Source organism: Camellia sinensis, chromosome 11 (assembly GCF_055761805.1).
Source record: "Camellia sinensis isolate YWXY chromosome 11, ASM5576180v1, whole genome shotgun sequence".
In the NCBI taxonomy this organism is placed as follows: domain Eukaryota; kingdom Viridiplantae; phylum Streptophyta; class Magnoliopsida; order Ericales; family Theaceae; genus Camellia; species Camellia sinensis.
The window spans coordinates 136242096-136313801 of NC_138971.1; the positions used below are offsets into that span (position 1 = coordinate 136242096).

The following is a 71706-nucleotide window of genomic DNA, read 5'->3' on the forward strand; positions in this document are numbered from 1 at the left end:
AAATTTGTGGACAATTTCTGAGTACATAGTTTTAGTGCATCTAATTTGTTGCCTCATTAAATTAGTTAACTAAATGCAACAATGAATTGTGACAAACAAACAATTAAGCTAGCAAATGTAAATCCATCATTTTTTTAAGTTAGCCACACAGCATTATGTTAGGGTATGATGGAAAATTTTGACTGGAGGGTCATAGGTTTGTATTTTTTGGACGATAGGAAAAATTATTTCATAGTCCAAGATCATTACTCCACACCATTTAGAAATGGATACATGTTCTCTTATCTCTTACAATCCAACAAGAAATCAATGGGATCTGTTATTTTAATCAATAAAAGTGCATTTAGGGCACCACCGAAACTTGCTCCTGGACCATGAAATAATTTCTCCCTTGATGGAAGGGTGCACATGCTCAATGCACTTGTCACTTTAGGGCAAATTTAGGCCTCGTTTGGCAAAAATTGGTTTAATCAAAAAGCTAAAAAATTATTTAAAAAGTTAAAAAATTATTAAAAAAATTAAAAAGCCAACAACCCATATTAAAAAGTTAAAAATTCTATTTTCTCTCTACTTTTTGCACTTCTTTTCTTAAAAAGTCAAAAAATCATCCCAAACATACCCATTTTTTTAGCTCATATTTTAGTCAAAAAATTACTAAATTAACATGTTCTCAAACGAGACCTATCATTTTGTGGTATAACTTCAATATCACCTTGGGTATAATCAAAACTAATACTTTTGAACATAATCAAACATTACTTTTATGCTGTAATCAAGAATGGCCTAATAGCGATTTGATTATAAGTAGGCCTTACCATCACTTGAAACCATTTATTAATGCCATTTTTTGTGGCATAATTAACGAACACTTTACCTGAGCATAACTTGCATATAAATATAATATACACGAAATTAAGGGGTGTGGTGTAACATAGACTTTTCAATTGCGTCCTTCAGTTTTATAGTTGTGTAGCACCACTTCATAATAAGAGATTACAGGTTCCACTCGTATAGAGATAAATTTCATGATATTTGTAGTTCTCACTATGATAGTTGTATGTAGTTATTTATTATTTCTTCCTAAATTTGTGTTTGTAAGAGTTGGCTTTCTAGCTGTTTTTATACTTTAACGCTGTGTTTGGTTGGAGGATCTGAAGAGGGATTTAGAAAGGAAAAGAGAAAAATTTGGTAAAATGTGAATAAAATATATCTACATTTCACCTAATTTCACACACCTTTTCCCTTTCTCTTTCCAATTCTCTCCCCAAATCCCTCAACCAAACACAGCATAATTGTCCAATTTGTTACAAATCTTGTTGTTATATTGTGAACATCTAAAAAAAAAAATGAATTTTGTGATGAGAATGTTTTTTTGAATTTTTGTAAGTTTATAATGAGTCATTGTAGTGTAGTTATAAAATAAAAAATAAATAAATAAAAAAACAAACAAACATACAATAGGCACTTTTTATATAGCATATTTTTCCCAACAAAATTGGCATCATTGAAGATTAAGATTTGCTAAAGGGATTTTGATGACTTGGGGGTGATTAGCTAGGCTTTTATGATCTCTGACTCTGATTGAATTTGACTTGCACTAATACAACAAAAATGATACATTCAAGATTGAAAAAAAGGGTTTTGGCAACTTGCACTAGTCCAACAAAAATAAATATTATTTAGAAAGTTTGCTCTGACACAATTACAAATAAATTTGAGCAAATTACACTATTAGTCCTATAATTTAAACGATGTGTCATTTTAGTCTCCCTAATTTTAATTTGAATCATACACTTTTAATTTTATTCAGAGTTTACAAAAATGTGTAGTATATACATATTTCAGCGTTTTTGTCTATTTCATCCATTGTTTAAAAAAAAAAAAAAAAAAAAAAAAAAATTACCAAAAACTAAACGTAGAATGTAAATGCCATAGTTCTAGAATTCTGGTTTTGCATTGGTGGCAAGTCATCACCAAAAAACAAATCTTGATCAAAACATGTTGTAATGAAATGGGCATTTTTGAAAATGAATTCTCTCTCTCTCTCTCTCTCTGGTTAATGCTAATGACAGATACCAACTTAAATGTTAAGGGACCCTCTTCAATCCAACCACATGATGTTTCAACTACAAAACCAATTCCCCTACCCACAGATTTTTTTTATATTTTTGGGATAAGGAAAAAAGAAAAGAAAAGAGAGAAATCGAAGAAAATAATTGTAAATCAATGAAGTGAATGCTCGCTTGTATTCCATCGATTTGCAATTACTTTTCTTGTTCATCAATTTTTGGTATTCATTATTTTCTCTTTCTTTCTCTTTTTTTTTTTTTTTTTTTTTGAAATTCATAAGTTCTGTCAGTTTGTTATTCTTAACTATTTAGAACATCTGAGTGTAGTTGTGCCACTAGTCCCTATTTCTTTTTGTTAACATTTCCAACTTAAATTTTAAACTTGCTACGCAATGTTAAAAGGGGTAAATAACATTTTTCACCTTAGTTTGATTCAAATTTCACTTTAATTGTTATGATTTTAGTCTAAACATAGTTAACTCTATATTTTAAATCTAATTTCAATTTGTTCATTCTATTAAAATTGAACATTAAAATTAATGATTTTTTAATATGTGCCAATCACATGAAAAGTACATAGACAAAAAATTGATAATAATTTGGAGGAAAGACCAAATTGAAATCGAACAATTTAGAGTTTATGTTATTCAAATTGAAACAATAATGATTAAATTGAAATTTAGGTTAAATTGTAAAGGTAAAAAGTATAAATTACCTTTTACAAAAAAAAATATTTAACATTGTATTTGAAATTTTAGATGAATATCTTCATGGTCATGATCAATCATTGGGAACGACTTTTAACAAAAATAAAGGCTTACATCAAGAAAAGTCTTTATTAATCCTAGGTTTGGATTCATCTTTACCTCGAAAAACAAATGGTAATTGCTATAATAACTTCAATACATGTGCATACCCTTTATGATTCAATTTGATTAAACTTACAATTTAATATGATTGATTTACAATACAACTATATACTATATTGTAACTCAACTATATTGATTTGGGAGAGTAACATCTAAAAGAAAAGTAAAGTGTTATTGTGGAGATATATTTTCTGAGTATCAACATGTAGCTAAGATGACGCCGACGCGTCAGCTGAGGTGCCACGTGTCCTAATCATGACGCCGAGGTTATCTCGACGAAGCCGAGGTTACCTCCGAAGATATCGGAATCCGAGATAAGCGGATAAGGCACAAGAGTCCTAGAAAGAGGGAAGACTACAGTTGGGAAAGGATAAAACTCTTAGGGAGTTTATCCCAATCCTACTAGGAGTCCAAGATTAATAGTAATCCTAAGTCCATTAGAGCTAGGCTCCTGTTGGGACAAGGATTGAGTTAACTATAAAAGAGAGTCACTCCCGTGGGTCTAAGGTACGCAATTTGTATTTTGAATAGTGAGATTAACACTATTGATTATCTTTGAGAGATATACTGACTTGATCGTCGGAGTGCCCCCGGTTGGACGAACCACCGCCGGAATCTTCTCTTTCTGTTGCAGGTCAGCCAGGTGTCATCTATTCTGCCAGTGTTCTCCAGCTGAATACTAAGTTGGCAGTGTGGTCGGAAAATCACCCACACAATTTGGCGCCGTCTGTGAGAAAGAAAGGAGAATAGATGGCTAGTAACGGACAGAAGAAAAAAGATTGGGGACGACACTCCTGCTGGGAGTGGGAGACCTATTGACCTTGATATCACAGGAGACGAATGCAACGTAGAAACTCGTGACCAGAATCACGGAGTGAAAGATGTCGGCTAGACCGGCGACGCACCAAAGAAACCTGATCGAAGTGGATACTACAACGAGGATGACCTCCAGGTATGGAAGGATAGGTGCCTGCGGAGGAACGAAGAGGTAAAAGAGATGGCAAACAAATTGGCAGACCTGCAGTCGGTTGTCAATTTTATGATGCAAAATAACGTTATGCAGCCACCGTTCCCACTGCAGGACATGCCGATTCCAGCGGCCAATGCCCAGAAGGGAGGACAAAAAACAATCCTCGTAGCCCCTCAGTACAACGGGAGCAAAAGATACTCTCACCGACCTTCTAGGGAAGTCGGACGAAGAGAGTCAAGAAGAGAAGAATCATGGAGGACGCATCGCACAAAGGAGGCAGACCCCAAAGGACATCGGCATATTCAGGGACAGGCATTGTGCTTCGACACAACTCATGGAGCAGGGTCGAAAAGGACTCACTATGAAGCTGAAAATAGTGCACCAAAAAGACTGAAAGCAGGAGATAGCCGAGCTCCTGGGCGGATGAAGGAGGACTTAAGAGATTACCTCAAGAGGAAGCAACAGAACGTCGACGCCGAGGTAACCTCCCCAGATAAGCCGAGGACACCATTCTCGGTGGAATTTGACAGGTTTGAGGCGCCGAAGAGATTCAGTATGCCGAGGTTCCAAATATACGATGGTAAGTCAGACCCCAACTTCCACGTTGGATTATATTTGAACTCAATGGCATTGTATAGTGGGAACGAGCCGTTGCTCTGCAAAGTGTTTCCCTTATCCTTCGAGGAGATTGCATCAGATTGGTTCCACAAACTACCAAAGGGAAGCGTGAAGACTTGGGAAGGCCTGGCCGAGATGTTTGTGGCCAGGTTCATGACAAACAAGTTGCAGCCATTAAGGGTGGACGTATTGATGGCTCTGAAGATCAGCAAGGATGAAGGCCTTAAGGCCTATACAAAGAGATAATATGAGTTGTTCAATCGAATACCTGAATGCAATCAAGAGGTGGCGGTCGTATCTTTCAAGAACGGCCTGAAAGACAACTGTCCACTACGAAAGTCTTTGACAAAGACATTGCCAAAAAATATGGAAGAGCTCATGGCGAGAATCGAGAAGTATGCCAGAGCCGAAGAAGACACGTCGGGGACTAAGGAGATAAAGCAAGAGAAAGGAAACAGCTCGCCAAAGCGAGGCTGAGGTAACAATGGATCAAGCAAACAAGAAACAGAACTAAGGGCTGCACAGGCAGTGACAACTGTGTTCCGAATCTCAATTCACAAAGTCTTGGAACAAATTCGGAATCAACCTTATTTCAGAGCACCAGCAAGGGCTCTAGGAGAATTTATGGGAAGAAACCTTGGTAGGCGTTGTGCTTACCACAATGAAGATGGACATATGACTCAGAGCTGCAGAGCCCTTAAAACACACTTGGAAGACCTGGTAAGACAAGGCCATCTGAGAGACCTTGTTGATGAGGCTACGACGAGGGAAGAACAGGCAAGATTGCCTCAAGCGCCAGCAGCTCCGCCTCCCCCAGTACCACAACCTTAGGTAGGAGGACCTCGGGTAGTTAATGTGATTCACTCGAAGGTCAATGAGAACGAAATTAGGGGGGAGACCCAGAAGGTGAAACACCTGCAACATGTCTACCAAGTCGGGGAGAAGAGACATCGGGCAGAGGAGTGCCAAGGACCAGTAGTGTCCTTTTCAGAAGCCGACCTTGAGATGGTGCAGCATCCACATAATGACGCCTTGGTAGTATCCCTCCAGGTTGTGGAGGGCCAAGTAAAATGCATCCTGATTGACCAAGGCAGCTCTTGCGACATCATGTACGTTCGATGTTACAAGGAGTTCGGCCTTCACCCAGACGATATGGAACAATCCAATAGCCCAATGATCGGGTTCAATAGAACGCCGACATGGCCACTGGGAACAACCAGCTTAGAGGTGCAGGTAGGCACCAGGAAGATAACAATAGAGTTCACCGTAATCGACACACCCTCACCTTACAACATCATCTTGGGAAAGCTATGGTTGTATGCAATGGGGGTTGTTCCCTCAACACTGCATTAACTATTGCGGTTCCCAATAGAGCATGTGATTGAAGAGGTCAGAGGAGATCAGCTGTAAGCAAAAAATTGCTCCATGGCAACAATGAAATCCACTTGCAGCATTCAAGAACCAGAAAAGGCAGAGATCGAAGACGATGACGTAGAGGTCCTAGAAGATGTCAGCAAGGAGCTAGCCAAGAAGAGTGAAGAAGCACTGAAGAAAATTCTCGTCCAGGAAGGGGATGAAGAACGTTTCTTTCTTCTCGGCTCGGGCTTAGCCGAAGAAGAGAAAAAAGAATTGGAAGCTTTTTTGAGAGCAAACATTGAGGTGTTCGCGTGGACACCTTACGAAATGCTAGGCATTGACCCCGAGGTCACTTGCTATAAGCTGAACGTTGACAGGTCGGCCAAACCTGTAATTCAACGAGCAAGAAGACTGACATTGGTACACGTCGAAGCAGTGGAATAAAAAGCAGACAGACTTCTCGAGGCCAGGGCCATTCTAGAGGTAAATTACCCGACATGGCTATCGAACACAGTAGTGGTGAAGAAGGAGAACGGTAAATGGAGGGTCTGTGTATACTTTACCAGTTTAAACAAAGCCTGTCCCAAAGACAGCTTTTCTCTACCCAAGATTGACCAGCTGGTAGACACCACTTCGGGGCATGGGAGGATGAGCTTCTTGGATGCATACAGGGGATACAATCAGATAGCCATGTACCCCCCAGATGAAGAGAAGACTGCGTTGAACACCCTCAAAGGACTGTACTGCTACAGAGTGATGCCCTTCGGGTTGAAAAACGCAGGAGCAACTTACCAAAAATTGGTAACTAAGATGTTCAAACACCTGATTGGCAGAACGGTAGAAGTGTACATTGATGACATGGTTGTGAAGACCAAGGAACCTGAAAGTCATCTGGCCGACCTGAAAGTAGTCTTTGACATCCTTAAGACATATCGGCTCGACTCAATGCAGCAAAGTGTGCATTTGGAGTAGGATCTACTAAGTTTTTGGGATACCTGGTGACTAAAAGGGACATAGAGGCCAAGCCAGATCAGATCAGGGCCATCCTGGATTTGAAGAGCCCGACATCGGCAAAACAGGTGCAAATGCTAACTAGAAGGGCCGCAGCCCTGAATAGGTTTATCAGCAGAAGTTCAGACAAATGCAAACCTTTCTTCAACTTAGTGAAGAAAGCCACGAACTTCCTATGGATTGAGGAGTGCGAAGCCACTTTGGCCGACCTGAAGAAGTACTTGACCACAGCTCCAGTTCTTTCAAATCCTGAACCTAGGGAGGAGCTGTTCCTATATTTAGCGATTTCAGAACACGCAGTGAGCGCATTGGTAATCCGAGAAGAAAAAGGGGAGCAAAGGGCTGTTTACTATGTAAGCAAAACCTTGGCCGATGCAGAAACAAGATATCTACCCTTAGAGAAATTGGCATTGGCTTTGGTAATGGCTTCAAACAAGCTGAACCATTACTTTCAGGCCCATAAAATTGTGGTGCTAATTGAACACCCCTTGAAGTCCTTGCTGCAATAAGGAGACTTGACAGGAAGAATAGCTAGATGGGCAGTCGCCCTGGGCCAGTATGACCTGGAGTACAGACCCAGAACAACAATCCAAGGCCAAGTTTTGGCCGACTTCGTGGCTGAGTTCATGCCAGAATCCATCGTACATCGGGCTCCGTTGAGCCAAGATGAACGATGTGCAAACAAGTAAGGAGAAGCCCAAGTAAAGGCGAAAGAACAAAAGAAGGAAGAAAAACTCAGACCCTGCAGCATTTACATCGGTGACTCCTTTCGACTGTTCATTGATGGGAGTTCCAATCGACAAAGAGCGGGGGCAGGAGTAGTTTTGATATCTCCAGATGGGCAGATAATAGAACAATCGATTCGTTTGGAGTTCAAGGTCTCAAACAATGAAGCAAAATACGAAGCACTCATTGCAGGGCTGAAGCTGGCAGCAACAGTGCAAGCAGATGAGGTAATAGTTTTTTGTGATTCACAATTGATAATTAACCAGACAACAGGCGAGTTTGCAGCCCGAGATGAACGAATGTCGGCCTACGCAAAGGAGGTCATCAGGTTGTTAGCCGTGTTTCAGAACTGCTGACTACTTCAGGTAAGCCGAGATGATAACAGCCACGCCGATGCGTTGGCCAACCTAGCTAGTGCAGTACAACCTGGAAAAGCAAGGACCATAATGGTTGATTACTTGTCGGGCCTGAGCATCGAACCACTGACCACAGAGCGCGAAACGATGTGTGTGGACATGGGACCAAGCTGGATGGATGCAATTGTTACATTCTTGAAAGAAGGAAAGCTACCAGACGACCAAAATGAGGCACACAAGATCAGATTGAAGTCAGCAAGATTCAGTCTGACAGCAGAGGGACACATCTACAAAAAATCCTTCACTGGACCCCTTTTGAAATGTGTACATCCTTCACAAGTTGAAGATTTTTTATATGAAATTCATGAAGGAATTTGTAGAAGCCACTCTGGAGGCAGATCACTTGCCCATAGGGCCATTACCCAGGGGTATTGGCGGCCTTACATGCAGAAAGACGCAAAAGCCTATGTGAAGAAGTGTGAAAAATATCAAAGATTTGCACCTTTGATACACCAGCTAGCAGCAGACCTGAACCCAGTATCCAGTCCTTGGCCGTTTGCCCAATGGGGCATGGATCTCATTAGGAAATTGCCCCAAGCAACTGGACAAAGAAAATACCTGCTGGTGGCGATAGACTACTTCACCAAGTGGATAGAAGCTGAACCCCTTGCCAAAATCTGAGATGTTGATGTAAAGAGCTTCATATGGAAGAACATCATCACCAGATTTGGAATTCCAAGAGCAATAGTTGCCGACAACGGAACACAATTCGACAGCAAACTGATTAAGAACTTCTGTGCAAAGTTCAAGATCAAGAACTACTTTTCAACTCCAAGCTTTCCCCAAAGCAATGGACAAGCAGAAACATCCAACAAAGTTATCTTGGATGGGATAAAGAAGAGGCTGCAGGTAGCGAAGGGAAAGTGGGTGGATGAACTACCAAGTGTGCTTTGGGCATATCGAACTACGCCGAGAAGATCAACGGGGGAATCCCCCTTTGCCATGACCTATGGCACAGAAGTTGTCATTCCGTTAGAGATCGGCATCCCTGGGATCAGAACCCAGGGAGTAGAGAACAGGACTAATGATGTACTCTTAGCCCGAGATCTGGACCTACCAGAAGAAAGAAGAGAGAGAGCTGCAATTTAGCTGGCAGCATACCAGCAGCAACTTGCCAGAGCTTACAATAAAAAAGTTAATCCAAGGGAGTTCCAATTTGGCGACCTAGTCTTGAGAAAAGTTGTCGGCAACAAGAAGAATCCCAGGGAGGGCAAGCTTGGCCCAAACTGGGAAGGATCTTACAGAATCACTTCGGTATTGGGCGATGGGGCATATCACCTTGAAGATAATGAGGGCAAAGAATTGCCAAGGCCTTCGAATACTTGTAATCTGAAATTCTTTTATCATTAGATTTTCCTTGTTTCTTACCGACATAATGAATAAAATTTCAGCAGAATTCTTCTACATTTCTTAGATACTTGCCGGTATTTCATGAATACATGGATAATGAGAACCCCAAGTGGAACTGAGGTTCACATTGGGGGGCAGAGAGACGATATGATGTTTAACACTTGTTGAAACTTGAGAAAAGTTTACAAGTTGAAGTTAAACCACTATGTTTAACACTTGTTAAAACTTGAGAAAAGTTTACAAGTTAAAGTTAAACTGATATGATGTTTAACACTTATTGAAACTTGAGAAAAGTTTACAAGTTGAAGTTAAACCGATATGATGTTTAACACTTGTTGAAACTTGAGAAAAGTTTACAAGTTTGTTGAAACTTGAGAAAAGTTTACAAGTTAGAGTTAAACCGAGATAATGATACTTGTTGAAACTTGAGAAAAATTTACAAGCTAAAATTAAACCAAGTCTGCATGACCGAGGTGTGTCGCCCCGAGAAGGTTACACAAAGATTGAAGTACATATTAAAGATATGAAAAATATTCTAAGTATAGAATCATGTAAAAGCAGTAAAGAGAAGACAAAGATACAAGCATTCACAGAAGGAAATTTGTATTAATATTCAAAAAAGGCACGTCGGCCAAAAGCTTACAATTGTTCCCAAAAGAAAAAAACAAAATTACAAAAGATAGAAGAAAATAACATCAAAATTAAAAGTCTTCAGCAGCAGGCTGGGTTTGGACCTCGGAGGACTGCTGAGAAGACATCTCGGCAACCTTCTCAGCCGTAAGTTCAGCATCAATTTCTTGAAGAGTTTCATCTAGGCTCTTATCGACAGAGGGCATGTCCGATGACGCCTTCTCTAGAGCAGCATCCTTGGTGACTTCCTCATCCTTCTCATCTTGAGTCAAGTCCAGGACTTGCTCATTTTGAGGAGGAGACTTGGCCCCAGCAATGTCTTTGGATTTCCTTACCAAAACCTCCTCCTCCTCGGACTCAGAATCGTCGTCGGCAGATTGGCTTAGAGTTGAAAGGAATGGAAGAGGAATGACATCGGCATTCCTGAGAGGCGAGTCCTTGGGGATATCAAGCTTTTTTAGAAGAGACATCCAACCAAGGGTGAAACCCTTGTTGCATGCCTGCTTCACTTGCTTTTCGTAGTCCGCCGTGACATCGACCACCCCTTCGTTATAGCCCTTCTCGTCAGCGGCTTTGACTTCGGCCTCTTTGGTGACCAGGGTGTCTTGAAGCTCCTTTTAGGCCTCGGCCATCTTGTCCTCGGCCTCTTTCAGTTGGGCTTGAAGAACTTTGTTTATCGCCTCAGCAGCACCTGCTTTCTCTTTGGCGTCTTGCTGAGCCTTGATAGCATCCTCAGCTTAATCTTCAAGGGTCTTCATCTTTGACTGCAAGTTCTTATTAGTCTTCTGAAGAGTGGAGACCTCCCTCTTCTTCTTGGCCAGCTTTTCACGGTTCTCGAAAGATTGAATTGAGAAGGAATGAGCATGCTGGATGGCCTGAAAGTGAACAAAACAAAAGGTATTAGGAAATTTTCTAAGTACTAGAAAGAAAGAAAAAGAACCAAATAAAGGCACTTACTTGAACAGAGCGCTGAAACATCAGAGTATAGTTCTCATACTCACTCAACTCAGTGTTTCGATCGAGATCGCTGGGAAGAAGTAGAGCGGTACTGAGGGCAACGCCGACATTGATGTCATCGGCGCTATCGCTGGCCATAACGAGCTTATCTTCTAGAGTGATTTGGGGGGCCCAGGGGGCCTCGTGCTTTGAAGACCCCGAGGTGGTTGCAGCAGACGACCTCGGCCTCTTTGATCTGGTGGATTCAGCAGGATGTGTTTCAGCAGACCTCTTCTTGGGGATGAAGGTGGTTTTCTCACTTGGAGCCAATTTTGAAATTGGCAAAGTATCCTCAATGTCAACTTGAGTCACCTTTGCCTTTGGTTAAGCCTTCTTCACCCTTTTTTGCTTTGGCTTTGGAGGTTGAGTTGGCGCAGATTGGGCATTAACTGAATCAGGGATAATTGCCAAAAAATCCTTAGCAACTGCCTTTTGGCGGCCCATCTCGGCGGGAAAAACTATTCGACGTCGGCGACGGCGCTGGGATATCGGAATCAGGTATGGAGCCAAGGTTGAAGGTTGCTCAGCTGGATCAAAGGTTGATCCTTGGTCTGTCCGAGATGTGGACGCAACTTGTGGAGTTGTGGCAGAAGGTAGAGAAAGGCTTTTCTTCTTCTTTTTTGAGACGTCGGGGAGAGCTGACTTGTAAGTGGGGATAAAGTTGAGAAGCAGAGGGGCCTTCCACTTATGAACTGGTAAATTCAGTAGTTTCTTTAAGTCTTTGCTGAGAAAAAAAGACTGACGGAAGCCCTTTGATGGCTGAGAAAGAACTGCAAAGAAGAAAAAAGCATAGACATTAGAACAGAATGTTGAAAACTTTATATAAGAAAGCAAGAAAATTTGTGAAGGGTGGCCCTTACCAGCTCCTTCCCCGAAACTGTTCGACTAAGGGAATAAAGATGGAGGTCATCGTTTGGCTGAAACTCCCAGTTTCCCGAGACGATAAAGTAATCATCCCCCGCTCCCTTGTTGGAGTTAGGGAGGTTGGCAATGATTTTGTATTCAGTGGACCTCGGCTTAAGGTAATAGATGTGACATTTTTCTGATTTCAGGCGACACATGGTATAATAGTACTGGAAATCAGCAAGAGTAATCCTAGCATTCTCTTGTTTCCTAAAGTTATGGTACCGTTAATAACTCGGTAAGAGTTGATGGCAAGTTGCATTGGGTTCAACTTATAGAAATAAAGGATTTGATGGGAAAAAAGGGTCAAGTGGAAACCTAAGTCCACACTCAATAAACGCAACCACTGGAAAAGGCATGAGGTTTTCATCAGGCATGATAAAGTCATCCTCCCCAGCCAACCTCAGATGAACGTCGGCCGAGATTTCGAACTCCTGCCTAAAGTACTCTAATTTTTCCGGGGTGTTTACCCTATGTTCCCACATACCCATGAAGTCGGCTTAAATAAAGGTATCGGATTTTAGGAAGAAGTATTTTTTAGGGTTTAAATGACCTCGGCTAAAAACCTAAAAGTGTATTATAGTAAGGATTTGTATGGACTTAGAAGGAGTTCGTTTCAGTTTTTTCTAGCAAATTGTGGGTTTTACAAACAAGTCCCAAACCTAAAACTATGGAGATGAAGATTGAAGGGACGAATTTGGAAAACAGAAAAACAGGGATCCGTTTCAGAAACAAGAATGGTGATGAAGTCATCAAGAAATCAAGACAAAAAGTTTGCACAAATGTATCAGGCCAAGTACAGTGGCAGAAACCAACAGGCATGTGAACAGTGCGAGTGTTCAAGACATGGACCAAGAGCAAAAATATGAAATAAACATGCTCAGATACATGATTCGTGAATCAAATATTCAAATAAAACAACAATGGCAATTAATGATGAAGCAACATTTCATGAAACACAACAAGAACTGAAAACCAGGAGGAGTTGTGACTTACCAGAGAAAAGAAGCCGATGCTTGAGATCGCCGAAGTCAGAAGAACGACAGCAGCGGAACAGATTGGCAAGAACTTCGACGGAAGAAATGGATGGAGCAAGTTGCAGAGCTTCAGAGCTTGGAAAAATGGAGTATTAGAGGAAGCTAGAGAGAGAAAGAGTTTTGAATAAAGACAATGTAAAGTGAGAAAAACGAAAGGGGGAAACAAGTTTTGTCAAAAAATTGAAACGACGGCAAAAACATGGCAATTAATGTGCCTGGAATAGCTAATACGTCAAACGGCGCATATAGGCGCGTGACGACTTACGAACGCGTAACAAGTACGATCCAGTAAGGGGAAGGCACGTGGCCTAAAACGGCTGAGTTGTTATGTGTAACAGCTCATACGCATGAAGAAGCTCTTGGAATTCTTGATCTCTAAAAAGACATATCGGCCTATGATGATGATCTCGGCTAAGCCGATGTACTGGCGGGAAGGAATGATATAGGTTCCATCACCTCAGAATGCCGAGGTAATAGAACCTAGGGGGCAATTGTGGGGATATATTTTCTGAGGACCAACACGTAGCTAAGGTGATGTCGACGTGTCAGCTGAGGTGCCACGTGTCTTGGTTATGAAGCCGAGGTTATCTCGGCGAGGCCGAGGTTACCTCTAAAGATATTGGAATCCGAGATAAGCGGATAAGGCACAAGAGTCCTAGAAAGAGGGAAGACTACAGTTGGGAAATGATAAGACTCTTAGGGAGTTTATTCCAATTCTACTGGGAGTCCAAGATTAATAGTAATCTTAAGTCCATTAGAGCTAGGCTCCTGTTGGGACAAGGATTGAGTTAGCTATAAAAGATAGGCACCCCCGTGGGTCTAAGGTACGCAATTTGTATTCTGAACAGTGAGATTAACACTATTGATTATCTTTGAGAGATATACTGACTTGATCGTCGCAGTGCCCCCGGTTGGACGAACCACTGCCGGAATCATCTCTTTCTGTTGCAGGTCAGCTAGGTGTTATCTATTTGGCTAGTGTTCTCCAGCTGAATACTAAGTTGGCAGCGTGGTCAGAAAATCACCTACACAATTGGCACTGGCTTTGGTAATGACTTCGAAAAATCACCCACATATTTTATACATATGTCTAAAATATACATATAGTATCCACCTAAAACTTTAATCACGATAGTTCATAAATTTTACTAATTGAGATATAAAAAAATAAAATTAGTTCAGTTCATAATAAAAAGCTACAAAAAAAAAAAAAAAAAACTCGTAATCAAAATTAATTTGAATCTTAACAACAACAAAAAGTTACAAAAGTCTCATAACCAACCACAACAAATATCATAATCAAGTTTACCATAATTTTGACCGTCATAAAGCTTCCTAACTAAGAAGACAAATCTTCATAAATAAAATGTATGGTTATATGGTAAAGAGTGCCCTTAGGGCATTATTTAACGTTAAGATTATGCGAAAAATGTCTTAAAAATAAGTGAAATTGTTAAAAAAGTATATTAATTTTAATAAAAAAAATTTATTAAATCTAGTGAAATGTGTCTCCAATCAATTTTTTTAAAAATCTTTTTCTTACATATATATATATATATATATATATTTATCTTATACCATAGCAAAACCTGTTTCCTAAAGAGTAATGACAAACCATGGCATGGGCTATGGTTTCAAAAGTTGGTAATAATGACAAAACGCAAAATATTAAATGAAATATTTGAAAATTATTCATCTAAACTTCTTCATTACATGAAGGTTATATTTGAATGATAATAATTTTGAGAGAAAATCATAATGTGATATTGGGTTTCATGATTCCAATATTTGGAATGATAACGTGATTTTTGATTATCTATTTGAGAAGAAATTGCATCTCAAATTAAGTAGAAATCCGATTCTCTCACTTTTTCATGAGAATTTCACATACCTAAAGAAATGTTAACTGTTTAAATGTAAAAAAAATAAAAAAAATAATATTGGACCCACTATTTAAAATTTTATTATTTTACCATGAGGATTCTTAATGGAACCAAACATTTCAATAATATTGACACAATAATTTTATTACTAGTAATCTGATTATAAATAATGAGTTTTTGTTAAAATTTCTATCATTCATACATAGCATAAGTGTAATGACAATATTGACAAAGAATTTAGTTAATATATATTTATAGTAGAGATGTAAAGAAAATTGAAAAATATAGAAAGGATAATGCTGCTATTTAGGCTTCTTTTGGCAATTAGGTTAACATATTGATTTACTAACTTTTTAACTTTTTTTAGTTATATCATCTTTTTATTTTTTTACATATTTTTTTAAAAAAAGTAAAAAAAAAGAACTAAAAAAATTAACTTTTAATCTACTTCTCAAATAAAAAAAAATATAATAAATACAAATTCCTGAGATGGGATCTTCTAGTCTCTAATCTTTTTCTATTCCAAAATATTTATTGCACTTGAAAGACATTGAGCGAGAGAACAGGGAGAAATTAATATAAAACCTATCTGCAAATTCTAACTTATCCAATTTCAATAAATTTTGAGTTCATAATTAGAGATGTCATTACTTGGAATGTGTACATAAATGGCGGTCAACACCACCACAAAATGTAATAATTCTAGTTTTGACTTTTTTTAAAATAAATTATAAATATACTCTTGGGATTTAATTAAAATATAAATCGTTTTTGTAGTTTTAAAAATTACATTTTACTCTTAAGATTTTTAATTTCATAACAAATCACTCTTTTTATTAATAAATTATCAAGTTAATTAATAATTTTTAATGATGTTATAAATATATTTCAATTAATAATTTAAGTAATTTTATTATTGTATAGGAGAGTAATTATGAATTTTATTTTTTTAATTAATTTTGTTAAATAAAAAATTTTGACAAGAGAGTAGCTTGTTTGTTTTTGGTTTTCAGAAAATACTTTTCAGAAAATTCTATTTTGTTATTTTTTTGTATTTTTTTTTTCTTTTCAATGAATTTTTTTAATATTTTAAACAATTTTTTTGATTTTTAGATACACCCAATATAAATACACTTACAAAGTATAATATTTGTGAAAAAAATCTTTAAGAAATTTACTAAATACCAAAAATATATAATAAAAAGAAAATTTAGTACATTTTTCATATTTTTGTATATTTATTAATTTTTTAAAATATTTTTCACAAATATTTTACTATTTAAATACATCTAATTAAGGTGCATTTAAAAAAGTAAAAAATTGTTTAAAATTTTAAAAATGTTTACTAAAAACCAAAAAAAAATACAAAAAAATAAAAAGCTCCATTTCTAGAAAATTGAAACCAAATAAAATGTATAATTTTTTAAATTAGCAGATGCAATCTATACTTTAAATAAATCTTAGAGTGTGTATTTATAATTTATCCTTTTTTTAAATATGTTTTTTAATTCTTTAAATAATTTGGAATTGTACCTTTGTTTTGTAGAAAGTCGGTGTATAGCCTACTTCATTTAAAAAAAGAGTTAATTACTAAAAAGTTATGTTTACAAATTTGGTGGTAGTTTAAGTCTTGTCAAAAAAATTTTGAATCAATAAGTCTCATTTATAGGTAAAAAGACGTTTTACCCTTTAATTCTCAAATTGAAAATATTCTTAATTTCAAAACTGAGTGGTGGTAGTTTAAGTCTTGTCAAAAAAAATTTGAATCAATAAGTCTCATTTATAGGTAAAAAGACGTTTTACCCTTTAATTCCCAAATTGAAAATATTTTTAATTTCAAAACTGAGAATATTCTCAATTTTCAAACAGAGAATAATTTCAGTATATAATTATCAAAATTAAAAAATTTCTATTTGACTTTTGAGAAAAGTATGAGATTGAAAAAAAAAAAATTTGTGAATATTCTAAAAAATTTATAATTATTAATTTTAAAAAATTTCTCAATTTTTTCATAATTAAAATTAAAAATATTATTAACGGAGAAGATTCTCAATTTTAAAAAACTCTCTCTCTCTCTCTCTCTCAATCTCCTAATTGGTTCTCTCGTCTCAGCTATTTACCTTTCTCTCTCTCTCTCTTCATCACTGCATCTGTATCTTTCTATCTATTTGCACTAACAACCCTCACCATACATACCTAAACCAACCAAAAAAACTGAGGAGAGAATTTTCAGCTCATGAAATTTCTATATCTTTTAATTATAAAACATCTGTATAGCAGATTATAAAGCGATCTATGATCCAAGCATATTACAACACAAGACCCAAAAAAACAAAAAGTCACTTTAATACAGGGCCTGATACTGCAGCTTGAAATTTTAGACTTTTCATGGCAAAGGAACAACATGAGCTCATGAAATTTCTAAATCTAGGATGTTAAAAGACATAGAGCTCGCGATCCAATCAGTTTTTTTCCATCTGGCATATCCTAGAATGAGCAGGAAAAGTAATACACAGGCAGCAGCAATGACTCCAACGAAGATGTTGAATATCCCGCACCTGTCTCTCTCTCCACCTCTCTCAGCCGTCGACTCAGAACAAACGGCAGCCTCAAAGGCGGCCAATCTCCCATGTTCCCCACCGGAGCCAAGAAACGAGGCTGCGCTTTCGAAAACCCAGAGCCTTCTTTCCCAATGTCACCTGTACTGGGCAAGTTCGAGTGAAGACGAAGAAACAGGGGAAGAAGATGAGGGGGTTTGGACGAATAAATTAGTCACTTAAAAATTAATGAACTTGAAGGAACATATAATTTTATTTAGAATCTAATAAAGTAAAAATTCATAAAATGAGATTTATATGTAAATGCTCCTCTAAAAAACAGCGCCAAAAAAAAAAAAAAAAAAAATTTTATTTAGAGACAACTCCTTTGTTAAAGTACCACACGAGTGAATTATGTTAATGTCCTTTAAATTTTTTTAAAAATACAACAATTATGTTAAGCTTTCATAAAATTTTAATTCATATAATATTTAATTTTTTTTGGTGGAATTTTGTTCGGGTAAATTACGCTTAGATCTCTTGAAATTTGGGTTTAATACATATCACTCCTTAATATTTGGGAAATTATACTGACCTCCTGTTATTGTAATTATTTAGACGGAATTAACATTGGTCTAAAAAAGATATTGAATTCATACTCTCCCTTTTCTTACTTTACTTTACTTCTTATGTTTGTTTGTTTTTGTTTTTGTTTTTTTCCTTTGCTTTACTTTTTTTTTTAAATGTAATTTCTTTTATTTTTCTATCAGGAGTTGTTACTTTTTATATAATTAAGAGAATTTATGAAATGAGACTATTAACGACATAGGTGAAAATGTAATTTCTATAACGTCAGCGAGTGGGATGTAATCGGACTAAATTTCAAGGAATGTTAGTGTAAGTTACCCTTTTTTTTTTAAGATTCTTGATATTAAGATTGTATAAGATAAAAGACATACAATTTTTTAGTTGAGGTCTCTCAACATTTTCACAAAGAAAGTTTGACACAAATAAATTTTGAAATTTCTCTGGCATGATCACAGAGAAATTTCATCCAGGGACCTTAGTTAATAAAAAAAAAAATATTGGACATTTCCTACTATCCAAAGTTGGAGAGGAATGTTTTACTAATTTTCTCATTTTTTCATGTCATTGTTTAGAGAGATGTTTATAACATAATATATATTTTCATATATCTACACACTATCTTTATTAATACTATAATTTTAGATTTCTTTAAAACATATATATTATAATTATGTCAGCTTTGTAAAATTTAGGATAAAGTACAAATATATACCCTGTTTAAAATATAGACTGTCTTCTATAGTTTGAGAAATTATCAATATTTCTTATTAAATTTTTTTATTTAACAGAATTAATAGAAAAAATAAAATTTCTTACCATTCTCATATACAATAATAAAGTTATCTAAATTTTTAATTGATATATATCTATGACATCAGTAAAAATTGTTAATTGATTTAATAATTTATTAGTAAATGAAATTATAAACTTGAAGAAGCGAAATGTAATTTTTAAAATCATGAAAAATAATTCATATTTTAAATAAATCTCAAAACTTAAGATTTATTATAATTGTTTTAAACCTCAGGACAGTGCCTGTAATTTACCTAATAAATATTAGCTGCCAATCTATTCTCGTCATGGTTCAAGGTGACAAGGCCATTTTGGTCATTAGCCTGGTTAATTTAACCATAGTCTCAGGTTAACTCTTATTGTACGGACTCCGTGAGCTTCAGGGGCCAAGCGTCGGTGCTCGAATGGCCTTAACCTTGAGTTAGCCTAGACAGAGAGAGACAGATAAGTGCGTGGGCAGTGCGATTTGGAAGGTTGGAATGTGAGTTGATATTTTGATTTTTTTTTTTTTTTTTTTTGATTATTTTAGTTTAGAGTTAAAAAGTTTTGTTTAGGATGTATTTTTTGAATTTTTTTTATTTTTGTGAGAGAAAAAAATAAAATAATTATGATTTATATATGATATTTTGTCTTATTAGTTTTTTAGTTTATTTTTTCTTTTTGTGATTATTTTAGTCCAAAAAGTTCATGCCAAACTTAACTTTCGTTTGGCACTTTGGGTTGGGTTGAGTTTGGGACTGTTTTAACCGCAAAAAAACAAAATAGATTTTTTAACTTAATAAGACAAAATGTCACATTTAACTCATAATCATTATATTTTTTATCTCACAAAAAGTCAAAAAAGTCAAAAAATCGATCATAAATAAGACTTTTTAGTCCAAGCTAAGGACATCCACAATGGGATATCTAAAATTGTTTGTTAAAGTGTGTGTTATATGACAAAAAAATGATAAAAGTGTGGTTCAAAAATGTTTGTTAAGATGTGTTAAGAGTTTGTTAATTTTAGAGAGTGAGTGGTTGTGCAATGGATGTGTTAAGGTGTGTGTTAAATATATATATATATATGTGTATACAATAAATAAAATAAATAAATAATTTAGTTTAATAAAAAATTTGAAGCCCAAAATTAAATTTCAAGTCCAAAAAAAAAAAATCCCAACATGTTAAAAAAAAAAAAAAATCCGTTGACCGGGTTAACCGCTGGACATCCGGCCGGTCAACCCGGAAGACAAAAAAACGCGTCCCTTTGCTAGCTAAAACGCTAGCCGCAGTTAACAAATAACTTAACAACTGATGCTAACAAAACTCACTAACACACATATTAACACCTCACTTGCAGCCCCAAACACACACCACTGCTAGCCAAAACTTGGCATCTGACACTAACAAACACGTTAGTGTATCCATTGTGGATGCTCTAAAATAGTTAAAAAGTCAAAAAAGTTAACTCACTTCCCAAACGAACTCATAGCCTAAATCAAATAGCGGATTGAAATATTTTGGACGGATTGAAGAATATTTTAACAAATTATCAAATCTTTGCATAATATATAATATTAATTTACATAATATTTTTCACATATATAACACAAACTAATTTTACATAACATGTTTCATATATATAACTATTAATTTGTAATAAATTTCACACTCATTTTTTCTTTGATATTTTATTATAAGTTAAAAAATATATATTAAATTAATTATAACGGAATGAAACGATTTCAAAGGAAGATATATTATAGATATAGTTTATATATATACATACAATTAAGGATACATTATAGATATAGTTTATATATATATATATACACACACACATAATTAATCACAAAATTAAATACAAAATAAACCACCACACCAACATCACGCTAATCATTGTCACTGTCACCGCTACTATCATTATCATCATCGTCGTCACCCTACCATCGTCGTCACCCTACCATCATATCACACCACCTTCACTTTTACTTTCGTCTCACTATCACTATTGTCAAACATAAAAAAATAAATATTAATTTTAAAAAGATTTGTATAAAATAACGAAACATATATAAAAATGATAACTAGTATTTATAAATTTATAATTTTTTTAAATAGATTAAAAATGATAACTAGTATTTATAAATTTTTAATTTTTTTAAATAGATTATGAAAATGTTCATCAAGTAGTATATGACGTTCACTCTATGCGAAGAAATTGTGTTGGATTTTACAAGTGATATTGTTAAAAAAGAAATTTAAAAATATATATACAAATCTAGAGAGAGAAAAATCCGTAGAGATTCGTATATAAGCCGATTGAGGCTACCCATGCGTCTCAAATTTGGAGAGAGAGGGGGAGGGAGAGAGTTTTAGAGAGAGAAAGTAAGAGAAACCGCGGCCAATGGCGGATTCAAGCGATTCTGTTTCCGTTGACATGGAGACAATCTCTCTTGGCGGGAAGGTTAGTCTTTTACACAAACACAAAATACATACATATCTATGTATATTAATTGTGAAAATGTATACACTTTGAGCTACATTTGTTTCATATGATTCTGATTCTTCAGTTTTCTTTGTAAAGTACATTCATTTGGAAACATTTTTGTTTTGAGTTTGAGGTTTGATTTCTGAATCATTCCCTTGATTAATGAATGACCATTAATAATAACTATTTTTTTTATTCTCTCTTTGTTAGTAGAATAGGATGAACTTATTTTTGCTTTATTTTTTTTTATTGCAGTTTCATTTAGTTAATACACTTGTAGATACTTTTTCGAGATGGGTATTTCATTTTATGTATTGAGTTCATGTATTGATTTAGAAACTTTTTCAGTTGATAATATGCCCAAATGGATTGGTTTTCTGGTTACTGAATTGAAATTAATTACAAAATTTTGAACATTTAGAGAAGCATCTTTTGTTGGAATGAGTGTGTTTGCAGAACTTCATTGAATGAACTAGGTAGATTTTGATATTGGGTAATAATTGTAATGTTAATTTTGTCTTCTTTAATTTGATAATTTTGTGGGTCTGTCTAATAAAATTAATTTCCTTTCTTTCATGTGTGATTATTAGAAATACTTTTGTGTGTGCAAAAATGAGATTTTGGATCTCAGAGGTGTAGAGATAACTAATCTCTGAAAGTCTACATGGAATGATTTCTTTCTCTTTTGCCCTCTTCTTTTTCACCAATTAAGCTGATACTTTTAATGACCTCAGTGCTTGAATAGTCAATTGTGGTATAGCGAGATATCTTATGTAGGTCACCTATGTAAGTCCGAGGTGGATCTGCTTCTTTAAGAATTGACAAGGCCAATTATATGGACACATACAACTGGCAATATTTAATTTTATTTTCTCTTTCTTTCTTTTCGAAATGTTCGTGGACTCTTTTAACAAATACTATACTGAAGTAAATGATAAACATCCAATTGTTAGTATATTATTCTCTTTCTTGTTGTACATTTGATCCTTTTAACAAAAGTCAATTTGCTGTTTCGAGTAGAATAATAGGTTCTAATAAGCCAATCTCTGTGGATGCAAATTCACTCAAAAAGAAAGATTCTTGACTTGGGTATGACTTAATTGTTTTTTTGAAGCAATGGATACCCAAAAAGGAGTGGACTTCTAACAGAAGGTTTAGCTTTTATTAAGCAGTACATGGTTGTAGTGTTTGCCAATCTTTCTAGCATATTATATTCCTCGAATTAGGAGTTTTGATATGGATTTATTTTCCATTTTTTTGATTATGTTCTTTGCTGTTCAGAAGGTTATTTATGTGGATGTTTGCATTTTCTACTGTTCCTTCAGGAGCACCTTATAAAAACTAGCTACGGTTCTGTGTCTGTTGCATTGTTTGGAGATCTGGACAAGCCGGCTCTTGTTACTTATCCTGACGTAGCGTTGAATTGTAAGCACAGATCAAATGCAATGTGTAATCAATTTTTACAGATTTTGATCTTTGACCCAGGAGCTGATGTTGTCATAAACATTCTTCGCTGTTGCATGACTTTGTCATCGAAAACTATAATCTGTTTGAAATTTTGCTCATTGTTGATGAAATTATGATCACAAAAGAGTTTACATTTTATATAATATAAATGCACATATTTATTTGAAATTTGTTTGAGAGATTTGACCAAGCTGTCCAAATATGTGGAAAGTTCTCTGCATAGCTAAAAACAATCAAGAGCTTCTTGTTGTTTGAAAACTTCAAAGAAATTTCAACGTTTGTACTAATTTGCATTTGCTTTTTTGGTACTCAAAGCTTCATTTTGTTTAACTAACTTATCTCTTATTTTTGTGTATTTTTTGAGCAGATATGTCCTGCTTTCGAGGGTTATTCTCGTGTTCAGAAACATATTCCTTGCTGCTCCATAACTTTTGCATCTACCATATTAGTCCTCCTGGGCATGAGGTCTGTAACTTGGTAACTTGATAGCTTATTATGGTTGTGCTTCTAATTACTTTCTTTGTTTTTATGCTTCTTTATGCATTTTTTTATCGGTAAATTATTGGTAATTCAAAAAAGAGAAAAACGATAGTATGTTAAGCATAAAAAATAAAGGTTACAAAGTGAAATATATATATTAAGCTAAACAAACCCTAAAAATACCAAAGACTAAACTACCCTAATAATAAATAATAATATCAAAAACATATATGCTTAACCCCCCCCCCCCCCCTCCTCAAACTCATGATGTAACCGTAGGAAGCATCAAGAGTTTGTTAAGCAGAAAACGGAAGCGCAAAGTCGTATGAGACTAGGTGAAAATGTTAGCCAACTGCTTGGTAGATGGCACAAATGGCAAGGACAAAGTACGAAGTTGAAAAGGATGACGCACAAAATAACAATCAATCTCAATATACTTAGTCCGCTCATGGAAGACAGAGTTATGAGCAATCTGAATGACACTCTGAGTATCACAATACATAAAAGTAGGAACAGAAAGCGAAATACCAAAATCAGCAAGAAATCATCGCAACCAAACAATTTCAGCAATAGTAGTAGCCATAGCACGGTACTCAGTCTTAGCAGAAGAACGAGAAACAACTGTTTGTTTCACTCTTCCAAGAAATAAGGGAAGTACCTAAAAACACACAAACACCAGTAGTGGACGTACAATCCATAGCATCACCAGCCCAATCAACACAGAATAGCCACGAAGATCCAATGACGAGGTAGAGGAGAAAAGCAAACTCTAATGCAGAGACCCACGAAGATACCGTAAAATACGAAGAACTGTAGCCCAATGAACTATAGTAGGAGAGGTAACAATCTGACTAACAACATGGTCAACATAGGTAATATTATGACGGGTGACAGTAAGATAGACAAGGCTGCCAACAAGAACAAGATAGAAAGTAAGATCAGACAGAGGAATCCCATCAGTCAAAGTATAATGCACATTAAGGGCAAGTGGAGTGTCAATAGTGCGAGTATCAGTCTATGAAGCACGGAGACAGACAAGGACATGAACACGAGACACAACAATTTGCAAAAAATGGGGACACGGACACAACGGGAGATACGACGAATTTTATTTTTTATATTTTTATATGTTATGTAGATTCATATTACATTCATCCGAAATCAAAATTAACAAACACTAACATAGTAACATTTATTCAATAAATATAACCACTACATTTAAACAAGTTAATAGATCATCTGTTAAAACCTACCATCACCTACTCCACCTACTACACCTATCACCACCTACTACACACCTACCACTACCACCTACTACCACCTACTCCACTACATCTCCTATATAAGAAGCCCCTCACCATTTGTAATAAAGAACAGACATCAATCATAATACATACAATTTATTCTCTTTCTATTAATTTATCTTACATGGTATCAGAGCGAGGTTAAGAACTTAGTAATTCCGCTTCACCGGCGGGCGGCAGCCTCGCCTTGGCCGTCCGCCGGACAAACCCAAATTTTCTAATTTCTCTCTCTGCAGACAGCTCTATTTCCTTTTTTTGTCCCACAGATCAAAAGACCCGATTCCAGTCCGGGTACGGGCCCTCGTCGGAGTCGATGGCAAACTGCAGAAAGCGGGTCGGGTCAATGACAACCTGGGAGACACGAAACCAAGAGAACCGCCCATCTGGATACCCCATGAAGGAGGCATCGACTTGACCTGTTGAGCTGTAACTGACGCAGAGAAGCCACCATTTCGTTGATCGAGTTCGAACCCAGAGCCCGACTCAGTGAGTTAGTAGTCATCGGAGACATCGGCGGCAACTCAGACGGCGGCGAAATAGACTCCGGCGAGGACATAAAAGTCAACCCTTTAGCACAAGAACCCTCCATAGCAAGCCTGAGAGGAGACCCATCATAGGACTCCACAGATCCGGGAGTTCTCGGACCGTCCTTGCATGGCTGAGTCCGGTACCGACCCGGATGGAGCCAGCACTCGAACACGCCATGCGCGAACTCACAGGCATCACCTTTCTTACAGTTCCCTTTTCGGAATTCGGGGCAAGCCGTACCTGAATAGAAGGGGCTTCACATCTTCACTTGTAGGCATATTTGCCTCACCATTCACCTCCTGTAAACTTGATTCTTTCACATCTTCATGCTGTTCATCTTTTAGACTGGATGTTGCAGATGAACTTGAAAGAAAGGATGGCAGCTCATCAGACCAAACTCTTTCTGAAGTTGTGTCTCTCATCCGTTTGTGGGAATCTACCTCCGAGGATCTTATTTCATGAGACAAGACCTTCTCATCTTCATTTTCTCGTGCATCATCTACTGTCAAGGGAACATAGCTGCTAGATAAAACGCCACTGATTCACGTGGCTTAATTTTGTTCTCCTCTGCAACCTCGATGATAAAGCAACAGACAACTACAACCGAGCTCTCTCTCTCTCTACTCAAGAACATCCACCTTTATTTTAATATTTCCAACCATTTATTTTAACCTTTTCTTCCACTAACCCACTGATTTTATATTTTATTTTATTACATACCCATCATTTCTTTTCACTTTTTCTTCCCACCACTTTCAATCAACTTGTCTTGCTGTTTGAATTTTCCTCTTTTTTCTTTCTTTTGCCTTTTCTTATCATGACACTTCACATGGGCTTGTCCCTTTCTCTCCTCCGTTTGATTTCAAAATCCATTATTTTTATTTATTTTCTCCAAACCACTTTCCTTATTTCCCCCATCTTTCATTTTGATTTCAAATATATTTTTATTATTTCTTTCTTTATTTTTCTTTCACATTATTTTTAATCGTTTTCAAATTACATTCATACCATATAGCTTTGCACACCAAACCATATTTTATTCCTCTCAGGGATAAACCCCAATCACATTTTTACACAAAAAAAAAAAAAAAAAAAAACAAACAAACAAACAAACAAAAAAAAAAAAAAACAAAACAAAACAAAAAAAAAAACAACAAAAACAACAAAAAAAACAAAAACAACAAAAAAAAAACAAAAACAAAATGATTTGTTTTCTTTTCTGCAGACGGCCACCCACCGACCTCACTTCCTCTACTCAGTCGTCGGTCTCTTCTTCTTGCCTCCGTCCTGGACGGCCCTTGACGGTGTTGCCTCCGTGTTTCCCACTACACTGGGCACGATCACTACTCCCTGCTCCTCCACTGCAGCATATGGCGGCCCTCCAAATCGAAACATAACGGTGGCCTTCCGCTTCAGCTCCTTATTTTCCGCCTTTAGCACACTTATCTCTGCTCGCGCATCCTTATACATGCGTTGGAGCAGAGCCAGTTGGGCGTTTAACTGCTGCACCTCATTTGTCCTACTCTGCAGCCGGTGCGACAAGTTTGTGACCGCAGTCATGGTCTCCACACATGACTTCAATGTATACTGATTGGCCTCAATATCAGTTTGCACCGCCATTTTTTGCTCCACAGACCGCATCGGAAAGTTCAACGGAGCAAAACCGGAGGTGTTTGGTTGAGGTTCACTGGCCATCGCACCAGTTATCTCTCTTGTTGACTCGTTGAGGTCGGGAAAGAGAGTGAGCAGAGGGCGGGAAGAAGAAGCCATTTCTGGGCAACAAAGTGTTACAGAGTATCTCTCTCAGAAAACGAAGAGTTTTTCAGAGGTTTTTAGCAGGTTTTTGTCTCTGCCTCAGCCTCAGCCTCCGTCTTGGTTAAATAGCCAAGGCAGACACGCGTATCGTGCGCCGCTCGGCGCTAGACGACAACATGGGCGCGCAAGCCAAGGTAGTCACGCGCTTCGCCATAATGTCCGGCACACCTTTTTATGGATTGGGCACGTTTTTTGATGGCACGCCTTTTGACAAATTGGGCACACCTTTTGCGGGTGCGACTTTTTTATGAGTCCGACAAGACTCTGTAAACTGTCCCGACATTGATTCCGGTTACCATCACCTACTCCACCTACTACACCTATCACCACCTACTACCACCTACTACACACCTACCACTACCACTTACTACCACCTACTCCACTATATCTCCTATATAAGGAGCCCCTCACCATTTGTAATAAAGAACAGACATCAATCATAATACATACAATTTATTCTCTTTCTATTAATTTATCTTACATCATCCATTCACAAAAAAGTCATAATAAACGATAACAAGAACTAAGACGAGAAGGGGAAAACATTCAACATCCAATAAAAGCACTAAATAAGAGGCCAAAAAAAAAAAAAAAAAGAGTGAGCCTCGCCGTGTCCCATGCCGTGTTCTTATATGGACATGCGTGTCCCCGTCGTGTCCTCTACAAAAAAAATCATTAAATTAAAATGACACGTCGTCTGGCATGTCCTGTACGTGTTCTTGTGTCCTCGACGTGTCCGCGTGTTGGACATCGCCATGGCACCGATTTTGGAGTATCCATGCTTCATAGGTATCAGTCAAACGAGCACGTTGAATGACCTCTAAGGCATATTTGGACTAAGAGAGAAGATAGCCTTTAGGAGAAGAAGCCACCTCAATCCCTAAGAAATACCGAAGAGGACCAAGATCTTCCATCTGAAAATGACGATTAAGGTGATCTTTGAGAGTAGAAATGCCATAAAGATCATCACCAATGATGATCATGTCATCAACATACAATAGAAGAATAATCCTACCAGCAGAAGTAGAGCGAAAAAAGAGAGCTGAATCATGATCACTAGTGTGAAAATCCAAAATAGATACAACAATAGCAAATTTCTCAAACCAAGCACAAGGCGCTTGTTTGAGACCATATAATGCTTTGTGCAGGTTACACACAGAGCCAGAAGGATGAGGAGCCATATAGATCTCTTCAGTCAGATCACCATTCAAGAAGGCATTCTTGATATCCATTTGGGAAAAGGGCCAACGGCGAACAGCCGCAACAGCAATCAAAGTACGAACAGTGGTCATTTTGGCAACAGGGGCAAAAGTCTCCTCATAATCGATTCCATATTCTTGAGAAAACCCTTTAGCAACCAAACGAGCCTTATACCGCTCAATGGAACCATCAGCCTTGGTTTTAATTTTATAAAACCAACGACAACCCACAACATGGTGACTAGAAGGAAAGGGAACAAGGTAACAAGTGCCAGTAGCATGCAATGCAGAAAGCTCCTCATTCATAGCCTGCTATCAAAGAAGATTAGAAACATCCTCCTTATAGGAGATAGGTTCAGGAATAGAGTGAATAGAAGCCAAAAAAGAATAAAATGTAGAAGAATAACAGCAGTTAGAGAAACCAAACCAATTAGGAGACTTATGATTTTTTTGAGGATAGCGAGAAGCAGGAGCCTTGTCATCAACCGCAGATAGGTCCTCAACTGAAGGAGGGACAGTAGTAGTACCTGTAGATAAGTCATGCTTTTTCCGACAAACATAAGTATGAATATAGGAGGAGGAGAAGGAACATCATAAGACAACTGAGGAGGAAAGGAAGACAAAGCGGGAAGATCGGAAGAAGAGAGGTTACGGACATACGAATCAGAAGGAATATTATCTGGAAAGGGTTCGAGATAAATAAGATCAAACCGAAAGACAAAAGTCGAGGTAGATGGAATGAAAAAGAAAGGAATATGTTCGAGAAAGACAATATAACGAGAAACATAGAGACGTCTAGAAGAAGGATCATAGCAGCGATAACCCTTTTGACCTTCACCATACCCAAGAAAAACACACAGCAAAACAAGCAGACAACTTAGTGCTTTTAGCACGAAGAAGAAGGACAAAACAAGTACAACTAAACACACGAAGGACAGTTTGCCATGTAATTGTTCAAATGGAGAGATACCAGAGGTTACCTGAGAGGGGATACGATTAATAAGATGAACAGTGGTATGAATAGTCTCATCCCAAAAGGAACTAGGAACAGAAGAGGAAAGTAATAAAGAACCTACAGTCTCCATGATATGACGATGCTTACGTTCGGCCACACCATTTTGTTTAGGTGTTTCAGTACAGGAAGACTGCTGAAGAGTACCATCAGATTGTAATAATTGAAGAAAGCTAGTATCCCGATATTCCCCACCCAAGTCACAATGAAAACATTTAATAACAGCAGTGTATTGTGTATGAATCATGGCACGAAAAGTAGAAAAAATAGAAGAAAATTCAAACCGATGTTTCATAAGATAAATCCAACAATGACAAGTATAATCATCAATAAAGGGTACATAATATTTAGAACCCCCTTTAGTAGGAATAGGTGCAGGATCCCACACATCCGAATGGACAAGATCAAAAGGAGCAGAAGAAATAGTAGTACTTTTATAAACAGGTAAAGCTGTAAATTTTCCAAGGTTGCAACCACTACAATTTGAAATATTATGAGTACTACAATTTCCCAAAACACCAATCGAAACTAAATATTGCAAACGAAAGCGAGAAATGTGACCAAGGCGAGAATGCCATATGTAAAACTCAGAGGAATGAGAACTAAGACGAAAAGAGGACAAATCAACGGAAGTTGCAGCAAGCGATGGAACATGAAATTGCTCAAGAACATATAGCCCTCCCAACTTACGGTCGAGCCCAATCTGCTGTATGGAATGAGGATCCTGCACAACACAACCAAAAGAAGAGAAGTGAACATGATAACCAAGTTCACAAAGTTGCTAACAAAAATGAGATTTAAAGTCAGTTGAGGAATGCAATAGATATCAGAAAGAGAGAGAGAGAGAATCAGTCAAAATAGAATAAACTCCTGCTAACGGCATGGGAGTGCCATTAGCAACCATAACAGTAGTAGTGGAAGGAGAAAAAATAGAAGTAAATAAGGAAACATCATTAGCCATATGATGAGTAGCACCAGAGTCAAAGACCCAAGTGGACCAAGAAATACCTGAAGAAGAAGAGGGAGGCAAACCTAAAGAGGAAGAGACCAAGAGGGCACTAGGCGTAGTGGCAGCAAGTAGTTTTTGCATGGCATGAACTTGCTCAGTAAGGAAAGTCAATGAAGGGCATGTATCCTCTATGGAGGGAATGGTGGCTGCAGTATAGGAGTTCCAACCCTTTTTCCAAGGCATCAGCGACACAGAGGAGTGATCATTATCCTTCTTCCAAGATGAGGATGAACCAGAATGAGAACATCCAGTAAGTCGAGGACATTGAGCCTTCCAATGACCTTTCTGATGACAAAAATTACATTCATCCAGCAGTGTGCGAACGGAGGAGCGACTATGATTACTAGAAGGGACAGCTAGAATAGTCTGACTCAGCAACGGAAGTAAACCTTTGCCTGGAATGCCCTTGAAACAAGTTTATTCAGCTAACAATTCATTCACAATAGAGTCAACAGTGGGAAGAGGACTACGATGAAGAATGGTACCACGTAGTCCCTCAAAATCAACTCTAAGTGCCATAAAAAACTGAACCAAACGCTACTCCTCACGATAAGAACAATACTCTGTATGAGTACTCAATGCCTTAGGCTCGTAAAGGCCAATTGATCCCATAACCCAGCCATAACAGAATAAAACTCTTGGATACTCTTGTCACCTTGAGAAGAAGCCTGAATCTCATGTTCTAACTAATACCATTTTGCAAAATTGGACTGAACATAGAGACGAGAGAGATGATCCCAAATTTCTTTGGCAGTAGTAAACTTTGCAAAAATGAATACCAATCGATTGATCCTCAGAATTGTTGATCCAAGTAACAATCTTGGCTTTAGTGACTTGCCATGTAGAGAGAAGCGCATTAAAGTTTTCAAGTTTAACACCAGAGGGCATGGAGGATTCACCAGTAACATAGGTCCAAACATTTTTACCAAGAAGAAAATTCTTCATAACACATGCCCAAAAGGTATAATTATCACCTACTAACTTAACACCAATGGCTTGGAGGGAATCAGACGTACCACCAGTCATCATGAAGAAAACACAAAAGAGAAACTCACCAGCCAAAGAAACAGACCAGAACCAGAACAGAGAGACAGTAGCAGCAGCAGTACAGAGAGACAACAGTAGGGCAACAAACTCCAAACGAAGCAATCAAACTATCTCCAGCAAAGTAGGGAAGACAAGGAAACCAGCAAACCAAACCAGAACAGCAACAGAACTAAGGAATTGAATTTCTGTTGCAACAAAAACAGCAATCAAGCCCACCAAACCAGTCCACAATGAAACCACGAAGAGAGAGAGAGAGAGCATCAATGGAGTCACGAAGCGGAAGGAACAGCCAGACGATCACGAAGAAGAGAGGGCAGCACCAGACGAGTTTGCTGAACAACTCGAATGGGAATATCTGCAACCTGAGGCTAATTCCGAACACACGCAGAAGCAATCCAGCAGTTGTGGGACACTGTGGCAGTCACTTGACACTTACAACATCAACGTCTAAGGTTAGGCTTAAAACCTAGCTCTGATACCATGATAATTCAGAAAAGAGAAAACAATGATAGTACATTAAGCATAACAAATAAAGGTTACAAAGTGAAATATATATATCTAAGCTAAACAAACCCTAAAAATACAAAAGACTAAACTACCCTAATAATAAATAATAATATCCAAAACATATATGCTTAACAATTATTTATTCACATTGTTTCTTATCTGTTACTTTCTTCAAGAGCTATTGCAGTTGGGTGCGGCCATAATTAAGCCTGATGACCAAGAGCTATCTGTTGATGACTTGGCAGATCAGATTGCTGAGATTCTTGACTACTTTGGGTAATTGTAGTGTTACAGCCTTCTTTATTTTCTGCCTTTTTGAGTGTTACCTTACAAGGAACTTGTAGACTTTCTTGATTTAAATAGATTCAGTGATTTTTGACATATATATTGAAAAGCTGATTTTTCTTTGATTTGCAATTTTTGTTCCTGTTCTAGACTCAGTGCAGTAATGTTTATGGGGGTGACTGCTGGAGCTTATATTGTTTCCCTGTTTGCTGTAAGATGCATCTTTTACAGACAGCCTAATTTTCTATGTTTTGATTTTTGTTTTTTTGGGGGATTTTATTGAACTGGGTATTTTACAACTTGGTCACAGATGAAATATTCACAGCGTGTTCTTGGTTTGATACTAGTTTCTCCTCTATGTAAAGCACAGTCGTGGACAGAATGGTTGTATAACCAGGTTCCTTTTCTGAACTTTTTATTTGTCACTTGTTTGAGAAAAATTCTCATTCTTGCCTAAGATAGTACATCCTTTGCAGGTCATGTCAAATTTACTTTACTTTTATGGCACGTGTAGTGTGGCAAAGGAGTTATTGCTTATGCGTTACTTCAGCAAGGTATTTTTGTCCTTGCAATTTGTTCTAATGCACTTTTTCTAGTGTTTTGGACGGGTTAATTGGATTCTGTATGATATTACAGGAAGTTCGTGGTAATTCACAAGTACCAGAATCGGATATGGTTCAAGCATGCAGAAGAGTAAGTGCTTCAATTTTTGTTTTCTAACTTTCAATAAGCTGCTTCATAATAGGAACATGGAAAAGGAGAATAGCAAGAGGTTGGCACTTCTCTGATTGCTGCCATTAATGTTTTTTCTTTTTGCAGTTGCTGGATGAGAGGCAGAGTCCAAATGTTATACGGTTTCTTGAAGCTATTCAACGGTGAAATCTGTCTCCACAAGTCATTTAATTTCCAGTTAGACAAAAGGACAAATTTGAGAGAGAGATTCACACACTGTTTTGGGATAGTTAGACATATCACCTTGTTTGATTCAGTTTTTGAAAACTGTTTATGAGCTTTATTTTTTTTTTCATTTTTTTTGGGTCTTCAGTGAACCCTTTTTGTTTTTTTTCATATTTTAGCTAATTTTTTCAGATTTCTTTACAAATATTACTTTTAAGGTGCATAGATTAGGTACATCTACATTTTAAAAAAAAAAAATAATTAAAACATGAAAAAAGTTCACTAAAAAAGCAAAAAACTCTTCCAAGGTAAAAGAACCATCAAGAATGTGGAATATACCAACACTGTCAATTTTTGGCTTACATGTCATTTTTCCTGCAGGAGACCAGACATCACTGATGGACTGAAGACACTACAATGCCGGTCTTTAATATTTGTTGGGGAGAATTCTCCTTTCCATGCAGAGGCATTACACATGACTTCGAAACTAGATAGAAGACATAGTGCCTTAGTCGAGGTATAAACCATTGGCGTTTTGACAATCTTGTTACAATAATGCTCTATACTTAATAATACTTCTATACCGTATTATGCTTATCATCTTATTAGTATAATATGCCCGATATAGTGTTGATAACTAGACTGAATACGTCAAATGGCAAGATAAGATGGTCATTGTAGTATCACTTATCTGGTCCTAAAGTTTTTCTCACATAAAAATGCTTGAAGTCATTTTCACTGAAGGGCGGGTTTGGTTCTTCAGGTTCAGGCATGTGGGTCGATGGTGACAGAGGAGCAGCCCCATGCCATGCTGATACCGATGGAATGCTTCCTCATGGGATATGGCTTCTACCGGCCATCTCAGTTCAATGTCAGCCCAAGAAGTCCATTGAGCCCGACTTCCATCTCTCCAGAGCTTTTCTCACCAGAGAGTATGGGCTTGAAGTTAAAGCCAATAAAAACACGAATCTCTTGAAGATAAAAGGTAGGAGCAAGATATTTTTTTTTTGTAATCTATATATATGAAGAAAGAATTTGTATTTTCACCTGATTGGATGGGGATTATAAATGTGGAAATTATTGGAGGATTGTGGATAAGACGGAAAAGAGAATGGTACAAACCAAAAAGTTCAGAAAAGGAGAGATTCGGATTCTTTCAATTGTAATCATAAATGAAATGTTAGTTGAGGGCCAAGTTATCTGTACATCCCCAAAATAAGAGGTGGGAGAAGAACTTATGCTTTGTCAGTTGTTAAACACACTTGTTCATTGTTTCTTTTCATGTTCAATTGGAATTTGTTGTTGTTTAAGGGCAAGATTTTGAAGTTGCGTATCATTTTGAAGAAAAGGATGATTTGTGTAGAAATTTAATATATAAAGAGAAATAGAGAATTGTATTATTGATTGATATAATGTTATCTTTATTACAATGATTCATGATTCCTATATATAGAAGAGGGTGTAGAAATTTAATGTAAAAAGAGAAATAGAGAATTGTATTATTGATTGATATAATGTTATCTTTATTATAATGATTCATGATTCCTATATATAGAAGAGGGTGAGTGTGTAGTAGGTAAGGAGTAGGTGAAGTGGAGGTGGTAGTGGTGTAGTGGGTTAGGTTTAGTGGAGTAGGTGAGGTGGTAGTGGTGTAGTGGGTTAGGTTTAGTGGAGTAGGTTTAAGTGGGTGAAGTAGGTGATAGGTTTTAACAGCCCCCCGCAAACTCAAGGGGGATAGGAACTAGCCAACTTGAGTTTGGAGAGAGTAACAAAACAAGAAAATAGACGAATACATAAAAGAAAAGAGGATAGGAGACACTGTATGGTCGTGTCAGACCGATGGTGAAGACACTGTATGGTGGTGTCATAACGTTGTAGAGGACACTGGATGGTTGTGTCAGACCGATGTAGAAGACAGTTTATGGGGTCATGTTGGACCGTTGTAGCAGACAATGTTGTGATAGTTGTTGTGACAGTTTACGGAGTCTTGCTGGACCCTTGTAGAAACTAACCGGAATCAATGTCGGGACAGTTTACAGAGTCTTGTCGGACCCATAAAGGAACTAACCGAAATTAATGTCGGGACAGTTTACAGAGTCTTGTCGGACCCATGAAGGAGCTAACCGGAATCAATGTCGGGACAGTTTACAGAGTCTTGTCGGACCCTTAAAAAGTCGCACCCTCAAAAGGTGTGCCCAATCTTTCAAAAAGGCGTGCCATCAAAAGGCGTGCCCAATCCATAAAAAGGCGTGCCATCAAAAGGTGCGCCAGACACGCGGCGATGCACGTGATCGACAGAACGCGTGTCGGCCTCTTTGTCATGGTCTTTATAAACCGAAGCGGAGGCTGAGGCTTGGAAGCAAAGACAAAAACCTGCTAGAAAAACTCTGAAAAACTCTTCGTTTTTCTGAGAGAGATTTCTGAGAGAGATACTCTGTAACACTCTGTTTTCCAGAGAGATTTCTGAGAGAGATACTCTGTAACACTCTGTTGTCTCTGTTTTCTGAGAGAGATTTCTGAGAGAGATACTCTGTAACACTCTGTTTTCCAGAAAATGGCTTCGTCTTCCCGTGGTCTGCTCACTCTCTTTCCAGACCTTAACGAGTCAACAAGAGAGATAACTGGTGCGGGGGCCAGTGAACCTCAACCAAGCGCCCCAGGGTTTGCTCCGTTGAACTTTCCTATGCGGTCTGTGGAGCAAAAAATGGCAGTGCAAACTGACATTGAAGCCAATCAGTATACTTTGAAGTCCTGTGTGGAGACGATGACGGCAGTCACAAACTTGTTGCACCGGCTGCAGAGTAGGACAAATGAGGTGCAGCATTTAAACGGCCAACTGGCTCTGCTCCAGCGCATGTATAAGGATGCGCGAGTAGAGATAAGTGTGCTGAAGGCGGAAAATAAGGAGCTGAAGCGGAAGGCCACCGTTATGTTCCGATTTGGAGGTCCGCCATATGCTGCAGTGGAGGAGTATGGGGGAGTGAACGTGCTCGGCGGCGTAGGAAACACGGAGGCAACACCGTCAAGGGCCGCGCAGGACGAAGGCAAGAAGAAGAGACCGGCGGCCGAGTAGAGAAGAAAAATCCCACTGTGGGTGCGGTTGTTTTGTTTTTTGTTTGTTTGTTTGTTTGTTTGTTTGTTTTTTTTTTTTTTTGATGTAAAATGGTGATCGGGGTGAGTCCCGATATGAATAAAGCAAGTGTGTTTGGCAAACTCGAATGGTAGGTGTGGTAATGCAGAAAAATCAACTGGAATGAATTTAATTTTTTTTATTTTTTATTTTTATAATGGAGTGGGCGGTGGTACAAAAATATTGTGTAGAAAAAGAGGGAGATGGTGGAAAATTATTGTTTAGACAGAGAGAAGGCATGTGAGGTGTAAAGTGGAGGACAAAATAAAAGAAAAAAAAAGGTGGGAAATGTGATGATTTCTGTCCCTTCGCACAAAAACAGTACCATTAAAAGATGTTGTGGCTGCAAAGCCTGAAAAACTCAATGCATCAGTGGTTGATGGCGGAGACAATTGGAGTGTGGGACAGAAACAACTTCTGTGCTTGGGGAGAGTAATGCTGAAACACAGCAAGATTCTGTTTATGGACGAAGCAACGGCTTCTGTCGACTCCCAGACCGATGCTGTCATTCAGAAAATCATTCGCGAGGACTTTGTGTCGTGTACAATAATCAGCATAGCTCACAGAATACCCACAGTTATGGACTGTGACAAAGTGATGGTTATGGATGCTGGATGGGCAAGGGAATATGAAGCCCCATCTCAGTTGCTCGAGAGGCCTTCGTTATTAGCCCAGCAATACTCAGATTACTATGCATTTAGAGGCCATGAGGTGTACCAAACACCATTCAAGGAGGGGAAGAAAAGAGGGTCTGAGAAGCTTGATCAGAAGCAGGTTGTCCATAGGAAGTCCATTGATGCATTTGGACAGAGGACTTCACAGTATAGAGGTGTCACAAGGCATAGATGGACCGGTAGATATGAAGCCCATCTATGGGACAACAGTTGTAAGAAAGTTGGAAGAGGCAGGAAAGTGAAGGTATGTGTACAAAATTCCAGCGGGCAGCGAAGGCAAGGTTGCCGGTCGGCTGCCCGCCGGTGAGAAAACAAAATACGGGCCTAAATCTTCTGGTTTTGATACCATGTAGAAATTTAATGTATAAAGAGAAATAGAGAATTGTATTATTGATTGATATAATGTTATCTTTATTACAATGATTCATGATTCCTATATATAGAAGAGGGTGAGTGTGTAGTAGGTAAGGAGTAGGTGAAGTGGAGGTGGTAGTGGTGTAGTGGGTTAGGTTTAGTGGAGTAGGTGAGGTGGTAGTGGTGTAGTGGGTTAGGTTTAGTGGAGTAGGTTTAAGTAGGTGAAGTAAGTGATAGGTTTTAACAATTTGGATTATGCTTTTCAATTCTAATTGCCTGTTGAAGACAGTTATATTCATATCTTCCAACAACTTTTATGGTTGGTTTCTTTTTCAGTAAAGTTTATTATATCCAGAAAATAATGGTACCAGTTAATTAATCACGTCACTCTTTATATTACAGCATTTCTCCAAAGATATGCTGTGTGTATTGTTTAATTACTTAGTTATTTCTTCAGAAAAAAAAAAACAGAGCAAACTCTCCGTATACAGACGGCTCTTAATTCAATCAGCAATTTTCTTTCATGAATCATAAATAAAAATTGCACCGAACATTCAAAACTCTCAGAACACCCAACCTCTCCTAAGACACAGTCTCTAACTGTGTGCTATCAGTAGGGGGAATCTGAATGTTTTAATTGAAGTTGACCTTCAGTATAATCCAATAATGTCATCTATAGAATAGGCTATCAAACTTGAGAAAACACACAGACACATACAACATTACTGTGTAATTTACTTGAAAATCTGATAAAATTTAGAATAGCAAAATATTAAAGCTAAATAACAAGTAATTAAACATATTTCACTTGCTAAACCCTAAATATATAGAGCATTATGTACAGTTGCAACCATTTTTGCACATGTACCATGTTTCCTTTGGAATGATCAAGAAATGCTTGGTTCCATTTTCATTATAACTACCTGTATTTCATCGTCAATTCATGTTAACTCTCTGACTTTCAATGCTTTTGTGGCTTCTGTGATTGTTGTCTGTGTCTTCATGGTTCCTCCTGCCTTTTCTCCAATTCATCTCTGTGTACATTTCCTCGATCATTGGTTTCCAGAGACGAACTCGTGCATTTATAAACCAATTGGACACCTGGTCACAACAACCCATAAGAGACAATGAGACAATGAACAAAGATGCTGAAAATTGAGAAAACACAAAGTTTGCATATGGTGAAATTTAAATTGAGTCGGTATCAACCAAATATGAATGTCACAGAAAATTAGCAAATGTGTATCTTGGTAGCAAAGGAAAGTACAAAGAAAAGACGCATTTAAAGATACAATTCAGAAGCTGCATTGAGCGTATATAATCCAATGTACCAGAGTTGAATGTACCTGGCTCCTTGTCAATCCACTTCTCACGGCAAGTAAATGCTTCTCCGCATCTTTAGGATACCTGAACAAAATTTGTAATTCAAACAAAAAGTTCACTCAAAGATTAATGACAATGAAAAGAATTTCAGTTTCCCTATGCTAGAATTTTGTTGAATTTTGTTGCTAGTCATGAGTGCACAAAATCAAATGATCTTGAAGAGCCAACAGGTTTGTCTGAATATTTTTAGTAAACAGAGAATAGAGGGAAAATTTAGCTATGGTTAGTATATGTCAAAAGTTGAAATTACAACCCAAAATAAATAAATAAATAAAATAACACATTCAATTTAGTTCCCCATTGGATAGGGTTTACAAAAGATAGATTGGGTACGGACCTAACCTTTGACAATATTGCACAAAGTGACTATACTCAGGTTCGCACCCACAACTTCAAGGTCGATAGTGTTGAAGTTGTGGGCTACCAATCTTTGATAATAGTAATAACAATATAACAGATATTATCAACAAGTAACTAACAGAAAACGAAGAAAAAAGATGCATTAAGTAAGATTGTTTGAAATAATTCAGGAACATTAGTAAACGATTTAATCCAAGCACAATAACTGTAAATGTGTCTTTAAGCTCAGATGTCTGCCACATTCTAGTATAGGAACTTACGGGTGAAGAAAATTCTGAAACATCCATGCTCGTAAAACCGAGACAGATCTTTCTGGCAAGCCTCTTTGGGGCCTCCATAACTGTTGGTCTTTTCTTCGGAGCTGTTGGAGAGCCCATTGCTTCTGGATAAAGGATGTCTCAAACGACCTATCTTCTTCCCTAGTGTCTTTGTTACAATACGATCCCATTGCAAGGATTTGAGTGCTAATTCTCTCCCTTAGGTTCTTGTACGAGGAGGAGATTCTTTGTAAAGTAAAACGAGCATGAATTTGAGGATCCAACTCGGTTGCAGCATGGAATGCAGATATTGTTGTATGGATTTCATCCAAGCATTGGATGTATTGGTTGTCTACCTGAGACAGTCAATGCCATTCAGCAACATAGAATAATGTTGTAACATATTCCCACAAAAGAATAAAAGTTGAAAAGGAAACAAGTACTACTCGAATTATCTAGAAGGTCTTGAGTTCGAGTTCGAATGTCATATTTTACCCAATACGCGAGGCATCCCGAGAGGAGCCAGCCTAGGATTAGCTCTCAGTTATCAAAAAAAAAAAAACTAAAAAAGGGTCAGTGGGACTAGGATGAGTTGGCTGAATCGAGTTTCTGGACCTTTGCAAGCAAGATGCCCACATCGGTTCTGGAAAAGGAAAGGATTACCAAGATTGTCGACTAGGATAACTTTGTCAAGCACTATGGCCGAACCAAGTTTAATCTACCATTTTATTTTTTATTTTTTTAATTTATAAATTCAATATGCTATAAAGTATAAACTGTTCAACATTTTGTTCAATTTAGGACTTGCATACAAATACGCCAATCTTTACACATACAAACCTATGGCAAAAGAGTTCATAAGCATCAAACTGTGCCAACATACCACTTGAAGTAGAGCCAACAACTGCTTTCTCTTTGCTTCAACGTCCCGTCCTTGCAGGACAGGGTCCAATTGAACCTCAAACCTAGCATCTCTATCGGGAAAATCATCAGAACCCACTACAGAATAGCCTCTGTCAGCATGTTGACTTGAAGAGTACATAAATTTTGCCCCAGCCCCAATCTGACTAGCAGAATAGTTCATCTTGACTAGATTTTCAAGTGAATAACTTGCAATTTCGGCAAGTATTTCTTGAATTACGGGAAGATATCTAGACCCAGATAAAAATTGCGGAAATTGGACTGGTCTACAAGATCCAAAACTCAGAGAGAGATTCTTACTGTCGCAAGATGTTTCCAAGCCCAACTGTCTTCCATTCAAAGAACGGTGAGTAACACCAGCACAGCTTATTTCCAAGCATTGATCTGGAACACTTGTTCCATGAATAATAGAAGGCTGGCACATGGAAAGACTTAATGAGAGCTCATTACCAAATTTCGATGAGCTTGAAGGATTACTAGACCTCACATTAGCATTGTCTGAGGATATCCACCCATCAGGATTAATATTTCCCATTAATTGGTGCGATTGAAAGCCAGTTCTTCCAGGGATTTTCCCAGTATAATCAGCAAGAAACTTGTCAAAATCCCATTTACCATTCACAGCACCAAGTATTCCATCATATTCACAGTTCAAGGAGGCTGCATACACAGAATTTAAGGCATCATCATAGTCATTCGGAACAGAAGATTTTAAAATATCCAGGGGATACGCTGAACAAGGTGAGGAAGTTGCTAATTCATTCAGGTTATCCTGGGGTCCACACCGTGCAGCCAAAATGGTAGCAACTGATGCAGCTGAAATGGGCATTCCACCCAAGTATGGCTCTTGAACCTGAGCGTTATTTGTTGGGTATGAAGAATCTGTAATGGTGTTTCTTCCAAGGGGTGCATTCCTAGGAAGCGTTGCATCGCAATCGAGGAGACCAACAAGATTTGATATGTTGAAACCAGTATAAACATTGTTCATGGGCTCACCGTGCAACATTGAAAGCGCAGGAAATTCAGCTGCGATTTGTTTCTGGTTGTTCAGGTGAGGTGCATTGGACTGAGCAGCGGGAACTGAGGTCCTATGTGAGAACATTGCATCGAAAATAGTGTTGTGGTCACTCATATCGATAGGCACATTCAATGCATCATTTTCTGTCATGTTATAAAAAGTAGAAGAATCTAAGTGCATAACCTGTAAATCATCGACAACGCTCTAGTTCTACACAACAAAACAGTGTTTCCCACTTCTAATTGGAGATTTGTCAAACAATACCTCATAATCCAGTTGTGTGTTGCACTATTATTGATTTCCATTCTCCGCCTTTGAAAAGCCGATGCAAACTGCAATGTGGCACCTAAAACAACACGTCAAAATTCAAAACAATTCCAATAAAATGCAGAAAGAAACTCAAAAGCAACTTCAAATTCAAGGTATGAATATCGTTTTCTGCAGAGCACCTTCAAAGGAAGATGGGGACTTATTCGACATCTAATTCCTCATCATGATTGGTGTGTCAATTTCAGTTTTGAATTCAGCAGTAAGCATGTCTGTTTTTTTAATGAAAAAGTGATAACTGTCTCACCGAGGATTAAGAATAAGGATGGATAGCATTTGAGAAGTATAGACACTTTTAAAAATGTGATATATGTCGCGTCAAATACTATTTTAATTATTAATGTGACACGATATTAATGAGCACTTCTCAACACCTATTGTCATCAATGTGACACGATACTAATGGCACTTCTCAACACCTATTGGACACACGTCCAATCATGTCTATTTGAAGGGAAAAAAATCTTTAACTTCAACACCTTTCAAATATTTGAGAACACATGTCTAAACACCCATTTTTGTGAATGAGACACCGGTGTAAATGTCCATACTAATATATTATTACTTAAAATTATTTTGGTCGCTGTGTTAAAGCATTAAACACCGACTATCATCTTTCCTTGTCCATATTACATAATTGCCAACAACACGTATATCTTTTGGGCCAGGAATCCTTTGTCCCACAAATATCTGTGCCTGTATTTCAATGCACTTTTTGCCACACAATGGTGGTGATAATCTCAATACACAATCATAATCATGCGGTTGGAAGTCCATTGAAGTGAGAACATGAATTCATGTCCTCGTACACTAATGCACTTTTAGCAGTGCAAAATAGTGTGATGAATGTCAAACGAATCTTGAGACACGAGCGCACGAATCTTGAAAACAAAGGTGGTGTTTGGAAAGTGTTGTTTTTGCTTTTTTGCCAAAAAAAAAAAAAAAAAAAAACACTAAAAAACAAAATTAGTTAAAAAATTAAAAAAAACAAATTTAGATAAAATGTCACATTAAATTCATAATCATTTCACTTTTTCTCTCACAAACATCACATCTAATTATAAAAAAAATCTAACTATCTTTTCTAAACATAAAAATTTTAACCTCCTAAAATAATCAAAAACTAAAAAACCTACTAAAATAACTTCCCAAACACCCTCAAAGATCCCATCATGATATATCTTTTCTAACCTACATGGGCAAGTAGGGGTTAGGTTTTGCTGAAAAATTAAATTAAAAAAAAAAAAAAAAACTACAAGGAAAGCAAAAAACCAAAGAAAAGGGGAAAAAAAATAAAAAAATAAATAAACATTATCATCATAGTTGGATTGGCATGGTCATCCATAGGGCTTGTTAATCTAGAAGAGGGTGGAGTAGCATTTGAGAAGAATGGGGAGTGATTAAGTGATTAAGACCCCTCCAATCACCACCCCCACCACTATAAGCATTTTCCTATGACACCACTACAAGATAATAAAGCTAAAATCACAAACCATTCTTCTATTTATACATAAATCAATTATAGACTTAGATACAAATCTCTCACCTGACGTGAGACTTATCAAAATGTAGAGTATCTCACGTGAAATGGTTGTATCCAATTATGTGATATGAATTTGTGTGCCTAAACTTTTTCAACCACAAAACTACACATAGAAGTCTGCACTATCATTTGGGAAGAGAAAAGATTACAAGTTAGAAAAAGCACTATTAGAAAAGTGACCAACCTTGCAATAATTTGCAGATGAGATATATCACCCACACCAACAAACCAATCTTCCTCCACCAAGCCCTTTGCTAAGGAAAAATAATCCTATCAAAAACTTTTATGCAGATTCATTGGATTTCCCAAACAGAACTTAAGAGATCTTCCCAAATATTCAAAAGACAAAGTGGTTTGCTCTCATTAGGTTGACAAAACAAGCGAGTGCGGTACAAAGTTCACAAGGAAAATCTTTTCCTTTCCCACAAACAGTACATGATGAAATGCCAGAAAAGAAAAACAGTGCCAACGAAGGCTGTTTTCTTCTTTTGACAAAAAGAACAAGTTGAAAAAAAGCTAGCACTAAACCCTACGTTTCCTCAAATCCACAAAAAAATAATAATAATAAAATATACATTAGAGGCAATGCAAAAAGTGGGTTATTTTCTTTGCATGAGCAGAGAAGTGGGATTCTCTCAAGAATCCAAAACCCAAGAAAAAGAAATTCAGAGTTCAGACAACTTGAAGAACCATGACCTCTACGTCTTTTCCTCTCTATCTCTACCTCCATGCACAAGACTTTAAGACTCGCAATCAAAAAGCAAAAGTAAGTACAAGGGCTTCCTCCGGTCAGTGATCGAAATGATTAAAGGTATGGTTGAATTCGTGAGTTATTAGAAGTCCTGTTTTAATAATTTAAATTATTTAATATGTAAAATTTATTAAATATTATATAATTATAAAAAATTATATTGATCAGATATTAATAATTATATAATTAAAATAGTTTTGTATAAAAAAAAGATGATAAAAAAATAAATAATTGATAGATGTTTAATCTGATAAAACACCTATCGATATTCAATCAACATAATTTTTTATAAATATATAAAACTCAATAAATATTATATATTAAATAATTCAAATTATTAAAGGAAACTTCTAGTAAGTTCCTAAGAATTAGCAGTACCCACTAATACGATCATAGAGAAGTGAAGCCTAACCCAATAGCACACCCATTTCAGAGAAAACCCATTAAAAGTAAGAAAGAGTGCCAAAAAGCCAAGAAAAAAGGGATTTCTCTGCAGAGACCAGACAGGCAGAGAGGGATGAATGGGATGGACCCATTAAATTAAAGAGAGACACAGAGAGAAGATCAGCCACACATGGGTAGAGAGAGAGAGAGAGCATTACTCTTTGGTGGTGCAGTGTCACTCATTTCTATTGCAGGCTTTGGAGGGCCCGTTCATACCTCACACACTATCTCTCATCAATAAGGGACTGATTTCTCTCTCTCCCTCTCTCTCTCTCATCAATCTCAATTATATGATTCAAAGGATGAAAAATGATTTAGAGCACTAAAAGAAGAGCACTAAAAGAATATTAAATTGTCTTTTTTCTCTTTGTGTTTTGTCTTTTTCCTATTTTCTTTTTATTTTAATTTTTTTTTAGGCATGCCACGTCATTAGAGCTGCTTTTAGTGATCTTATTTTAGTGGTATGTATCATAGTTGTTCAAAGGATAATCATCACAATCAAAATATAGGGATTCTCTCTGTTGAAACTCCTGTTCATGGCAGGTCTTCTCATCAGGTCCATTTTTGCAGAGGAGAAGGAAAAGGGCTTTACTTTTTGCGTCCGGATCCTCTAGAGTGATTCGGTGAAGTGATCCTCTAGAGTGATCCTTCGTAGAGCGACACGTGTCCCATTAACGGAATCAAAGGCTGAGATGATGCTAGACAAAACGACGTCGTTTTGGTACTAAAAAAAAAAAAAAAAAAATTCTGAATTTGCAGATTTGCAGATCGAGAGAGAGGATGAGAAAGAAGAACGTGGATTTGAGGAAGAAGAAAGTGGGTGTTGTAAGTAGAACCCAAGATTGCTTCATATATACCTGCTTTCTTCCATGTATGGTGGTGCAGAGGAAGCAAGCGATCCACCCACGTCTTCTATTTTTCAGGTGGGTATCGCCGATCCAGGAACTGGGTTTTCTTGAAATCAGAAATGGTGGGTTTGGAGGATAAAGAAAGAGAAGGAACAACTCTAATGGAATTTACTGTGGGTTTGAGAAAATGGACTATTCTGGAAGTTGGGATTCCACCAGTGGGTGAAACCATAAGCTCTTCTCTCTTCTCCTGGATGGTTTCGTTTTGTGAGGATCCGGACGCCTCTGTAATGGGTTTCCAACAATTTCATCCGTGGAAATCTATATATAACTGTGTTCTTTCTCTCATGCTGTCACTTCCCAAGAAACCTTGAAGACCCCATCAATGGCTTCTTCTTCCTCATCCCCTCCCTCGATCTGCAAATCTGCAAATTCAGATTTTTTTTTTTTTTTTTTTTGGTACCAAAACGACGTCGTTTTGTCTAGCATCATCTCAGCCTTTGATTCCGTTAATGGGACACATGTCGCTCTACGAAGGATCACTCTAGAGGATCACTTCACCGGATCACTCTAGAGGATCCGGACGCTTACTTTTTAGCTATGTTAAGGCAAACCCCAACCAAGGGATTGTGGCATTGTGGTAAAGCCTTGGGGTTTAAGCCTCAAGGTCACAAGTTCAATTCTTTTTTTGGGTCAATTTTTTGGGCGAAAAGCTTTCAGGTTATAGTCTCTTACTCGGAACGGACAACAGGATACCTTGGTGATCTCCTCATGGGGCGCTGCCTGGTGATCTCCTCATGGGGCGCTGCCTTGGACCTGCGGGAGGGTGGGAGGATTTTCCTATAACCAAAAAAAAAAAAAAAAAAAAAAAAGGCAAACCCCAGCCAGCTAATGTGATGAGAAAGAAGAGTAAAGAAAGTAACAAAACTAACATACTTTTGTTCTCTGCACCTTACAACTGAGGGGTTATGGCAATTGGATGAGAGAGAGAGAGAGAGAGAGAGAGAGAACAATAGTGCACTATTGCACCCGCAGAGTGTGTACTTGAGAATTACCAAGCAATTTGTTTTCCAAAAAAATAAATTACAAATAAATATTAATGAGATTAGAAATATATTTTAATTAAAATTTTAAATAATTTTATTATTATACAAAAAATTAATCAAAATTTTATTTTTTGTTAATTTTTTCTTGACAATAAAGTATTTATGATTTTTAAAATTACAAAAATCAATTTATATTTTAAATAATCTTAAATATATATTTGTAATTTTTTATTCCACTTCTTATATGACCAGTGGAACCACATGAAGACTAGGGAGTTACGTGTCCCTTTTAGATTTATTTATTTATTTATTTACATATGTATATACATAAAATTTTAAATAAAAATAATATTTAGAATAAAATATCAAGGGCATTTTTAAATTTATGAAAACAATAGTGATTGTTTTATTGAAAATGAAGCGATTATAACAAATTATATTTTTATGTATGAAAATTTTATGAAAAAATCTCAATATAAAAGTAATATCTATCATTATTGATATGCAAATATAATTAATCTCACTATATATATGTAAAAATTACTAGAATGTTAGTTATATTTGCATGTGGAGTTCATTCTTCATATGTTGTTTTACTATTGATTGATAATATCATATATCAATAATGACGTGATATCACTATTATATGAATTTTTTACTTAAATTTTGTAAAAATTTGATTTATCTTACCATTATATAATTTATTTTACGACTTAAATATATGATTTTTTTACATTGTTCATGGTACACTAGTTATACGTAATACTTTTTTTTTCGATTTTATTCGAACTTAATTGTAAAATTTTATGTGAAATACTTTTGTAACAATTTATTTAATTTATTGTACTTAATATTAATTTAAAAATTATTATTATCTTCTTATTATTGGTTATAAAAATAAAAATAAAAATAAAAATTATAATTAATAAGTATCTCTCTTAATTTATTTTTCTGACCCCGCTTGACTAGGGGTGTAATTTTGACCAGCGGTCTGTGGTGAGCCCGGCCCGTTTAAATCTGAGCCCAAGCTCAGCCCAAGGCCTTGGACCAGGGCCTGTGCCATCGTTTTAAAATTCAGTCCGACCCATGGGCCCGGCCCATGACTGCCCATGGTTCCGCTCAAGATCCGCCAAACACCCGACCCGAGACGCGGCCCGCCCGAGGCGGCCTGACCTTACACAATTGCAATGGCACATGCTGGCACATGTAAAATATTGAGCGAAGTCACATCACATCATTTTTGCCACTTCTCAATCCATTTCAAGTGATTAGTTTATTTGATAAGATGATTCAGTCAACCGAATTATTTATTTTTTAAAAAATAAAAAATTATTATAAAATTCATATTTATCATTTAAGGGATATTTGATAAGACGATTCAGCACTTAAAATTGAATTAATTAAGTGATAATTAATTAAATTTGTTTAATAATCACAATTAATGTCACTTAAAAGATTAAATACCTCTTCAAATGTAAACTAAAACTTAAATAAATTTTAAATTATATCAAACTTATTTAATTCTGACTGAATTTATAAAAATGAAACATAAGAATTGATATATACTACTATAAATTCACTATCACCATTATCACTATCGTTACCATTACCACCACCATCATCCACGACCACCACTACCACTACCAATATGTCACTACTACTGCTACAGCTACCACCACCATCATGCCACCACTATCGCAATCACTATCACTACTACTATCACCACCATTACGCTACCACCACTATTACGACCACAACACCACCGCCACCACTATTACTATCGCTACCACTACCAATACCAATACAGCCACCACAATATAAAAATTAATACATACAATTTGTAAATAATAAATTTTAAATTTAATCTTATACATGTCAAATAATTTATTTTTAATTAAACACTTAAATTTTTATTAAATAACTTTTCAATTTAAAAAATTTAATATTTAATTTTAATTTTAACAAACAGTACCTAATTATACAACTGAAAGTCTAATTTTATGAATAATTCAAATCAGGATATTGTTAGCCTAATGAGCCCCGACAATCGGTTTGTACAGTAGTCTTAGATGGAAACCATCACTGTACAGTTTTACACTCGGAAACCAAAACTGATGATGTCATTGCTACTCTCCGTCTTTAGGAGAGAGAAGCGACGACGGTGAGGAAATGATGATGTAAGCAAACCTGGGTGGAGATATATCTAACAAATTTATTATTGGTGACCCTAATCGAGTTTTTTTTTTATATATAAATATTTTAAAAAATCAAGTTATTTATTCAAGTAATTTATTCAAACAATTTAACAAATTAATGGATTTTTAAAAAAATATAAGTTTAAAATATGATTTTACCATAAAATAGCAATATGATTTCATATTGATATAATCTATTAATGTGATAGATATAAGTGATGTCATGATAAAATCACATATTTAACAATTTGATTTCTCGATAAAATTTGTAATTTAAAAAAATCAATTAGTTAATTTGTGAAGTTTGCTATTTTTGTAAATACTTTAATTTTTTAAAATATATATTTAAAAAAAAATGGCTAGGTGCGGAAACAAAAAAAACCAATCCAACGGCCGGTTGAGTAAAATGTGTGTGCCTTGCACCACATTTGATTTTAGCTGCAGAAAAAGATGCACCAATGATCGAAGGATGGACTTTTCTATCAACTTGGACTTATTTAGGTTAAAAATTAAACTTTTAACTATTTTTTTTAAATATATAAAAAATAAATTAATGATATGATTCAAAAAAGTAAATAATTAGTTTTTAATTGAGTTATCAAAATAGGCGTTTGAGAGTCTCTCTCCAAACTTTTCCACCCCTAGATTTTGTTTGTGTGTGGCAGCTGGGGTGGGGGAGGTTTTGGCGGCCTTCAGCGTCTTTTCTTTTTTGACTTCTCTTTCTCTTTCATTTTCCTTACTTTTCTGTTCAAATAACTTGGAAGTTCTATTTTTCCAATCTTTTTTCTCTTTTTGTGAGGTATTCTCTCACGTCTGTCTTTACTCCAACCGTGGCCTCCATCGGATTTGCCTTTTCTCTCCTCCTCTGCCTTACTCTGACACCCCTACCATGACACTACCTCTTGATCGACCACCATCAACCAAATATGTTACCTTCCACCTCTTCTCCGCCAGATCTGTTGCCTTCCAACAACAAGATTTGACACCTTCTATCGTCGAATCCACTGCCACCATTGCCTAGGTGTTGTGGGTTTAAGGATTTTTTTGTTTTTTTCTATCTTTTTTGGTGTGTTTGTAGCTTACCCCACATAAATGGATATAACCTATGTATTTATCTCTGATAAAGCAATAACTTAAATAGAGGATGGGTCTAATCCACGCTTTCAACGGATCTACTGGATTTGATGTCCTCAAAACGTGCTTGCAAAAAAGGTCCAAAGGAGGAGATAGACCCCCGACGAACACTCCACCGATCAGGTTAGGTTAGGGCAAAGTGATTTCAGAGAAAGAGAGAGATAGAGAGAGAGAGAGAAAGAGAGAGATATAAACAAGGAGATGAAGACTTAACCTCTAACGTATCTCGAAAGCTTCCTTATATCCTTTACTCATCATTTCCTTGTCCATTTTAAGCTGTCTTGTTGGCTGAAGTCTATGGCCTAGTTAACATCGTTTGTGGTGATTCTGTATACTTTGGCATTAGGGGTCTTGCTGCATTTAATGTTACAGTGGCCTCATTAAATGAATGATGTGTGAGTGCAATAACTTTGCAGGATCTTTGCTACGTGATTGATTCCCTACCTGACAAGTGTTTGAATACTATTAGTCTTGGGCCAGCATTGGCTTCTCAAAGTTATTGGGCTGACTAGACTTTAACACTTGGGTTTTGAGCTGGGCCTTGAGCCGTGGGCTGGGCCCCTTTGGGTGCTCTAGGCCTTAAGCCGTAGGCTGGGTCCCTTTTGGCTCCCTTGGGTGCTCTAGGCCTTGAGTTGTGGCAGGGTTGCCCTCTTTAGTGAAGGAGTGGAGACCAAAATGGTTTTTTGTGTCAACAAATGGTGGAAAGGGAGTTTGCATGACTTGGAAAGTGTCAACCAAGTCGTTGGAGCCAAGGTTGAATGTTACGGCAGAGAGGAGAGTCAATCAGGCGAAGGAGTAGAAGGAGAGAGAGGGGCTAAAATGGGATGACCTGGTCCAACCCTCAGCCTTATTTGCCCTAAAGTTGGAGCCTGAGCCAACTGAGAGAGATCCTGTTCCAAAGGAGGTGGAGGCAATGAGGAAGGCGCAAGAGGCAGAGGATGCGCGAGCATTTGCCAGGGTTGACAAATACAAGAAGAAACAGTTAGGTCCAGCGCCGAAGCTGGTGGCATAGAGGTTGGTCCAACCACGACCCAAACCTTTCGGAGAAAAAGACTTAGCAACATTTGTGCCTCTACGAGCGTCGGTGGATCCATTGAGGGAGATGAGTAGGAAGGAGATAAAATTGGTGTTGAAGAAGAAGAAGAAGAAGCAAAATATGGTGTTAGAGGGAAATGAAGAAGGACCGTTGCTGAAAAAGACCAAAAAGGGGGAAGTGAAAGTGCCCCCAAGAGTAAAAGGAGAGAAGACTAGGATTGGTGTGGAGGCGGAGGAAGGTTTGGCCGAGCCTCCAGTCGCCTAAGTGATAGGCGGAGTAGACGAGCAAACAGGGCTGCCAAAGGCCGACCAATCGACAGACTTACCCCCTAAGGAAATGCCTCCAAGTCAGAAGTTTAGGAGAAAGTGAGTGAGCGAAATAGGGACGAGCGTTGCGCTAGGGTCGTTAGGGACCGCCACGAATCACTTACTCGCGGTAGTCAATCGCTTGGTGGGTGATGAGGGCGAAGCCAGGGCGGCAGCAAATCGCCTACTAAGCTTATAGAGGATGCGGCTATGCGAGAGGTGTCTCAATGTACAGAGGCAGACCTCACGAGAGGATTTTTTTGGGCACAAATGGAGGCGTTAACCCTAACTGCCCGCTTTATTGGGCAAAGTAGTAGAGGCGAGGGCAGAGGCAGAACCAGTTAAGGCTAATTTAGAAGAAGTGTGGTCGCAGGTGCAGAATGTGAGGGTAAAAATAACGTGTTGGAGGAAAGCGGCGCAAAGCGCATGTGCCAAGGGCTTAGCGTAGGCTCAAAAAGCAAAAAAGATGGAGGTGTTGGCAGTGGTGCAGAGTTATCTAACTGAGCGTGCCAGAATGGGCCAAGATGAGGTCGGTGCCAAACTGTCAGTCGTTAAGGCAGAGCTTGAAGCGATACATCGTAAGGCGGTGTAGTTAGAGTTTGAATTGGCTGGTGAGCGAGCAGAAGATGACCGATGAAACGTAGCAAGCATGCGCCATTGCCAACGAGAGGTTGGAGGAGGCCTTGGTAAATAACGAAAAGTTGCGTGATCTGGCCTTGAAGGATATGGAGAAGGCAAATGCACGACTTGCGGAGTTAGAGAAGGCCTTGGGAGAAGAAAAGGCCAAGACAGCAGAGTTAACCAAGATGATGGCATCTGAGAGGGCTGCCTATCCAGATCTATGCACCACGGCGGTAAAACAGTTTAAGCTGTCTTCTAAGTTCCAAATGGTCGTTGATGCAGCCGTGGCAAAGAGCTTGGCTAGAGAAAGGAGAGATAGGGGTGGGTCATCAAACGTAGCTATTGCTGGGCTAGTGGGGGATCAGACCACAGAAGAGATAATTTAGAGTTTTCAACAGTCAAATTATTACAAGCATGAGAATGTACTGGAACAGTGGTTGGACGAGCTTCAAATACAGGGCGGATGAGCTGTTCCCAGGTATGGACTTCAGCGGCATGTGGCCAGGAGAAGGGGACATTGCCCAGACCCCACTGGATAAGGAGGTTAGTTTGAAGATCAGGCATCCAACAAAGACGAGGGAGGTAGAGATATGGTGAATTGAAGATCGGACCTTGGGCTTAGGTGTTTTGTTTTTCTTTTTGTGAACTGAAATGGTTCTTTGTACTGAAGTAGTTCTTTGTAAAGAATTTGTGTTGAAAGTACAATGATTGTTTGTTTAATGTTTGAATTGAAAATTTGTGTTGTGGCTTGGTTTATTTGTGTTAAAACTACAAAGGCAAGTTTATATTTTATTTTATTATTATTATTTTTTTGTTTGTTTGAGAAAGAAGATTACTAGAAAGAAAGAAAGATAAAAATGAAGTTTTAGGAAAAGAATCTTGTGGTGAATGAGAACGAGCATGTGATGGAAAGATGTGACTATGTAAAAATTGGATTTGCGAATAAACATGTGATTATTATTGTATATATACAACATGTGTGAATTGGAGTGAGGCGTGCTTGACTCAGCCTGGCTGAGACTTGGGACGCTCAGTCTGGCTGAGGCTTGTTTGACTCAATCTAGCTAAGACTTGTGATGCTCAGACTGGCTGAGGCTTGCTTGAATCAATCAGACTGAACTCTTCAGACTCAGTCAGGCTGAGCCCTTTAGGCTCAGTCTGGATGAGACTTGTGATGCTCAGTCTAGCAGAAGCTTGCTTGAGTTAGTCTGGCTGAGCTTTTCAGGCTCAGTCTGGCTGAGACTTGTAATGCTCAATCTGGCTGAGACTTGTAATGCTCATTCTGACTGAGGCTTGCTTGGCTCAGTCTAGATGAGACTTGTGATGCTCAGTCTGGCTGAAGCTTGCTTGACTCAGTTTGGTTGAGCTCTTCAAGCTCAGTCTGGCTAAAACTTGTAATGCTTAGTCTGGTTGAGGCTTGCTTGACTCAATTTGACTGAGCTCTTCAGGCTCAGTCTGGCTGAGACTTGTAATGCTCAGTCTAGTTAAGGTTTAGTTGACTTAGGTTGACTGAGCTCTTCAGGCTCAGTCTAGCTGAGACTTGTAATGCTCAATCTAGCTGAGGCTTACTTCACTCAGTTTGGCTGAGCTCTTTAGGCTTAGTCTGGCTGAGACTTGTAATGCTCAGTCTAGCTGAGGCTTAGTTGACTTAGTTTGGCTGAGCTCTTCAGGTTCGGTCTGGCTGAGACTTGTAATGCTTAGTCTGGTTGAGCTCTTCAAAAAGGTACAACACGAATAATGGGGATTGGAAATTTTTGTCATTAAGGCATAGTCTTGTGATCATAAGTTTATACATTGTGTGGCAAGGAAAAAATGAACAAGTGTTCCAACCAGCGACGTGAACCACATAACAATTGAACCATACAAAAAGCAGAAAATATAGTTACAAGTGTTTCGACCGACAAAGTGAATCATACAGCAATTGAAACATACAAAAAGCAGAAGAAACCGTTTTATTAGAAATATCATTTCAAGTGTTCGACACTCCATGGATGAGGGAAATTTCTGCCCGCCATATCTTGGAGATGGTAAGTGCTTGGGCGGGGTCTAGTTTTGACGATGTAAGGTCCTTCCCACTTAGCAACTAGCTTACCTTCGGTCGGGTTTTTGGTGGCGAGAGTGGCCTCTCGTAAGACTAGGTCTCCTACTGCGAATTCTCGGGGTCTGACTCTGTGATTATAATGTTTTCATATTCTCTGTTGATAAAAGGCTAGCCTGACAGCAGCTGACTCTCATGGTTCTTTAATCAAGTCTTGTTTGGCCCATTGCAACTCGTTGTGTAGTTCTATGTTCAGGTATATCATCCAAGGGGTTGAAAGACCGATTTCCACGGGGATGACCGCTTTGGCGCAGTATGCTAGGCAGAAAGGGGTTTCGCCGGTGGGAGTTCTTTCTTTCGTTCGGTAGGTCTAGAGCACGTTTGGGAGTTCGTTTTCCTGGAGTCCTTTGGCGGCTTCCAATTTGGTCTTAATTATTTTCAACAGAGAGCGGTTGGTGACTTCAACCTGCCAGTTAGCTTAGAGGTGGCCAGGAGAAGAGAAACAAGTCTTGATGTTAAGCTCAACGCAGAATTCTTTGAATTTGGCATTGTTAAACTGCTTGTTGTTGTCGAAGATGATGGCTTGAGGGACCCCGAAACGGCACACAATGGACTGCCAAATGAATTTGGTGGTATTTTGCTCGGTTATCTTGGTAAGAGGCTCCGCTTCCACCCATTTGCTGAAGTAATCGATGACAACCATAGCGAACTTTACTTGGCCTCTGCCGGTTGGCAATGGACCGACAAGATCGATGCCCTACTTGGCAAAATGATAGGGTTTTCTAAACGTGATCAGTTCTGCTGGAGGGGTGTGGAGGATGTTGGCGAAACGTTGGCATTTGTCACACTTGAGTACAAAGTCGGTGACATCCTGGTGGAGCGTGGGCCAAAAGTAGCATGTACGAAAGATTTTATGAGCTAAGGATCGTCCCCCAGAATGTTTACTGCAAACCCCTTCATGGACTTCTCTCATTACATAGGTAGCTTGGTCAGCATTTAGATATCTGAGGAGCGGGCGTGAGAATCCCTGTTTGTATAAGATGCCATCGATAATGACATAGTTGGACGACTGAGCTCTGATCTTGTCGACCTCTTATTCTCTAGTAAGACGCCCTGTTCTAAGAATGGGATGATGTCTTGGGCCCATGAGATAGGCTCGTCTTGGAGCATGTGAACCTCTTGTTGAGTTGGTGAAACTGCTAGGTGGGTCAACTATTCAATTCAGACATTGTGATTGAGGTTGGATTGGTCTACTAAGGCTAAGTGGACCATTTCATATGCTTGGGAATTCTTTGTCCTGGGGACATGCTTGATATGAAAGCTATTAAAAAGACGGGTGAAGAGAAGAGCAATGTCCATGTATGACCACATTGTTTCCTCCTTTGCATCGAATTCACCTATTATCTGTTTGACGACCAACCGAGAATCGCTGGACACACAGAGATCGTCGACCCCAATGTCCATGGCTAGTTGAAGACCTGCTATTAGGGCCTCATATTCGGCCTCGTTGTTACTTGCGGGGAACATAGATTTGAGAACACACTTGAAGGATTCACCCTTGGGGGTGGTAAGGATCAAGCTAGCTCTACTACCTTCTTTGCGGGATGAACCATCAATGCTAAGAGCCCGGGAATAGGGGTCTTCTATGTCAGGAATGACGTTTGCTGATGTCGGGGATATGTCGGGAGTGAGGTTAGTGAATTCTAGGATAAAATTTGCAACAGCCTGGCCTTTGATGGCTATTCGGGGTCAGTAGGAGATCTCGCACTAGCTCAGCTCAACGGACCATTGCATGAGTCTGCCTGTCGACTCTGGTTATTGCATAACCTTTTTCGAAGGTTGGTTAGTGAGGACCACTATGGAGTGGGCTTGGAAATAGGGATAGAGGCGTCTGGAGGCGATGACCAGAGCTAGGGCCCTTTTTTTTTTCTAACAAGGGGTAGTTCTGTTTTGCCCCCCGAAGTGCGCGACTGATGTAGTAAACTAGGCGTTGCACTGGGTCTTCTTCTCTGATGAAGACAGCACTGACTGCAGTGTTAGAGACAGCTAAGTAGAGGAAGAGGGTCTCTCCTAGCATTGCTCGAGAGAGGAGGGGGGTTGGCCATGCACCGTTTCAGTTGTTGGAAGCCTCTTCGGATTCGGTTTTCCATTCAAAAGCCTGTCGGAGAACTTTGAAGAATGGATGGCACTTGTTGATCGCTTGCAAAATGAAGTGATTGAGAGTGGTAACTCTGCCAGTGAGCCGCTGAACTTCCTTTATTGCTCGGGGAGATTGCATTTAAGGCCTTGATCTTTTTTGGATTGGCCTCAATACCTCTGTGGCTGTCCATGAATCCCAAAAACTTGCCAGACCCAACGCCAAAGGCACACTTTTCTGGGTTAAGCTTTATCTTACACTTGCACAGGGCTTGGAAGGTCTCCTGCAGGTCGGCCAGGTCATTGAAAGAGAGTTTGCTTTTGACAAGCATGTCGTTGACGTAGACTTCCATATTCCTACCTATCTGGTTTTTGAAGATAACATTGACCGGGCATTGATAAGTGGCTCCCGCATTCTTCAAACTGAATGGCATCACATGATAATGATAAGTTCCTCTGTCAGTAATGATGAGGTATGCTCATGGTCAGCTGCATGCATTAAGATTTGATTATAGCCTGAGAAAACATCCATAAAGCTGAGTATCCGATGCCCCGTCGTTGCATTAATCAATAAATCGATCCTGGGTAGTGGATAGCTATCCGTAGGACAGACTCGGTTGAGGTCGGAGTAGTCAACGCAAAGTCTCCACTTGCCATTGTTTTTGCGGACCAATACCACATTGGATAGCCATTTGGGATAGTCTACATTTCTAATAAATTGGGCCTTCAATAGCTTGTCTACCTCAGCACTGATGAGATTATTGCGCTCTAGATGGAAAATGCGCTGTCATTAGTGGAAGGGCCGGAATCGGGGCTCAATACTGAGGCCATGAGTAATGAGAGAAGGGTCAATACCTAGCATGTCACAGTGAGTCCAAGCAAAGACATCGTTATACTCGGCTAAGAAGGTTGTAAGGTCAGCTTTGCCCAGGAGGTAACTAGCTGCCAATTTTGGTCGTCTTCATCGGGTCGGTGGGTTCAATGGGTGCTTCAACTAGTTCTTCGGCTGGTTCCCCTCTGATTTATTCCTCCTCATCTCTGACATCGAGGCCTTTTATGATCATGGTCTCCCTCATTCTAACGTCCTTTAACGAGGCGACATAGCATTCTCTGGCCACCGTTGGTTCGCCCCTCACTGTGCTGACTCCTTGATCGGTCAAAAATTTCATGGCCAAATGGTACATGGAAGTTACAACTTGGAGGGCGTTAAAAGCTGTGCATCCAAGTATGATTAGAGGTGCAACTTGGGCGGGCTCAACCCGAGCAACCTAATCCCGAATTTTTTTAGGGCTTGGACAAAATATTTTCAAATTCAGTATGGGCTTAAGCAAAAATTCAGAAGCCCGAATTAAATTTGAGCGGGCTTGGGTAAAGACGTCAAATAACCCAAGTAACCCGAAGTTTGAATTATAAATATATATATATATATATTAAATATACATATAAATTATTAGCCATTACATATTATTAAAGTAATTTATATTATTAAATCATATTAAATATATATTATATATACAAATAACATAAAATCTTACTTTTTTTCTTTTATTTTCACTCATAAATTGTAAGGACTACTATAGTGGCATCTCTCTTACATTATATAAATTATTTGTTTTGATGGTATTAATGGTATTATATAAATAATAATAATTAAAAAAAATTGAAATTCATTTACAATTCGGGCAATTCAGGGTTTAACTCAGGTTGGGCTTGGGCAGACAACCTCGGGTTATAATTCGGGCTTGGGCAAGTCTTAGCACAACTTGGACTAGGCTTGGATAACCTCCCAACCCGACCGAACCCGCTCGAGTTGCACCCCTAAGTATGATGTTGTAGGTAGATGGGCAATCGATGATGAGGAAAATGAGTAGTTTCGTGGACTGCTGTGGATATTCTCTGATGGTGTTTGAGAGGTCAATGGAGCCTATGGACGTCACATGATCTCCAGTGAAGCCGACCAGAGGGGTTTGTAGAGGAGACAACTTTTCTTCCCTAACTTTGAGGTTTCGGTAGGCATTGAGGAAAATGATGTCTGAGGGGCTTCCATTGTCGACAAGTACTCGTCTGACTTTGTAGTTAGATAAGAGAGCAGAAATGACCAAGGGGTCGTTATGGGGGTAGCGAGCGCTTATGCAGTCTGCCTCCGTAAAGGTGATCGGTTCAGACTATTGCTTGGGCTATTTGTAGGGGTGGTCCACTGCCGTAACGGCCTTATCGAAGCCTTGCCTGATTTTCGGAGCTCAGCTCGCTGTGCCGACTGAGATGGCCTGTTGCACGCGAGCCCTCCGGCGATGACCCTGATTTCGCCGACTAGGGGGGCCAGAGTGCCTTGCGTGCGAGGTTGTTGTGAAGCCTAGTCATTATGCCGCCTAGGTGGTTCAGGTTGTCTAAGAGGAGTGTGTCAGTCATTGCGCCTCGGGGGGTCAACCCTAGGTCTCTGGTAGGGACGGGCTACTGTGAATCGGTTGAGGCGTCCTTGGTGGATCAAACCCTCGACTTGGTCCTTGAGGTTGACACATTCTTCAGTGGTATGGCTGTGGTCATGATGGAAATGATAGTACCTGGACTGGTCCTGCCTAGTGGAAGGGGGATTTTGATGGTTGGGGCCACTTAAGGTCATAGTCACGCTAGATTTGGTACAAGACTTGCTCCATAGGTGAGTTGAGAGGTGTGTACCGTTTGAACCGACTAGGTGGTTGGGTAGGAGCTGGTTTGTCTGAGCGTGGGGGTCGGCCTGTATGCTACAAAGGTCAGTGAGTGTATTGCGAGTGTTTGGGCTCAAGGTTTTTTTTTTTTCCCTAGACTATGAAGCTTTGAATGTGGAGTCTTAGCGAGCCGCCAGGGAGTCTTCAACATCCATGTATTTCGGGGCCCTAGCGAGAAGGGTGGCCATTGCAGTCGAGTGGATTTTGGAGAGGGAAAAGAGGAAATCCGATGGGCCCAAACCGGCCATGAAGGCTGTGAAAATGACCTTGTCATCATTTTTCCCCACTTGTAAGGCCTCTGCATTGAAGCAGGTGACAAAGCTGCGCAGCGATTCCCCTCTGACTGCTGGATATTTAGCAGTTGAGTCACCTGTCGTTGCGCACCGATGAAATGGCTTAGGAAAGACTCGTTGAGCTGGTGAAAAGGAAGTGATGGAGTCTGGGGGAAGCTAGCTGAACCAGAGTTGCGCTGTGACGCCCCAAAATTTAAGGACATCATAATAAGATTTTAGAATTTAAAATCAATATTGCCACCGATATTACTAACATCCATTAATTAACAACCTATAATTTAAAGTTCTTACATCACAACTTAGTCTTAGTATATAAAAGAAATGACACAAATATAAAAAAAAAAAAAAAAAAAACTAGAGAAAAACTAGAAATTTTAGAAAATAGTTCATGGAACTTGGCACTCTTCAAGCTAACCAAGGCTGAGTGTTGCCTTGCAAGGCCTCGGTGTTTCTTTCAATTTCTTCAGTACCTGGCATAAAACGCCAAGGTAACGAGAATGCCAGTGAGCGACGAGCTCAATAAGATACTATAACCCAAAAATACCCACCCCGATAATAATACTCACAATTTATGAATAATGTATAGTAACAGAATAACAAGTAACATTTGGTAAATATAAAAGGAATGTTATCAGTTGAAATAACAGCAATAGATAATAATAAATCAAATAAAAAAATATATATATAACAAACAGAAGCAGTATTTCATCATAAGGATTATGCCCACCTTTCTTTTTTAATTTTTATAGATTTAGTTTATCAGATAAATTTAAGTAACTCCCCGTGGAGCACTATTTTCACTCAACCACTAAGCAGTGGCCACGGGCAATTCTGACTCCCCCTTAGTCAAATATTTAAATGTTACTTACTGTAACTACTAATGATGCCCACGTACCAGAGTTACGTACCCGAGTCGTGACATCACGGTCTGCCCTAAGAGAACGGTCTATGTTGTGACACCCGCACCACCAACCTTATATCGCCTACACCGATAAGAGCCGAAATACTTTCCTGTGCCATGTTAGGGTTCGCAACTCACTTGCGTAAGATTCTAAACCGGGCTCACCCTATCACTTTTAAATTTTAATGTGCCATTGGTTAAATTTCGTGTTTCTTTCCTTGTTGAGATATTCACAATAATTCAACAGTTAATTACTAATAATGTTATATCAACTCATTAAAATTCCAAACATAAAGTATTACACATGTCACACAATAGTAAACAAATGTACAAAATTTTAATAAACAATTTATTTAAACCATGGTATGAAATAATAATGTAGATACCAAAAAGAAGAAATAAATCATAATCACATTCATGCATGGATTTTTAATCTACAAGATTAGATTAGCACAATATTAAATTTTTGTCTAAATAAACAATTGAATAGATAATTTTTTATTCCTTCTTAATCTGCCAAAATTTTCAGAATGCATAACTCGTAATTAAAATTATAAATAAATTACTTATATAACTCTAAAATTCATATAAATCTACAGAATACTCAATAAACATGTTATGGTCATTTTTCAGAAAGCATTTTCCAAAAATAAATTATAAATTGATAATGCAGTTCGTCCTGGGTGGATGGGTTGGGCTGGTCCAAGCTCTTCGAGTTCTGATTCAGGCGGATGATTCCACCAGATGACCTGCAAGCAAGTCCAAAAGGGGAACGGGGTAGTCCCCCAGTGAAACCTCCGGCGAGCGAATCAGTAGTGGAAGAAGGAAAGAGAGAGAGAGAGAGAGAGAGAGAGATAGAAAAGCTTAACCTTCTTCTTGTCTTTCACCTTTGCTTATATCCCTTGGTAATCATTTCACTGTCTCTTGTGACGTGCCCCGTTCCGCCGAAAGCCTGTACCGTAGCTTACCTTGTTCAGGGTGAGGGGGCTCTGTTCCAACGGGGGGTGTTGTCGTAATAAATGTTGTGATGGGCTGCATTAATGGTGATGTGTTGTGGCAATAACTCTGCAGATCTTTGTCTGCTGATGTGGCCTGTGTTTCACCTGCCATGTGCCCGAATGCCATTGGCCCCCCATGTCCAGGTGGCCTCCAGCTGTCCTGGACTTTTCCAGCCAGGTTATGCTATGGGTCCCAAGCGATGGGTTTGGAGTTGTTTGCTGTGGGCCGTAAACCTTGTGGGCCTATCCATGTCAGTAGTCCCCCATTTTCGAGTGCAGCTTTAGCCCAACGAAGGGAATAGTAATAGGGAAGAGAAGTGCGAATCGAGTGGAGAGGCCAACCGTTAGCCGTGCCGACCGCAAGGGTGGCCGAGCGGGAGGGGTCGACCGTGAGGCGTGTCGACCGCGAGGGTGGCCGAGCGGGAGGGGTCGACCGTGAGGCGTGCCGACCAGGGCGGCACGGGGCTCAAAAAGAGGGGGGGTTGTGCCAGGTGATGATGTGAAATGGAAAGGACAGGGTAAGGGGAGGGGACAATGCATCGTGGCCGTACACGTGGCAATATCGTGGGGGAAATGAAGCATTGGAGCAGAAATGAAACGATAAGTCGCGAGGGGGGGTTTCGAAAAGGCGGTTTTGGCGGTTGATTTGAAAGGTTTTGAAAGGGGCGAAAATTAATGTGAATCCATAGAATACGGGTAAACCGTGGGTTGTTGGTATAATTCGTTTCACTTACCTGTTAACAAAAACTCAAGATACCCAAGTGTTAATTCCTTCACTGCGCACGACACACCTGTGTAGCATTTTCTTAACTTCTTTGCTCCTGCGTCAGAAGTGATTTGTAAGCAAACCCTAGAAATGGCACAAGAAAAAATGGTGAATCTGAGGGTGGATCCTCTGGGAGACGATGATGCAGAAGAGCTATATAGGACGGAGGCACGGATGGTGGGGGTGGGGGAACCGGTGGGACAAGCGCAGGCATCGGCCATGATAGTGGCTCCAAAACCAATAAGCCAGGTAGAGCCGGATCATTGGCACACTAAGGCTGACAAATCCACAATTACGGTGGCGGATTTGGAGGCTATCAGGGAAAAATACCAGATTCCGGCGGAGGTGGAGTTATCGCTGCCAACGTCAAGGAAAAGGCCGTCTGATGCCAGGCCAGGGGAGTTTTCCCTTTATGAGAAGGGGCTAAAAGGAGGGCTAAGGTTGCCACTGCCCCAAGTGGTGGTTGACGTACTGAATCGGCTGGAAGTAGCACCGGGGCAATTGATGCCCAATGCGTGGAAGATTCAGCTGGCTTGTGCTAGCGCGTGGCCCAAGGCGAATGGGGGGGAAGCCATGGCGGTGGACGAGTTCTTTTCTTGTTATAAAGCTTCGGGGCAGCAGGAGACATGGGTCACCCTACAAGCAGTGATGGGGAGGGGATTGGTGGTGGGGCTGCCGACATCGATCAAGGAGTGGCGGCCACGGTGGTTCTATGTGTCGGGCAATGGGGGACGGGGGGTACACACTATCTGGAAGGTGCCCATTAGGTCGATGGAGCCAAGACTGGGGGCAGCGGCGGAAGAGAAAGTGAAGAGGGTGAAGGAGTGGAGGGAGAGAGAGAAGGCCAAATGGGACGAGCTTGTTCAGCCGTCTGCATTGTTTGAGGCGGGTTTGGGGCTGCAGCCGAAGGGGGGGACCTCGACTGAGCCGAATTGGAGGCGAGAAGAGAGGTTCAGGAAGTAGAGGATCAGGTCATACTTGCCAGGGCCACGAAGTTGAAGGAAGCGCGAGGAGACCGACCGCCTCAACCGATCGCGTGGGAGAGGATCCAACCATGCCCAAGGCCGTTGGGAGAAAAGGACTTAAGCAGTTTTGAGCCACGGCCGCCCCCAGTAGATCCTGTAAAAGAACAGGCCAGAAGAGAGGGGGAGGCTCTGAAGAAGAAGAAGAAAAAGAAGAGGAGTGCCCTAGAGAGAGCTGCAGAGGAGTCTGGGGCCAAGAGGGCTAAGGTGGCACCAGCTGAGGTGGAGGCCCCTGTGGCCAAGGATACCCCAGAGGTGGTGGGGGTCACCCCAACACTGGAGGTCGTGGAGACTGCCCTAGCAGAGCAAGTAGGAGTTGGGCTGACCGAGGCTGAGCCGAGCGGGAGGGAGCAGACCCAAAGGGGCCTTGCACTCCAAGAAGAAGGGGTCCGTCGGGCCAGCCAGGGCGGGGGCAGACCACTTGGTGAAGATAGTGGATGAGGTAGCCCTTCGCTCGGCATCCGGATTCAATGAAGCTGACCTGCTGAGGGGGTTATGCTCCGCCCAAATGAAGGTAACCACCTTGGCAGGGGCCCTTCTAAGGAAAGCGGGGGCTGCCAAGCTAAAAGCGGAAGAGGCCAAGGCCCAGTTGGCCAAGTTGAAGAAGGAGAGTGCTGACTGGAAGACTGCCCATGCTGATCTGCCAGCAGTCAAGTTAGAGCTGGAGGACACACGCCGTAAGGTCGTGTCGCTTGAGTTCCAACTGGCTGGCGAACAGAAAAAGTTGGAGGAGTCTGAAAGGGCCTGCGCCGTTACGGTCGAGCGGTATGAAGAGGCCATGAGCAGCAATGAAGAGCTGGTCAGGCAAAAGGATGAAGCAGATTCCAGAATTAGAGATCTGTTGAAGGAGTTGGGGGAGGAGCGCGCCAGAGCAGAGGAGGAGAAGGGGAGGCTTCTGAGGGAGTTGGAAGCAGAGAAGGTGAAGGCGGTGGCGGAGATGGAGAGTTTAAGGAGGGGAATAGAAGGGGAACGGGCAGTGGCGGCGGCTGAAAGGGGGGCCCTGCAGAGAGAGCTGGACGAAGAGAGGGCGAAGGCGGCTTCTGAGAGGGCGGCTTACCCCGATCTGTGCGTCGCAGCAGTGGAGCAATACAAAGGGTCCCTCGAATTTCAGATGGCAGTAGATGCCGCCGTCGCTAGGAACCTGGCTGGGCAAGAATCAGGGGGGGTGGGCCCATCAAGGATGATTGTTGGAGGTAGGACAGAGGCAAAGGTGATTGAGAGCTTCCAGCAGTCAGACTTCTACAAGCACGAAATGGCCGAGTTCTGGGACAGCGGTTGAAAGATGTTCAAACGCAGAGCTGAAGATCTGTTTCCACACTTGGACCTGAGTAGTGTGACGATAGGTGAAGATGATGTGGCCCAGACCCCGCTGGACGAGGATATTGAAGAAGAAGAGCTGGTATCCAGCGAGGAGGAATAACCAAGAAGAAGAAGAGCTGTTCAATCTCGGTGTTTGTTTGTTTGTTTTTTTTTTGTTTTTGTTTTTTTTTTTTGTAATGAACTTGTGTACACATTGTAAATGAATGAGTAAATGAATGAATGAATGAAGAATTTAATTGTAATGAATTTGTGTACAAATGTTATTTTGTTTATGTTGCCAGTTGACTGTGTGGGCCTGTATTGTCTAAAATGAATGAAGTCTTGTTATAAAAACTGGTCATAAAAATTGTGCAATAAAAATTTCGTGCAAAGTTAAAGTTAAAAGTTCCTCCCTGCGAAGTGCGATTGGAGTTGTATGAAAATTGAAAGGATGATAGTGGTTGATTGAAAAATTGGAGTAGGAAATTGTAGAACATAATATTAAGTACAGATGAAGAATCCACGGATGAGGACAAAAGGTAGGTTGCAAATTGTAACTACACAGTTAATTGTAAACTTGTAGAGGAAAGATTGGAGAAATAAACTGGGTGGGGTGGTAGATAATCTGATTAGTAAATGAAATACGTGAGAGCATGTTTGGAATTTGACTAGGTAAAAACGTGGTCCCGGAATTGTGAAGAAGCTTCAAAATGTGACTAAGTGTTAAAAATGTGGTCCTGCTTGGCTTTGAAGTGCTCAGTCTGGCTGAGGCTTTGAGTGCTCGGTCTGGCCGAGGCTTCAGGTGCTCGGCCTGGCCGAGGGTTTGAAGTGCTTAGCCTGGCTGAGGCTTTGAGTGCTCGGACTGGCGGAGGCTTTGAAGTGCTTAGTCTGGCTGAAGCTTTGAAGTGCTCGGTCTGGCCGAGGCTTTGAGTGCTCAGTCTGGCTGAGGCTTTGAAGTGCTCTGTCTGGCTGAGGCTTTTGAAGTGCTCGGTCTGGCCGAGGCTTTGAGTGCTCGGTCTGGCCGAGGCTTTGAATGCTCGGTCTGGCAGAGGCTTTGAAGTGCTCAGTCTGGCTGAGGCTTTGAAGTGCTCGGTTTGGCTGAGGCTTTGAAGTGCTCGGTCTGGCAGAGGCTTTGAAGTGCTCGGTCTGGCCGAGGCTTTGAGTGCTCAGTCTGGCTGAGGCTTTGAAGTGCTCAGTCTTGCTGAGGCTTTTGAAGTGCTCGGTCTGGCCGAGGCTTTGAGTGCTCGGTCTGGCCGAGGCTTTGAAGTGCTCGGTCTGGCCGAGGCTTTGAGTGCTCAGTCTGGCTGAGGCTTTGAAGTGCTCAGTCTGGCTGAGGTTTTGAAGTGCTCGGTCTGGCTGAGGCTTTGAAGTGCTCAGTCTGGCTGAGGCTTTGAAGTGCTGCAAGTGAAAATGTCATGGGAGCGACATACAGACAGTTGAATTATAAAAGCTGAGATCTGCAGTCGGAATTTGCATTATGTATTAAAGAGGGAAATACAACAATATTGACAATACAAAAGTATGAACTTATTGATAGTAACGCTTCAAATGTTCCGCATTCTAGGGATGGGGCAGGTCTCGGCCTTCCATGTCTTGAAGTCGGTAAGTGCCTGGTCGTGGTCGGGCTTTCACAACGTAGGGCCCTCCCATTTGGCTGCCAGTTTGCCCTCGGTTGGATTCTTTGTGGCAAGAGTCACTTCTCGTAAGACAAGGTCCCCCACAGAGAACTCTCGTGGTCGAACTCGGCGATTGTAGTGTGTTCCCATTTTCTGCTGGTACGAAGCCAATCTGACAGCAGCAGTCTCTCTGAGCTCTTCGACGAGGTCCATGTCTATTCGATGGAGCTCTTCAGCTGAGGCCAGATCCGGATGTAAAACCCTGGGAGTGGGCAGACCGACTTCTACCGGAATAACCGCCTCAGCGCCATATGTTAAGCGAAAAGGGGTTTCCCCAGTGGGAGTGCGAGCAGTGGTTCTGTAAGCCCAGAGTACGTTTGGTAGTTCTTCAGCCCAAAGGCCTTTAGCAGCTTCGAGCTTAGTTTTGATGATTTTCAGAAGGGAACGGTTGGTGACCTCAACTTGGCTGTTTGCTTGGGGGTGACCGGGGGAAGAGAAGCATGGTTAAATCTGGAGATCTGAACAAAATTTTCTGTACTTCGCGTTATCGAATTGTTTACCGTTGTCAGAGATGATGGCTTGAGGGATGCCAAATCGGCAAATGATCGATTGCCAGATAAACCTGGTGGTGTTCCGCTCGGTGATTGTGGCAAGGGGTTTAGCCTCGACCCACTTGGTGAAGTAATCAATGGCGATAATTGCGAACTTGGTCTGGCCTCGACCGGTGGGAAGTGGACCAACCAAGTCGATCCCCAACTTGGCAAACGGATAAGGACTGCAGAGTGTGATTAACTCTGTAGGAGGAGCATGGGGGATGTTGGCGAAGCGTTGACATTTATCGCATTTGAGCACGAAGTCGGTCACATCTTGATTAAGAGTTGGACAAAAATACCCAGTACGGAGTATCTTCTGGGCAAGGGACCTGCCACCTGAATGATTACCACAAATTCCCTTATGGATCTCCTGCATTACATAAGTTGCTTGAGCTGGATTGAGGCACCGTAGATATGGCCGGGAGAAACCGCGCTTGTACAATATACCGTCGACAATGATGTAATTGGACGCTCGGGATCGGACTTTGGCAGCTTGCTGTTGGTCATCTGGGAGTGCTCTTGTGGTCAAGAATAGGAGAATGTCGGATGCCCAAGGGATGGGTTCGTTTTGGATGTATTGTACGGCTTGCAGGTCGGGTGAAATGGCTGGGTGGTATAGATATTCGAGACGGACATCATGGCTGAGATTAGGATGGTCAGCAAAGGCCAGTTGAGCTATCTCATCTGCTTTGGAGTTTTCCGCCCGAGGAATGTGGCTGATGTGGAAGGTGTTGAAAAGGCGAGCAAGGGGGAGTGCCATATCCCTGTAAGCTCGCATTGTGTCTTCCTTGGCGTCAAAGTCCCCCCGTCATCTGACCGACGACGAGCTGGGAGTCGCTAAATACTCAAAGATGGCTGACCCCAATGTCCTTGGCAAGGTGGAGTCCTGTTATCAATGCCTCATACTCGGCCTCATTGTTGCTTGCTTCAAACAAGAAACGGAGGGCGCATTTGAAGTAGCCGCCCTCGGGGGAGGTGAGGATGAGGCCGGCCCCACTTCCTTCTCTGCGAGACAAACCGTCGACATTGAGAGTCCAAGAATGAGGATCTTCTGGCTCTGTTGGAGTTGGTGGGAGTGGAGGTGTAATGGTCGGGGCCGGATTGGTGAATTCCAAGATGAAGTCAGCTACAGCTTGCCCCTTGATTGCTGTCCGAGGGCGGTAGGAGATGTCGAACTGGCTGAGTTCGACTGACCACTGCATTAGTCTGCCTGAGAGTTCTGGTTGCTGCATGACCTTTTTCAAGGGCTGGTCGGTGAGGACCACTATGGAGTGGGTTTGGAAGTATGGGCGGAGTCGTCTGGAGGCAATGACCAAGGCCAGAGACAATTTTTCTAATAAGGGGTAGTTCTGCTCCGCTCCCCTGAGAGCCCGACTGATGTAGTAGACCGGCCGTTGGATTGAGCCATCTTCTCTGAGGAGAGCTGCACTGACTGCGGTGCTCGATATTGCTAAGTAGAGGAAGAGGGGCTCGCCCGTGATGGCTTGGGAAAGAAGGGGGGGTTGGCCATGCATTGCTTTAACTGTTGGAAGGCCTCTTCGGATTCGGCTGTCCATTCAAAAGCCTGCCGAAGAACTTTGAAGAAGGGTAGGCATTTATCTGTTGCACGGGAAATGAAGCGGTTGAGGGCCGCCACTCGGCCGGTGAGTCTTTGAACTTCTTTGACTGTCCTAGGTGACTGCATCTCAACCAAGGCCTTGATCTTCTCAGGGTTAGCTTCGATGCCGCGCTAACTGACCATAAAACCCAAAAATTTTCCAGATCCTACGCCGAAGGCGCACTTCTCTGGGTTGAGCTTCATCTGGTACTTGCGCAAGGTGGCGAAGGTCTCTCGTAAGTCTGTGAGGTGATCGGAGGAGTATTTGCTTTTGACTAGCATGTCATCGACGTAGACTTCCATATTCTGGCCTATTTGGTGATGGAAAACGACATTAACCAGCCGTTGATAGGTGGCCCCAGCATTCTTCAATCCGAACGGCATTACACAATAGTGGTAGGTACCTCGGTCGGTAATAAATGATGTGTGTTCCCGATCAGATGTGTGCATCAGGATTTGGTTGTACCCAGAGAAGGCATCCATGAAGCTGAGCATTTGATGACCGGCCGTGGCATTGACCAGCAGATCTATGCGGGGAAGAGGGTAGCTGTCTTTGGGGCAAGCTCGGTTTAGGTCAGAGTAATCGACATAGAGTCGCCATTTGCCATTGTGTTTGCGGACGAGGACCACGTTGGACAACCATCTAGGGTAGTCCACATTTTTGATGAATTAGGCCTCGAGGAGCTTGTCAACTTCTACGGCTATAAGAGTGTTGCGCTTCGGATGGAAAATGCGTTGCTTCTGGCGGTGGGGTCGGAAGTGGGGTTCGATGCTGAGTCGGTGGGTTATGAAGCAAGGGTCAATGCCTGGCATGTCAGAATGGGTCTAGGCGAATACATCTCTGTGCTCGGTCAGGAGAGCGGTAAGGTCGGCCTTGGCTTGGTGTCAAGGTGCGCCCATCCAAGGGTCAACACCTTGATGCCACACACACATTTGTGCCCTTTGGAGAGACAAAGCCATGCCTAAGAAGTTGTTGGTGCAAGTTCAAGACATGCCATGAAGCAAGCTAGCCACCAAGTAGCAACTTTAGGCCAACTTTTAGAGGGTCAAATGTAATCTTTTTGCCTTGTAAATTTTTATGTAAATACCTTAGTAGTAAAGGTGTTTTGAGTCCAAGAGTTGTAATTTTTCTATTTTTGTATTATTTTTAAATATCCATTATGACTCCTCAAACATAGTGGATGTTTCCTCGTGCCAGATAGAAAAGCGCTTAATAAGCTATTATAAGGAGGGGGTACCCAAGTGATGAACCAAACCACTTGTGCCTTTAATATACCCCAACCTTGTATATGGTAAGACAACTCTTGTAGCACTTTTGTGCATTGTTCAACTTTTGTAATGCCTTTCTTTTGAGTAATGAAAAGTTCATTTCGCCTTTACATTGTGCATAGCCTTTCAGTTGTTGCTACTTCAATTTTAGCTTGTTGATTGTTATTTTGTGGCTTGTCTCCAAACTTGTGGCTCATCGACTGGACTAATATTGTGTTTGCTTGTCTTTGCAAACCTTTCGAGCATTCTTGGCGGGCTAGTGAAGAGTGTTAACTAGCGCCACACACACTTGCTTATCTTCAACAAGGCTTCCGCATTGCCAGTGTGTGACACTTGGGAAGGTAGTTGGCTGCCAATTTTGGCGGTTTTGATTGGGTTGGTGGGATCAATGTTAACTTCAACAAGTTCCTCCACGGGTTCACCTCTGACCAGCTCGTCCTCGTCCCGGACGTCAAGCCCTTCGATGATCATGGCCTCTTTTAGCTTGACTTTTTTGAGTGAGGCGACATAACACTCCCTGGTCACGGTCTCCTTTGACAGTTCCGACACCGAGATCGGTAGGAAATTTGATGGCAAGGTGATAGGTGGATGTGATGGCTTGAAAGGCGTTTAGGGCTGTGCGGCCAAGGATGATGTTGTAAGCAGAGGGACAGTCGACCACAAGGAAGGTGAGCAACTTAGTGGTCTGCCTCGGGTGTTCGCCAATGGTGATAGGTAGATCGATGGAGTCGATAGAGGTCACACGGTCGCCGGTGAAACCGACCAGAGGGGTTTGGAGAGGAGACAAGCTTTCTTCCCCAATCTTGAGCTGGCGGAAGCAATTGAGGAAGATGATATCTGAGGAGCTGCCGTTGTCTATGAGGACCCGTCTGACCTTGTAGTTGGAGAGGATGGCGGAAATGACAAGGGGGTCATCATGTGGGTAACGGACTCTTGCACAGTCGGTGTCTGTGAAGGTGATGGGTTCGATCCATTGTTTTGACTATTTGGGAGGTCGGTCCACCGTCGCCACTGCTTTGTCTGAGCCCTGCCTGATTTTTCTGAGCTCTGCCTTCTGAGCAGAGCGGGATGGTCCCCCGCAAGCAAGGCCGCCTGAAATGACTCTGATTTCTCCGACTGGTGGAGGGGGATTGCCTGGAGGCCGAGGCTGTGGTGGTGGGCGATCGTGGCCTTGGTTAGGTGGGGCTTGATTGCGGGGTGGTGTATGTCAGCGATTGTTCCTGGGAAGGTCGGTTCTTTGCCTCTGTTGAGGGCGGGTGTCTGTGAATCGGCTGAGGCGACCTTGACGTATGAAAGTCTCGATCTGATCTTTGAGGTTGATACACTCGTCGGTGGTATGGCCATGGTCTTGGTGGAAACGGCGGTACTTGGATTGATCTTTGCGATTGGAAGGGTTTCGTGAAGGCAGGGGCCACTTGAGGGGGTAGTCCTGCTGGATCTGATTGAGGACGTGCTCCATGGGGGAGTTGAGTGGTGTGTACCGCTCGAACCGACCGGGTGGTCGGGTCGGAACCGACAGGTCGGCTCGGAGGGATCGGTCATTATAGTGGGGTGTTTGGCTATTATACTGGGCGGTCCTTGGTTCTGAGTCTTTCCGCTTGGCTCTGGGGGTTGGATTTTTAGGGGTCGGCTCTTGCCGAGCGGCCAGGGAATCTTCAGCATTCATGTATTTCTGGGCTTTGGATAGTAGGGCTGCCATGGTGGTTGGAGGGTTTTTGGAGAGGGAGAAAAGAAAATCGGACGACCGCAGGCTGGCCATGAAAGCCGTGAGAATGACCTTGTCGTCATTCTCTGCTACTTGAAGGGCTTTGGTGTTGAAGCGGGTGACGAAGCTGCGGAGCGACTCCCCCTCAGTCTGACGAATGTTAAGGAGTTGGGTGGCTGGGCGTCTCTGAGTTCAGAGGGGAATGTAGTTGGAGCTGGAGCTTCATAGCTCGGAGTTCAGCGTCCCAGAGGGGAATGTTGTCGTCGTGGTCGGTCAATGGAGGTTGGACACTGCTGGCTTCCCCCTCAAGGGCTAGTGCCACGACTGACGGGCGTGGAGGTGGAGGTGGAGGTGGTAGGCTCATATGTGGAGGAGGAGGGGGTTGTAAACCTTCTAGGTTGAGCAGAGGGGGTTATGGAGCAGTGTGGCCCGGGGTTCTTTCTTGGTTGGGTGGAATGTCTGGAGGTGGGACGGGGAGGTTTCTTTGGAGTAAGGCACTGATTAGGGCCTGGTTTTGCTCGGCCATGCGGTTAATGCTGTGAGTAAGTTCGATGATGTATTGTGGTGGGTTGTTTGGATGGGAAGGGTCTGTTTGATGATCGGTGGTATTATGGTGAGAAGCCATGGACCTAGTCGTGACCATACACCTGGACGGGTGAGAGGAAAAGGTAACGGTGAGAAAAAAGGGCTCCGGCGATAGTGAACACAACTAGCGCACGAATAAACCACAAGTTCCCACAGACGACGCCAACTGATAATGCAGTTCGTCCTGGGTGGATGGGTTGGGCTGGTCCAAGCTCTTCGAGTTCTGATTCAGGCGGATGATTCCACCAGATGACCTGCAAGCAAGTCCAAAAGAGGAACGGGGTAGTCCCCCAGTGAACCCTCCGGCGAGCGAATCAGTAGTGGAAGAAGGAAAAATAGAGAGAGAGAGAGAGAGGGATAGAAAAGCTTAACCTTCTTCTTGTCTTTCACCTTTTGCTTATATCCCTTGGTAATCATTTCACTGTCTCTTGTGACGTGCCCCGTTCCGCCGAAAGCCTGTACCGTAGCTTACCTTGTTCAGGGTGAGGGGACTCTGTTCCGACGGGGGGTGTTGTCGTAATAAATGCTGTGATGGGCTGCATTAATGGTGATGTGTTGTGGCAATAAAGATCTTTGTCTGCTGATGTGGCTTGTGTTTCACCTGCCATGTGCCCGAATGCCATTGGCCTTCCATGTCCAGGTGGCCTCCAGCTGTCTTGGGCTTTTCCAGCCAGGTTATGCTATGGGTCCCAAGCGATGGGTTTGGGATTGTTTGTTGTGGGCCGTAAGCCTTGTGGGCCTATCCATGTCATAAATAATTCTGAAAAATTTCAAGAAAATTTATGACACAGATTTATCACATTTTCTTAAATTGACTCCATACTTAAATTTATAAATTGATTCCATGATCTAAAAATTTATTATGAAACTAGACTTCTCAAATTTCATTTTTTTGTTTAGAAATTACCAGATTTGGTTTAATATAAATTTTTTAATGATTTTTCAAATACATAGTAAAATCTGCCTGTAGCTCCATATTTGATTAAAAAATTGTATAAATTCGTACAAAACTCAATAACCGTTGAAAATTTTTGTGGACGAACTAGACATCATTATCAACAACTT

General features: G+C 40.2%; 3 protein-coding genes and 1 long non-coding RNA gene across 7 annotated transcripts; 1 reads left to right on the plus strand and 3 right to left on the minus strand.

The window, feature by feature from the left end:
• Positions 1 to 20354: 20354 nt before the first annotated feature.
• Positions 20355 to 34087, plus strand: LOC114322801 (protein NDL2). The gene is made up of 11 exons (XM_028270226.2): positions 20355 to 21197; positions 22547 to 22646; positions 23056 to 23153; positions 31777 to 31865; positions 32025 to 32085; positions 32185 to 32271; positions 32351 to 32428; positions 32511 to 32567; positions 32694 to 32749; positions 33153 to 33288; positions 33535 to 34087. Exons 1-11 carry the CDS (start codon positions 21138 to 21140, stop codon positions 33745 to 33747), a joined length of 1035 nt encoding a protein of 344 aa, XP_028126027.2. The 5' UTR covers positions 20355 to 21137; the 3' UTR covers positions 33748 to 34087.
• On the minus strand, positions 29438 to 31606 carry LOC114294251 (uncharacterized). Its single transcript, XR_014344592.1, has 2 exons — positions 30035 to 31606; positions 29438 to 29750 (listed from the first exon to the last, which is right to left on the minus strand). It is a non-coding gene; the product is annotated as an uncharacterized LOC114294251 (long non-coding RNA).
• Positions 34088 to 37638: 3551 nt separating the features above from the next.
• Positions 37639 to 43475, minus strand: LOC114322763 (homeobox protein ATH1). 4 transcript variants are annotated; one of them, XM_028270208.2, is made up of 6 exons: positions 42923 to 43475; positions 41133 to 41200; positions 39813 to 41011; positions 38933 to 39285; positions 38276 to 38336; positions 37639 to 38030 (listed from the first exon to the last, which is right to left on the minus strand). In XM_028270208.2, the coding sequence occupies exons 3-6, from the start codon at positions 40980 to 40982 to the stop codon at positions 37866 to 37868; spliced, it is 1749 nt and encodes a 582-aa protein (XP_028126009.2). In that variant the 5' UTR covers positions 40983 to 41011; positions 41133 to 41200; positions 42923 to 43475; the 3' UTR covers positions 37639 to 37865. The 4 variants fall into 4 exon arrangements, with proteins under 4 accessions (XP_028126009.2, XP_028125969.2, XP_028125974.2 ...); XM_028270168.2 differs by having other exon boundaries at positions 41133 to 41214; positions 42923 to 43390; XM_028270173.2 differs by lacking the exon at positions 42923 to 43475 and adding an exon at positions 41318 to 41498 and having other exon boundaries at positions 41133 to 41214.
• A 10902-nt stretch (positions 43476 to 54377) lies between these two features.
• Positions 54378 to 55645, minus strand: LOC145802653 (uncharacterized). The gene is made up of 2 exons (XM_082895413.1): positions 55471 to 55645; positions 54378 to 54859 (listed from the first exon to the last, which is right to left on the minus strand). The coding sequence occupies exons 1-2, from the start codon at positions 55643 to 55645 to the stop codon at positions 54378 to 54380; spliced, it is 657 nt and encodes a 218-aa protein (XP_082751539.1).
• Between the last annotated feature and the right edge of the window lie 16061 nt (positions 55646 to 71706).

Excerpts from the sequence above, each read along its gene's own strand:
- LOC145802653 (XM_082895413.1), bottom strand. The coding sequence starts at position 55,645 with ATGGAAGTCTACGTCAACGACATGCTTGTCAAAAGCAAACTCTCTTTC. Across the intron at positions 54,860-55,470 it reads ATTCATGGACAGCCACAGAG|AATTCACTAACCTCACTCCC; the intron begins GTATTGAGGCCA and ends ATTTTATCCTAG.
- LOC114322801 (XM_028270226.2), top strand. The coding sequence starts at position 21,138 with ATGGCGGATTCAAGCGATTCTGTTTCCGTTGACATGGAGACAATCTCT. Across the intron at positions 21,198-22,546 it reads CAATCTCTCTTGGCGGGAAG|GAGCACCTTATAAAAACTAG; the intron begins GTTAGTCTTTTA and ends CTGTTCCTTCAG. Across the intron at positions 32,086-32,184 it reads ATATTGTTTCCCTGTTTGCT|ATGAAATATTCACAGCGTGT; the intron begins GTAAGATGCATC and ends ACTTGGTCACAG.
- LOC114322763 (XM_028270208.2), bottom strand. The coding sequence starts at position 40,982 with ATGAGTGACCACAACACTATTTTCGATGCAATGTTCTCACATAGGACC. Across the intron at positions 38,337-38,932 it reads TTTCAGAATTTTCTTCACCC|GTATCCTAAAGATGCGGAGA; the intron begins GTAAGTTCCTAT and ends AATTTTGTTCAG. Across the intron at positions 38,031-38,275 it reads GTGGATTGACAAGGAGCCAG|GTGTCCAATTGGTTTATAAA; the intron begins GTACATTCAACT and ends TGTTGTGACCAG.